Genomic DNA, 71336 nt, shown 5'->3' on the forward strand with positions numbered 1-71336 from the left:
GATCTCTGTGAGTTTGAGAGATCTACAGCCTGGTCTACACAGTGAGATCCAAGACAGGCACCAAAACTACACAAACCCTGTCTCGGAAAAAAAAATTTTTTAAAATAAATTTAGATATACATATACTATATATGTAAACTGTAATATATCACCCTGTGTATCGTTTACTTCCTATTAGCCTTAAGCCGAGTTTTTTAAAACAACTATTTTCCAGATTAAATCATTTTGTTTGTAAAAGTACAGACATGACCAGTATAAACTTGTAGAGACATCACAATAAGGCCTTAAGCATTTTTTCAGAATAGGTATTTATTACAAAAATTATACAAGTTGAAATTAATAAAAGTTATGAAAATTTAAAAATAATTTGTATTCTCCCTCCAAGAAAGCATATTCTGCCTTTTACAGCTCTGACTGGCAGTGTGTTCTGACAGTACAGAGAACTGCTCTCCAACATTCCACGCAACTAAAATATAGGCATGTGATAGAAGCCAGAGTCACTATAGTAAAGTTTTTTTCATAAAACAAGTTCATTGTGAAGCTAGACACTAATAACAGAATAAGAATTTTTTGAAACAAAAGTGGTTCATTTTGTAATTTTTTCATTATGTTTTATCTTCAAAACATTTCAAAACCCAAACAGAAGACTCCTCCCACTACCAGTGAAGAGACTAAAAAGCATCATGGAGTGGTCGCCTCACTAACCACAGCCACCACCAGCTGAGCTGTCGCACACGTCAGGAAGCCAGCTCAGCCCACAACCCGGAGAGGCAGGTGTGCGGCCCCGGGCATCTGGGCGCTCCTTACAGAACCCAGGGTGCCCTAAGGAGCAGCTCCCCAGTGTCTCCATCCTAGCTGGCTCCCTCAGCTTCGGAGCACAGGCCTGGATAACACAGTAGCAGTCATTAGCAGTGACTTCACAGGTCCTGATACAGCTGCTTCCCACAGCACCAGGAGGTAAAAAGGTTTCCTGTTAGTGACACTCAGGAAGGCAGCAACCACTCGTCCTGATAAAATACAGTCCACTCTTCATCGAATGCAATCGTCGACACTGCCTTAAATGCCCCAAATAAGAGCAGGCCACCGTCTGGGCTGTAAATAACTTAGCCATACAAAAGTTCTATTATCTTTAATAAACAGCTATTTTCAATTACAGAAATAATTTAGTTATATAAATTATCACTTTAAGCCTCAGAGGCAAAACAACAGGGAATTTATGTTGATACATTTTAGGATAGTTTCCCACAGCCTTTTTAAAAAAATTGTTAAAACATTGAAAGAAATGAAGGGTTCCTGATTTAAAATATGAGATGCAGCCAAGTAATCAGACTGCTTTTAATGGAAAGGGGGGTTACTTTTCCTTTAATCTTACCATTCAGGGACCTAGGATCAAATTCCTAAACCTCTACACACAAAGCAAAAAAAAAAAAAAAAACCCAGTGCCAGCCTTTCCCTCCACAGGTTCAGATGAGTCAAACTGCTCGAGAAGCTGTAAGAGAAAACACCAGGGCTTGAAGGAGAACTGACACTTTTATTTTTTGGTATATTTTATAAAACACATCAATCGTATTTATAAACCAAGGGTAACTTCTCAGGATTGTGGAAAATGAGGCAAAGCATTCTACAAACAGCTGTTTGGTGATTTTTTTCTCACCACCACCTAGAATGTTCTAACTCCACTACTGTCAACAGGGGCACCCACCCTATCACTGACTGCAGCTGATCCCGCACTGGACCTGGGACAGCTGGGCAGTCTAGATGAGAACTCCAGGGTGAGGCACACTGACCAAGCCCTCAGCCTTCTACAGAAGCAGGGGTGTCCGCTCTCCGGCAGGCTGTTCCTTCTGAAAGAGCTCTTTGATCTGAGTGAGTCGGCCATACAGCCTCTCTCTCAGCGGAGGGACATGGTGGCTGGGGTCCAGAATGTTAGTCACTCTGCGTTCTCTCTCTTGCTTCCACAGCTTGTAGGGATGGGGTGGGAAAGGTGGCAGTCCCCTTTCTCTGCGAATCTGCAGTGTAATTCCACTGACAGCCAGCATCCCCCACACGGCCAGGACGAGGAAGTCTAAAGGAAAGAAGCACCTTTGTATTCATGGAGACAGTGTCTCAGTCTACAGCTCAGACTATACTTAAACTTTGGTAACCCTCCTGCCTTGCCCTCTTGAATACCAAGATTATAGATATGAGCCACCAAGTCCAGATATTTTTATTTAAAAAAAAAAAAACAACTGTAGTCAGGTGGTAGCACACACCTTTAATCCCAGCACTCAGAAGGCAGAGGAAGGGGAATCTCTGTGAGTTTGAGGCCAGCCTGGTCTATAAAGTGAGTTCCAGGACAGCCAGGGCTAGACAAAGAAACCCTTTCTCAACCCCTCCCCCAAAATTGTATATTTGCAGTGAACGCAGATTCATGTGTGTGAAAGCCGGAGTAGGCAGCAGGTGTCTGTCTATTGCTTGGCACCGTATTGTCTGGACAGCTCTCCCATAGACCTGATCCAACAGAGCAAGCCCCACCCACTGGAGTTACACATGCACACTTATGCTTGGCTTCTACCTGGGTTCCAGGGACGTGAACTCAGGTCCTCATGGTATGGAGCAAGCACGTCACCCACTGAGCCATCTCCCTGGTCCCGAGTCCTCCTTTTTTTCTTCCCTCACCCCTTTTATTCCTTTTTCTTTCTTTTTGTTTTGTTTTTCAAGACAGGGTCTCTCTGTGTAGCTTTGTGCCTTTCCTGGAACTCACTTGATAGCCCAGGCTGGCCTCGAACTCACAGAGATCCGCCTGGCTCTGCCTCTGGAGTGCTGGGATTAAAGGCGAGCACCTCCACTGCCCGGCTTCCTTTTTCTTTTTCATTTTGTTTTTAAGATGGAATTCTGTAGCCTGACTTGGAACTCACTATGAGCCTGTGTTAGCCTCAAATTCATGGCAATCCTGCTTCCGTTGCTGAATGCTGGGAGTGCAGCTGTGCACCAAGACACCTGCCTCTGATTGTTTAACTTCTAATGTGCAACAGGCTAAATCCATGTCTTCCTTTCCAGTGTTGGACTTGTGTCCAAACATGTATTTCTGCACTTACAAGCAAGGTGTGAGGAGATACCACAGACTTCTACTACAGGCATCCAGAAAGTCAAAGCAAGTGGTGAAAAGTCGGCTGTCTTGCTCCCAGCCTTACATGTGTGTGCAGTGCCCACAAGCATGGCTGCCCCAGTCACTCTCCACATACACCAGTCCACTCCAGGGGGCAGGGTGGGGGCAGACTGCTCACACAGGGAACACAGGATGGCGTGAGATGATGCCCAGATTCCAATGAGCGTCCAGCAAAGACGTGGCTATGGGAACGCCATTGCCTGTGCTGGATGCAGACTTTCCAGAGTGGCTACCTTGGGGTCACCCAAGCTCTTGAAGACAATCTCTTGCCCAGGCTCTGTAATTAAGCCCAACTCACTGGGTCTCCACGGGGAACTCTGGTGGAACCAACCTTGTAGTGGAGAACTTAGGACAGGGGTAGATACCTCCACCCCCAGGGAGAAAATTCTCTGAACACAAGGTCTCCACTGCTGACCTCTCATCCAAAGGGAAGATCTGGATTGTTGCTAAGTAGAGGCAAAGATTTCCCCAAAAACTCCTAACAGTCCCAGCTGTGCCATTCCTAAGTCCCCAGTTCTAAGACACGCTTTTCCTGAAATCAACAAAGTTTGAAAACTCTGTAAACGTGTAGTGCACCATTTGTTTCCTTTAAAAGGTAACAAAGGCCACCGTGTGTTGGGGTTCATACCTGTCATCATCTCTGGAAGGCTTGAGACAGGGTGATCACTGGGAGTTTGAGAGGCTAGCCTCGGCTACAGAGTAAGACCCTGTCTCAAAGACAACTTAAGATAGAAAGTCAGTAATGGACAAAATCGTCTAATTAAGGCAACTACATGATCACTAATTGAAAATAAATGGAATCTTCATTAAGGAAATGAAAGAATACATTTTAAATTAGGATTCCTCATCTGCCCCCACCCATGGCTGTCAAAGCTTCCCTATCTGAGAATGGGCAGGTGTGCCCAGCTAACAAAGTCTGCTTAGATGTTTACAAAGAGACATCTGAATCCTCTGCCTATTGGCAGAGCACTCTCATGGCATCTGTACTGTGTTTCATCTTTCAGCCCCAGGTGATGCGTACATGCTCCTGGTAGGGTGGGTTAGGCGGCACGCCTATTCGAACATCACTCTGATTTCTGGATTCAAGAATCTTACCGTTAGTCTGGAAGGGCACTCTGATGAAAGCTCCTCGGAAACCCGTGTTGAGAGCTCTCCTGAGGACGTTCAGCGTGATGTAGGAGAGGCTTGTGGACACATAACTGTCAATGGCCAACACCACGGAGTAGGAGCCCACAACTCCACAAGCCAGGATGTTCAGCTGTGGAAGAGCAGAGGGGACAGGTGTCACCCACACGGCAAGACCAGCCTCAGTTCTCACCACCACCTGGTGTCATGGAAAGGACCCAAGTCCTAGCAATGACAAGGGCTAGTGAAAAACAAGGTAATAACCACATTTAATGTCCAGAATGGGTTTTATTCTTTGAGAATTTCAGACAGTGTTATTTTTATCAAATTCGTTCCTGTCCCCTAATTCCTCCTGGCTCCTCCCATCCCACACAGTAGGTTCTTACCACACTGCTGGGCTATCAAAATAGGGCTGGCGCAGTGGCTCAGAGCACTTGCTGCTCTTGCAGGGGACCTGGCGCCCAAGTGGATGTTCAGATCTGACAGCTCTTCTAGTGTCTGTGGGCACCAGACATGACTAGGTAAAAAGCTAAACACTGTACACTGATACAGCCAATGACCCCATTCCGTAGACTCTGCTACGTGGTGACTGGCCCTCCAGGTCTGTGCAGTACACTTTGATGTCTGAACCGTCTAACAGTGTCCTTAGAATGTAGCTCTGCCACCAAGCAATGCACAGCTAGACTGTAGAAAACAATCTTCCCCAAAGAACTTCCACACTAAAATCTAATCAAGGGACCCACTCTGCAGAGGCAGCGAAAGCTAAAGCCTCTTTGGGCTGCTGCAGTGGAGGAAGGTGGTTGGCTCTGCTCCAGGTGCTGGGAGGTACGGATACTCTGAGGGACAAGGGGCTGCACAGATCCCAGACAGACAGACAGATGATGAAGATGGCATACTTCCTGATTCTTTATCCTCTTACAGGAAACAGGCCAGTAGGCCTCTTTTACCTGACAGCCCCTCTGGCTGACCAGTCCAGGCTGGTCAGGTCCATTAAAGCTGGTCCAGAACACACTTACTTAGCGTCAGGCCTATCAGCTCCCTTTCTTTGTTTAAGTGGACCAGTCCAGAGTCAGAGGAGGGAGCCCACCCCAGGCCACCAGAAACAGTTCGCAGTCCCAGCCCTTGGGGGTTGAGATGGATTCAGTTTCCCTTCCACATTGGTGTGATGTCTGTGTGTGTGTGGGGTGTGTGTTCCCTCCACATTGGTGTGATATCTGTGTATGGGGAGGGGTCCCCTCCATACTGGTTTGGTATGTGTGTGTTTGAGATGTGTGTCCTCTCTGTACTAGTATGGTGTCTGTATGTGGGGGCAGGGGGGTTGTCCCCTCCACATTGGTGTGGTGTCTCTGTGTGTAAGGTGTGTGTATGGGCTGTGTATGGGTTTGTATGCTAGCACTTTCACTTTTAATAAAACTTGCTAAAAGTGTGACTTCTTTCCTGCCTTTTAATTCTTTAATCGGTGGAGAAAGCAAACCTGACTTGAGACCCCTACATAATCACTCTGTTTGAAGAAAAACAAGGACAAACACACATGATAATCACAGAACTTCCTCAGCCCAGATAACAACAAACCCCTCCCTAGCAAAGACAACACAAAAAGGATTCCATGAGTGATTCCCTGCAGGCTGGAAGGGTGTGCTAATGAGTGAAGCCAACTGTACTGAACACTTACTATTCTTAGGCAGCCCATGAAGATGACGGGAATGAGCAGAGCTATGCAAGAGAACGACACCCAAAACACTCCATCGTCACGAAAAACTTTTAGATTTCCTGGAAAAGCAGAGCAATCAAGAATAAACAAGATGTTCACAATTTAAATTTCACTGTCTCAGTGTCTGTCCACAAACACAAGGCTTAAAGTGCCAGCCAGGGAAGGTGCTGGCAGCTGGCACACTGGTTTTCTTTAACGGTCAGTGTAATCGACACACACCCTGTGTCTGTTGGTTGGTTTGTGGACAGGGTTTCTCTGTGTAACAGCTCTGGCTGTCCTGGAACTCTCTCTGTAGACCAGGCTGGCCTTGAACTTAGAGATCCGCCACCTGCCTCTGCCTCCCCGGTGCTGCGATTAAAGGTGTGTGCAGCCTCACCCAGCTAACTTAATCCCTTTTTAAGGGCGTGCTCTAGAAAGTGGAGGGGACCTAGAGGATGATGTGAAGAGGCTGCCATACACAGCCCCTGCCCTCTTCCTCAGCCCTGTGGCTTGGGTCTGATTCCTACCCCCAAAGTGGGAAGACTGGATTATACTGTGTGAAGGCTCCTTGTCTCTCCTCCAGCTCCAAGCTTTCATGATCCTCTGTAATGGGGGGATCCCCACAGACAACATTCAAAGTCAAGATTTGAACCACTAAGCCAATTCCTGCTCATGAAGAGCTCCAGGACAGGCTGGCATGGGCCACCAGGGTGCCCCATGCACTTTGGCTTCTACAATCCAGTGGACGACACACCTTGGGTGACCTAGAGCTACATGGGGTCCTCTTCTACAGACTAGGTTAAAAATCAGCATGTGGTGACAGACACCTGCACTCCCACACACTTGGGAGGCCGAGGCAGGTGTGGTGGTGCACTCAGGAGGCAGAGGCAGGAGAATCTCTGTGAATTCAAGGCCAGTGTGGTCTACACAATGAGTTCCAAGCTAGTCAGAACTACACAGTGAGATCCTGTCCCCAAAGGGAAAAAAAAGTAAATAATTTTTAAAAATTGGGTCCTCTGCAAGAGCAGCCAGTGCTACAAACTGCTGAGCTCTCTCTCCAGCCCCCATCAGATTTTTTTTTTTTATTTTTTTTATTTTTTTTTTGGTTTTTTCGAGACAGGGTTTCTCTGTGTAGCTTTGCGCCTTTTCCTGGAACTCACTTGGTAGCCCAGGCTGGCCTCGAACTCACAGAGATCCGCCTGGCTCTGCCTCCCGAGTGCTGGGATTAAAGGCGTGCGCCACCACCGCCCGGCCCCATCAGATTTTTATAACTGATGGAAATAAATAACTCAGAACAAGAACTTCAAATAGAAGGAACACTGCAGAACCAGCCTAGAGCTGCCTGAGGAGCACTTGGAGGTGGAAACGGCAAAGGGCAGGAGTAGAGACGGGTCAAGTGAACACTGGTCACAGCACCGGATTTCAAGCTCAGTGCCCATCAGAGCAGCACCTGGGTCATCTGTGAGACATACTGGCATCGCCTTAGGACTCAAGTTAGACCCTGAGGATTTAAAATGTTCAAAAGGTTACTGGCTCACACCTGTAATCTCAGGTCAGGTCAGGAAACAGAAACAAAAGGATTGGCATGAGTTGAAGCCAGCCTGGACTGCAAAGGAAGACCTTGTATCAAAATAAATGAAATTGAAAGAAAATTTAAAAATAAAATAAAAATAAAACTTCTGTTCTGCCCTACGAGCCCCGTTACCTACCTTACCTGTAACAGAAGTCCACAGAAAGCCATCCCTGAGGACGTTCTAAGATCCCCTAGGAAGGTCCTCCGAGAAAAGGACTCTTTAATCTGAGCTGACCCTCTCTTAAAGTGCCAGGCCATCAGTGCAAGTATCATGGCTCTTCAGAAGGCAGAGATAAGCAACACACTCCAGGATCCTGATTCCTGACCAGCTTCAGTGCGTGCATGTGCACACACACACACACACACACACACACACACACACACACACACACCGCCAGCATGAGAGTCATTGTCTCCTACCCAGAGGAGTGAAGAAAGTCCCAGAAGAGACGAGGAAGCCCAGCACGAGTCCAACGCACAGCATGCAGAGCATGAGGGTCCCAAATCGCCACCATGAGGCCACCAGGAAGATCCCACCGAGGCTGCCGACTACAGCCGTGAGGACCAGACGAACTGCACACGGGAGAAGGCGCAGGAAGATGGATCAGTGAGCTTCAACCTCAACTTCAGCCTACATGTCCTTAAAGACACTGTCACCCCAGGGGTGGGGACAGACCAGCTTGGTCAGGAAGAATCTTAAATGTGGGGGGCGGGGCGTGACTGGGGAGGCTGAGGATGCGGCTCGGTGGGTAGAGTGTTTGCTGGCATGAAGCTCTGGGTTCCATCCCCAGCACTAATCTGAAGGATCAGAACTTCATGGTCTCCTCTGCTACGCAGTGAGTTCTGGGCCAGCTTGAGTTACATCAGACACAGTCTCAAGAAATAATGAAGCTGAGAAGAGGAGAGTGTTTGAGGTATTTTCCCCCCAGTGGGGAATGTGTGCTATTTTGGGCCTTACTGTGTAGCCCAGGCTGGCCTTAAACTCATGCTGACCCTTCTGCCTCTGCCCCACACCTATTGGAGTAACAGGTACATGCCACCCACCCAGGTTTTCTGTTTCTGTGGCCCTGGGATCTTAACTGGCCAGGCAAAAGCTTTATTGGTGAACCACTCCTGGATTGTACCTCTTGTTTGTTTTTGTTTTTTTTTATTTTTGTTGGTTTGTTTTTTCTGAGACAAAGTTTTTCTGTATAGGCCTGGCTGTCCTGGAACTCACTCTGTAGACCAGGCTGGACTGGAGCTCAGACATCCCATTGCCTCTGCCTCCCGAATGCTGGAATTAAAGCTGTGCACCACCACCGCCCTGGCTTGTTTTTGTTTTTTGAGACATGGTTTCACTATGTAGCACAGGCTACTCTCAGATATTTAATCCTCCTTCCTCAGCTTCCTGAGTGCTGGGATTACAGGCGTGTGCCCTGGCGCTACCTCTTTGTTGTACCCAGGAGAGCAAGCCGGGATGTGGAGGTGGAGTGCTGTTCCAGGCACAGGTTGCCCCTCATCTCACACTTGATGCATATGACACACAGCCCCGGTTAAAGAGGGGGAGGCACAGTGGGTGCAAACCCAGCAGCTTCCTGTCCGCACATCCAGCTAAACCGTCACCTGGACTCACCGTCATACTCCAGGGGCGTCAGTCTGGTGATGAGGATGTGAAAGAAGAACCCCAGGAAGATGAAGCCAATGAAGAATAGTTCTAGGAGGAAAAGGGGACAAGTGGAAACGTACGTCAGGCATCTGCACAGCACAATGGCGGCATCTAATCTACAAGTCTGTGCGCAAGCATCTAGAACTCATACACCAGGGCCGTTCCCAGAGTTATCGGGAAGGCAGGGGAACGTTAAAAGTCAGTAGTAACAGTTTTATCATTAAATGGGTAATCAATGTTCTAGGCTGCAACATCAGACACTAGCTGCACTGGCCTGTGTTGTGCCTCTTACATAATTTAATGGTTATTTGCTAATTTCATGGTTCATTGGCCATGTTTCTCTCTTCTTTGAGAAAGAGTCTCCTTTATGTAACCCAAGCTAGCCTCGGAGTAGCAGAATGAGGGTCTATGTGGGAAATGATACCTGTTTTCCAGAATCTGTGTCCAAAGAAACAAACGAAGAGCCCAAGCAGGGCAAGCAGAGTGAAGAACACTTTGGTGGGTACTCTTCCTTAAAAATATGTAAATAGATAAATAAAAATTAGTGAGTCAATACATCTTCATTAATCAATAAGCAAAGCAGGATAGAAAGGAAGATGAACTGGTTTGAGAATTGTTAACTCCACACAAGATCATTGCTCTTAAAAATATCCTTGTTCCCCTAATGAGTTAATCTGTGCAGGTGATTACGACCAACCCCTGCTTTTTATAACAAGGAGAACCAGACAGCGCATGCTCCTGGCGCCCACGGTGTTTCTTTAGGAAGGGTATGACAGAACATGTGCCTATGACAAGTCTGTGTGGTCAACAAATAAACTGCAGGGAGAAAAGTGGGGCGACTCAGTCAAAGAAAATTCCTCAGCTACAACCTGACTCAGCCACTGTGGTGATGCATGCCTGTCACCCCAGCCCCAGAGGCTGAGACAGAAGGATCACTGCATATTCAAGGCCAACTGTGCTACAGTCAGAGAGAGGCCTGTCTCAGAAACACTGAGCAATGGGGGCGGGAGAGACAGCTCACTGGGTAAGAGCATTTGTTGCTTTTACAGAGGATGCAGATCCATTCCCAGCACCCACATGGTGGCTCACCACCGGCTGTAGCCCCAGCTCCATAGGATCCAATGCCCTCTCCTGGCCTCTGCTGGCACTGCACTCACAGAGTGCAAAGACCACGTGCAAGCAAAACATCCACATACATAAAAGTAAATAAATTGCTCTGATGTTTTAAAAAAGATAGCCCTTATCAAGAGAAAACACTGCTCACCAAATTCACCTTCCTTGGAAACCCTTCAAAAAGAGCATGAGGAAATGATCCTTGTATAAGAACAGATGCCAAACACCTATACAATCTGAAAAACTTACAAATTGGCCACAAATTGAAATACATCAGTTGCTCCAGAGTGTCCAATGTAGAGAGCGTGAGGACATGTGTTTAAGCTACAGATGAAAGGTATAAGGCCAGTCTGTGAATCACGGCAGATCCACAGGACAATTGCATGAAAGATAAAAATGCACATTCTGCTTCAGAACGTGCGTGGGTGACTGTCACCAAAACCATGGAGCTGGGTGGAGAGTTCTGCCTGGTTTTTCTTTGCATTAAAAACCTGGGGGTGAAGAAGACAGCTTAGCTGGTGAACTGCCTTCCAAGCCCGAGGATGTGAGTTCAGGTCCACACCCACATAACAAGTGGATGTGGCAGTGAATGCCTCCCTGTTGTGGGGGAGGTGGAGAAGAGGATCCCTGGGGCTTGCTGGCCACACTAGAGAGCTCCAGGTCTGTGAAAGACTCTGTCTCAAAAGATGACATTGAGAGTGACACAGGAAGACATCCAACACCAACCTCTGGCCTCCACACGCACACACATGTACACACACGAATGCACACACACATGAACACTGTCTTAGTTACTGTTCTATTGCTGTGAAGAGATATCATGACCACAGCAACTTTTAAAATAAAGCACTTAATCGGGGGCTTCCTTACAGTTTCAGAGGGTGAGTCCAGGAGCATCATATCATGGTGGAAGCATGGAAGCAGGCAGGCCTGACTGGAGCAGGAGCTGACAGCTTACATCTCACCGATAAGCTGGAAGCAGAGAGAGTGGGACTGGGCCCGGAATGGGCTTTTGAAACCTCAGTGCCCAGTAACACACCTCCTCCAACAAGGCCACACCTCCTAATCCTTCCCAAAACAGTTCCACCAACTGGGGACCAAACACTCAAATATATGAGCCTATGGTGGCCGTTCTCATTCAAACCACCATCACACACACACACACACACACACACACACACACACACACACACACACACACACACACACACATGGAGTAGTTTCTAGTAAGTAGCAAGTAAGATCACCAAGATAATGGGGTTGCCCAAGACTATACAGAGAGTTACCCATTGTTCCTGACATGGGAGAGAAGCTCTCCTCTATCACAGACCCAGGTATAAGGGTAAGGGAAGAATTACTCACATTAACCTGGGGGTGGGGAAACCATCTTAAGAATCTAAGCCAGGTATGGTGACAGACCCTGTAATCCAAGCACTGGGGAGGTGGCCGAAGGGAGCCAGGTGGTGAAAGGTCATCCTCAGTACAGAGCAAGTCTGAGTGACCTCAGAACACACAAAACACCCACTAGAAACATTGTATTTAATTTCCCATGGACAGTATAAATATTTGCTCTCCTAGATAAGATTTTTTTTTCTTTGATCCGAAACTTTTTTTTATAGTAAAGTGTCCTCAAACTCAGAGCTCTGTCTGCCTCTGCCTCCTAAGTGCTGGATTAAAGGTGTGTGCCACCGCTACCTGGCATGTAAAACTTTTTTTAAAGTTAAAAAAAAAAAACTACCAATTTACTTAACTGAAAATTTAAAAACTAGAATCTAGATATAACAGTGGCAGTGTGGACAAAGAGTGACTAGAACAAGTCAGAAAGACCAAAGCTTGCCTTCAGCCATCAGTGACCAGAGGCTCTGACCCACAGGCCAAGGTCTGTAGGAACAAGCAAGGTGGACACACCCTCCCTGCTGTGTGCCCTGGAAGGACCTGTTCCGTGTTAAACTTGAACTAATATCCCCAAGAGTCTCCACTTGGGCTTGAAGGACAACTGGGCATGGAGAGGACGGGTCTGGGGACCTACCAGCAGGGGCTCAAGGGAGAAGGCTGGAGGAACCCTAATGGGCAAGCTCACACTTTCTCTCAAGGATCTTGAGCAGGGGTGGCTGTGTTTGAGTCAGGTGACTGTCAGGTTCTGGAACCCTCTCCTGGGCCCTCCGTGCACATCCTTGCAAAGTTTAGTCTCAACAAGGTCTCTAAAAACTCTGATGAGCAAGAACTAGCCTCCCTGTTACCTGACTGCATTAAATGTCTAACAGGATCCCCATCCTCCACCCACCCTCAAAGTGACATCGATCACCTTGGCGCTCTTCAGCAAGAATCCTGACACTGCACTTCATACCGAACCCCACCCCGACATCACCCCTCGGTGACCCTCCTTCCACCAAATCCCCTGCTACCTGATTATCAATCCCACCCACTGGCGCTGTCTTTAGAGCTAAGCCCTCCACCTCACTGCAGTGACATCATCCTATTGTAAGAAGGCCCCTTCCTTTGAATAGTCTTCCTCACAACTTTACCACTGGGGGCAGGATGTTAGCTCAGTGGCAGAGCAGCCAAGCATGGCCGGCATGCACAAGGCCCTACGTTTAACCCTCGGCATTACAGAATAAATTGCCGAGGAGGGAAATGGTTGAGCCAAGGGTCTCGTGAAGCCCAGGCTGAGAAGGACCTCAAACAACTGATCTTCTAGCCGCTACCTCCCACGTGCTGGGAACACGTGCTTTTAACAGTGGATACAACTCTAGCAGAGGGAAGGAGCCTTACCGCTGGCTCTACCACCACCAACGACTCTTTAGAGGGAAGCCCTGTAAGAGCTACTGGACTTTCTCCCGCCCTGTCCTGTTTGCCCTCACTGGCATCAACGACCCCCATGCTTCGAAGCCAGTGGTCACTTTTCAACAGGGCTTCTCCTCAGCTCTAACGCAGTTGGCCACATTTGCTCTTGACGTGCTTTCTCACACTGCCCTCGGGAAACACCGCTTTCTGCCCCACCACCACCCAGCTCGTTCTCAGCCACCTCAGCGGGACCTTTCCACGTTCCCACTCCCAGCAGGAAGCCAACGGGCCGTGGCCGCACATCTTGGGTCAGATATTCTCCAGTCCTAGCCTCCCCTCCAACCAACCGTGGACTGAACACCTCCATGGCAACATCTCATGGGGCTCTCAAACAAGCAGGTCCCAAAGTGACTTTCAAAGCGTGCCCCAAACCCACTGCCAAGGCCCTCCTATGTTAGTGCGTCAGCTCTCCCTCTAGTGGCTCAAGACAAATCTAAGGCGCAGTTTCTTTTCCTATTGCTGGCATAGAAGCGATTGAAGAGAGAAAGTGTTGCCGCACCACGGTGGCGCACGCCTTTAGTCTTAGCACTCTGGAGGCAGAGGCAGACAGATCTCTGAGTTTGAGGCCAGCCTGGTCTACAGAGTGAGTTCCAGGGCAGCAGGGCTACACAGAACACAGACAGTCTGTCTCGAAAAACCAAACGGAACAAACAAACAAAAAAGACAGACAGAAAGAGGCCGGGGGCAGGGTGGGGGGGGAGCAATTCTTCAGGGTCACATTTCAGGGTGCAGCCCTTCACGGTGGGGAAATCGCAGCAGCGGGAACTTGGAGAGCTGGTCACACTGCACCCGCAGTGAGAAAGCAGAGTGACGAACACCTGGCTAGTGCTCAGCTCACGTTCCCACCTTACACAGTACAGGTTCCTCGTCCGGGGAACGGCCCCGCCCATGTATGTGTGCATGCAACTTACTCTCAAGTGACTGGGAAAGACAGGCATGTGTGCACTGTGCACACACAGTAAAAGGAAGGGAAGTGAACAGCACTGTACAGTAACTGACACCGAGAACAGGGTGGGGGCACGCACACTTCTTTATATTACCTTCCATCGTTCCTGTGAAATTACCTCAAAATAAAGTGTAAGCAGGTGCACCACATGTAAGCACGTGCACACACACACCTCATAACCTCTCTACTGACATCATTCTCCTTAAACCACAACATCCCTCGTCTGCATCACTTCAGGAGCCTCCTGACGCATTTGGCTGTTTCTGCTCTCGGCTGTCTTTTCTCCTCAGGCACCGGGTGACCCCAACAGCGTCTGAGTCAGATCCGGATGCCTGCCCTTTGGTCAAAACCTTCCAGTGCTCTCTATCTCCTCTGGAAGGAAAACCAGAGTCCACTCTGCCCCTCAAGGCCAACCTGGAGCCACCACCCCGCACCCTTGGCCTCACAGCTCCTATCCTCCAGCCACTGCTGTTCTTACTGTCCCACTTTACACCTCCAGGCAGGTGTCTAGAAGCAGGCCTTGGCATGGCTGTCCCCTCTGCCTGGCATGTATGGTGCCCAGATGTGCTCCTGCCTGCAAGGCCTTCACCAGCCATGGCGGCTAAGACCTTTCTCTCATCTACATGCAACTGCTCCTCTTCCTGCTGTTTTTTCCTTTCTGGTACCCACTAGCTACTCATGTGTGTGTGTGTGTGTGTGTGTGTGTGTGTGTGTGTGTGTGTGTGTGTGTATGTGTGTGTGTGTGTATTATAAATATAGCATACCCATCTTATCTCCCTCACCACACACACACATACACATACACACACACACACACACACACACACACACACACACACACACACACACACTGTATATGGTGGGGAAACTGACCCCAGGTAAATGTTTGATGCTCTGGGTTTGCCTGTTGTTGTCTCGGTACTCTAGTTTTACGCTGATATATTCTGTTGCCTTGCACGGAGTATAGTAATATGGCACCTTTTTTTCAGATTGATTTACTTTATGTGTTGAGTGTTTTGCTTGCATGTGGGTCTGTGCACCACATGCATGCCTGGTACTCACAGAGGTCAGCAAAGGGAATCAGATACCTTGGAAATGGAGTTATGGATGGTTGTGAGCTGCCAACCTGGGTCCTTTGCAAGAACAAGTGCTCTTAACTAGTGAATTCAGCCCTGATGCGGGGATAGGGGGTGGGGAGTGGGGGTGTCTTACAAATGTAGCTGATGAATGAGTGAACGAAAGCTAGACAAAGCATTTTTGAGTAATCTTAAGCTTCACTAGTGGAAATTGATTTGCAAAGTCAAGGAAGAATTTGTCCAGGTTTAAGTCCAGATACTCACCAGGAGAAATACAGTTACCATCCACTGACTCAAAGCTGCAGGCATATGTGTGCACGGGAACATAAGCAGCAGATGTATTGAGGGACGGATCCCTAACGATGACATTATAAATGACTCCTTGTCCCAGGAGGGAAGAGAAAGACACAGTCGTTTTATCATCCGCTGTTAGGGTAACCACCTAAAGACAAACATAACAAGTGGTGTTTACATGGCTTTTTAAAAGCTGTGGTCACCTGCACAACACCAAGCCAGTCCACACTCCAGTATAGAGTCCCCAGGAGCTATTGACAGCTGATGGCTTCCGGGGGAGGGAAAGTCAGTTTCTTTTTTAAAAGATTTTCTTTTTTCTTTCTTTTTTTTTTTTTAAATTTATTTATTTATTATATATACAGTGTTCTGCCTGCATGTATGCCTGCAGGCCAGAAGAGGGCATCAGATCTCATTATGGATGGTTGTGAGCCACCATGTGGTTTCTGGGAATTAAACTCAAGACCTCTGGAAGAGCAGCCAGTGCTCTTAACCTCTGAGTCATCTCTCCAGCCCAGATTTTATTTATCTTAAGCGCATGTGCATGCGTGCATGTGTGTGTTCGTGTGTGTTTGTGTATGTGTGTATGTATGTGTGTGTGTGTGTGTGTGTGTGTGTGTGTGTGTGTGTACTTGCATGTATGAATTCGCACTTGTGAGTGTCAGTACCCATGGAGTCTAGAAGAGGATGCAGATCCTCTTGAAGCTGGAGTTACAGGCAGTTCTGATCCACCTGATGCAGGTGCTGGGAACTGAATCCAAGTTCTCTGCAAGAGCATGCAGTGCTCTCAACAGCGGAGCCATCTCTCCAGCCCTGAGTCAGTTTTCTTTAAGAGTGTAGCTCCGGTAGGTTGACCATGCTCAACTGGATGGCTCATACCCACAAGTCTATGGGCAGCACCAACTGTCCTCCGTGGGTTATTTGAAACAAACAAAAAGACAAGAAGTTGGGAAGGAGTCGAGAGTAGATCTGGGAGTTGTTAGAAGGAGGAGTTGGGAGTGAATATGATCAAAATACATTGCATTCATGTATGAAATTCTCAAAGAATTTGTAAAATATGTTAAAAATATTAATACCTATTTGTATATCCTTCAGTGGTTTCTCAGTTTTTAGACTTTTCCCTTTTACACTTGCCAGAAGTTCTTATCTAAGTTACTGAAGTGTACAGAAAATTATCACCGGCTTCTTTTCCTACCTCAGGATGATGAGGTCACAGTTATGGCTGCAATCAAGACAGAATTGACTTGCTTCTCCTCAAATATTATCATGTCAGAGCACCCAACCCAGCCACATGAGCTGCAAGAACCAGACTCACCTTGTCCGCACTGGCCTTCACTTGGGGCACCTGGGCCATCCTTTGAAGATGCTGGAGCAGCGAGGCCTCAGTGAGGTCGCCCTCAGGCAGAAAGTACTGATACACATCATACTGCAACCTCCACCTGGATTCCTGGCCCGTGTCCACGTCACACGGTGGAGGCTCCGCACCTCTAAAGTCAACCAACAAAACTGAGCATCAATCCCTTGTGGCTCAAGTCCCGTCTATGCGAAGGAGCCAGAGCTCTCATTTCAAACCTCTGCAGACACAATTCCAAGTTTAGGGCTGTAGAATCTAAGTGGTGCTCTAGAGAAAAGCAGCACACAGCGATGGGCTGGGTTTATGCTGCCCAAAATTCGTATCTGAAGTTCCTGCTTCCAGTGTGACAGTATTAGAAGTTGGCTTTGGGGAGATGATTAAGTCATGAGGGAAGAACCCTCCTGAGTGAAACTGGTCCTTACAGACGAGGCCCCAGACAGATCTCAGGCACTCTTCCCTTCTCACATGGACTCAATAAGAAGTCTGCACCCTGCAGGAGGGGCCCCACCAGACCCAAAGGTGCCGCCCTCATAGTGTGAGAAAAACTTCTGGGTGTGGTGCATGGCTGTAACTTGGGAGGCTTGAGGAGGGTCAATGCAAGTTCAGGTCAAGCCTGGTCTACACAGAGACTTCCAAGCCAGCCAGGGACACATGTAAGCAAATAAACAAATGCCTTTAAGTAAGTAAATAAGTAAATTTCTGTTGTTCATAATCTACCCATGGAGTTTACAGTACAGACTGGCAATCCTTAATCTAAAAATCTGAAACCTAGAACTTCTTGGGCTCTACTATGATATCCGAAGTTTCAGATTTGTTAGTATTTTGGGTTTCAGATTATTTAGGGATGTTCAACCATTAAGGTCTATGGGAATGTCAAACACTTCTGGCCCCAGATGTTTCAGATAAGGGATGCTTAGTCTATTCTCTGTGACAGCAGCATTGACTATTACACACACAGAGGCCGACATAGTTGAAAGAAAAAACAGATTCTGAAGCGGGCTGGTCCCAGAGCGATTTGATTTTATTGTTAGGGGTGTGTGTGTGTGTGTGTGTGTGTGTGTGTGTGTGTGTGTGTACACCCATGGAGTCCAGAAGAGGGAGTCTAACCTCAAAGACCCCAGAAAATAAAATAAAACAAAACAAAACAACTGCTTCTTCATAAGAGCACCAGGATTAAATAACAAAAACACTCGCCAGTCAGCACTGTGCGGGTGGGCGGGCAGAGAGCTGTCAATCGGTCCTTACTATTATATTAAAGTGGAAACTGAGGCAGAGTTTTGAAAAATTAAATCCGCATAAGGTGTAAGAATTTAGGGCTATGGAATGCCCTAAATATTTAAATGCTATATTTAAAAAGCTATATTTAAATGCTTTGAGAAAACTAAGACAGGGCTGGAAAGATGGTTCAGCAGTGAAGTACACATATTTCTCTTACAGAGGACCAAGCTCAGTCCCAGCACCCACACTAGGCAGCTCACAGCCACCTGTAGCTCCAGTTCCAGGGTATCATGGAAATTACTTTAACTATGTAGAGTTGTGTTACATGTGTTTATGCTGCGGAATATTATTTTAACTGTATAAAGGTGTGTTGCATTTGTTTGTGCTACATCTGTTTAATTATGTAAAGATGTGATGCATTTGTTTCACCCTGCCTAAGGCATCTGATTGGTCTAACAAAAAGCTGAATGGCCAATAGCTAGGCAGTAGAGGGACATTAGGGTCTGGAAGGCAGAGAATAAGGAGGAAGAGAAATCTAGACTCCAGAGGGAGAAGAGAATGACAGATCTGAAGGGGATGCCCAGGGCCAGCCATGCAGCCACCAGCCAGCAGACACAGAGTGGGACATATAAAAAGAAAAGGTAAAAATGTAGATGAAGAGAAACAGATTAAAATAAGAGCTAAGACAAGGCCAAGCATTCACAACTAATAATAAGTCTCCATGTCATGATTTGGGAGCTGGTTGGTGGCCTAAAAGAAAGTCTGCTACCCCAGGGCATCCGGCACCTCTAACCTTTACAGGTACTCATGTACATATATCCACACAGACACATACACACTTGATAATAAAAATAAATCTTAAGATGCACTTCCAAGCTCATGACAGGCTCACATCACACCTGTCTCTTTAAATAAAGAATTCAAAAGAATTAAGGAGATTATTCAGTATAAACAATAGCTCAAATATTAGCATTGAGGTTTAAATTATGCCAACCCCCACCCCAAACAAAAAGCAAATCAACTTTACTATAGAAAATGAGGGGCTTGAGGCAGTTGGCTGGACCTGTGCTACAGTCATGAGTATCCAAAGTGGGGTTTTGGCAGAGGTGGATAGGCAGCCATACCTTGCATAGCCTAGGTTTGCTGGTGCAAACTTGATAGTTGTTTCAAAAAAATTATAGTCCAAGTAAATGTTGGGATCGATATCTAAATCAAACTCCAAATTACAGCCTCCAGGAATAGGATCTGCATGAAAAATGGTGAGATTAGTAACCCAAGAATTCTTATCATGCTCCAGGAAACAGATCCTTCACGAGAACTTCCTATATAGCAATATGTCAACACACAACACCAGTGCTGCTGCTGGATCATGACTGAGTCATGACAGGTTCGAAAGTGTACAGTTCCCTCATCCCCTTCCCCGTCAAAATGTCTTTTTCAAACCCAGGGCTGTATGCACTCTACCACAGAGCTGTTCTCCAGCCCTACTCCCAAACTTCAACAGTCTAAATTTCCTCACCCCACTTCACTGAGCCATCACTGTGGCCTGTCTCATCCCCACGCTGTCGAAAGAGCTCCCTGACTCGCCACGGCTCTGTCACTCTGCTCTCTTCTTCCTGTAGCTCAGGCTGGCCTTCAACTTGCCATGGAGCTGACTCTGAATTGTTAGTCCTCCCGTCTCCACCTCCCCGTCCTGGATAACAGGATGCGACACAGTGGCCAGTTTTCTGGACATGGAACCCAGGGTGTCATGGATGCTGGGCAAAGACTGACCAACCAAGCAACATCATCAGTCCCTCTATGCTCAGCTGTCTAAAGATGAAACAGTGTTCCCTCTGCCCAAACCCTCTACGCTTCCTCTGAACCCACCTTAGCACTGCATGCAAACTGTGTTCAAGGCTCTTTGCTCTCAGCTCTAGATACTCCCATTGCTCACCACTCTCCAAACCCTGCACCTTCTTTAGGATAAGCCTACTGCCGCCTCTGCCTAGAATAACATGTAACTATGAAGGGCTGGTTCTAATGCTGCTTCCTCTGCCTCTTACACTAAAACACTCTGATTAAATAAACTGCAATTGTAATAAACAATTTTACCAGGATAATTTTCCTTAGGTTTCCACAAACAAAGCTCATATTCCACAGATGAACTTGGGAAATTACCTCTTTCTGAGTAGGAGAGTGGAATGGCCACATTTTGAACAGGCTTGGCATCTTTCGTCTCCAAGTACCAAGTGCACATAGTTTGCTCGGGTCTAAGGATGAAAACCAGGCCTCTGTCATTACCTGTCTCTGAGGTGCCCGGAAGAAGAGTCTGCATTTGGGAAGCAAAGCCACCATGAAGACAGTTGAGAAACACACACACTGCAGTGCTAGCCAGTGTGTGCAGCCCTCTCCAAACCCCTCCAAACAAATAAGAAAACAATCTTCGTAGAGTTTTCATCCCCATGTTCACATATCCACACCTTCGAATAGGAGAATTCTCTGAAACACATCATCATTGAGGGCTGGAGATGGCTCAGTGGTTAAGAGCACTGGTTGCTCTTTCAAAGGACCCGAGTTCAATTCCTAATATTCACATAATGGCTCACAACAGTTTCGGGGATTTGATACCCTCTTCTGGTCTATACAGGTACCAGGCACATTTGTGGTACACAAATACATATCCTAACAATATACCCATATAAAATAAGTAAATAGAAATTTAGCAATATATACTAACTGCCTCAGTCAGTTTGAACTGCTGTAACAAACTACCACAGGTTTTAGGGTTCATAAACACAGCAGAGTAAGGAAGGCTCTTGGGGAGCCTGTTTTATAGGGGTGCTATCTTATCGGTAAAGGCTTCCTCACGAACACCTCCCAGTTATGGTTTTAAGTATCTGTATGTGTATAAATTCGTGTGTGTGCAAGTGTGAATATGAGCATATGCCAATATTTGAGCATATATTTGGAAGCCAGAGGTTGGCACTGGGTGTCATCTTTTATTCCTCTCCAATTTATTATTTTAATTAATTTATATATTTTAGATTTATTATTTGTTTCATTTTATGTATATGAGTAGTTTGCCTGCATGTATGTATGTGCACCATGTGCCTGCTTGGGGCCCTCAGATGTCAAAAGGGGGTGTCAGGTCTCCTGAGACTGGAGTTAAAGATGGATACGCACTGTCCTGTGAATGCTGGGAACTGAGCCCAGGTCCTCTCCAAGAACAACAGGTACTCTTAACCACTGAGCCATCTCTCCATCCCCTCCAGCTTATTTTTAAGACAAGTTCTCTCACTGAACCTGGGGCTCACTGATTGGCTAAACCGACTAGCCAGTGAGCCTTGTTTCCACCTCCCCAGTGCTGGGTAACGAACCCACACCAGACCTGGCTGGGGTTTTTTTTTTTTTTGTTTGGGTGGGTTCGAGATCAAACTCGAGCCCTATAGAATGAGTCATCTCCTCGGTCCTCAGTTTCCATCTGTTAATACCAAGACACTAGGGGTCAGGGTGTAGACCAGCAGTAAAGTACTTGCCTATCAAGTGTGACAGCCTAGGTTTCATTCCCAGCTTGATGGGGGAAAAATAAACAGAAACTCTAGGAATTAATTGTACATGGAATTTTTCAAGCACTACAGTTCAACTGAATTAAGATTTATTCTGGCTAACAACACAAAACAGGAGCTTTGGCCCCAAAGAGTTCAGTTTACAAAAAGCTTTTGTCTTAAAGATTTATTTATTTAGTCACTTATTTTTATTTTGTGTGTATGAATATTTTTGCCTGCATGCATGTCTGCATACCACATGTGTGCCTGGTACCTGTGGAGGCCAGAGGAGGGCATCAGAGCCTCTGGAACTGGAGTTAGGGATGGTTGTGAGCCATTACGTGGGTACTGGGAACCAAACCCAGGTCCTCTGCAAAAGCAGCCAGTGCTCCTTAACCACTGAGCTATTTCTCCAGCCTGTTAGTAAACCTTTTCCTTTAAGACAAGAGTTCATGTAGGCCAGGCAGTCAGCCTCACTATGCAGCTGAAGCTGCCCTTAAACCCTTAGTCCTCCTGCCTTGGAATCAGAACGTTCTCTTAAAGCTAAGAGAATGGGAAGGAAAAAGGCAGCAGCTGAGTCTCAACTTGGCAAGCCTCAGAGAGGGGTGAGAGTATAGGGTCAGTGGCTTCAAAAGACCCATTGCCATGACAACCAAAACACAAAGACACAAGAGCACCAACACGGCTTTCACACAGTCATTTCTAGAACCCTATGCAGTTCTGTTCCTCTAGATAGTCTGTGAATCAAGGGAACAGAGGGGAGCCTAGGCAATGAGATCCTGTAACTAAAGATGACTGAGGCCTCCTGGAGACCAGGCCCACACATAAACAGACATCAGATTTGAACACACAAGACAACATTATAGGGGTGATCTCTTTATGGAAGAATCCTTTCTGCTTACCTTAGTAAACGAAATGGTGGTGTTCTGATACTGTGAGTGTATTTGGAAAAGAAGGAAGGTCACATTGCTTGAAATATGACGTAGAATGGCCCCCTGTGGAAAGGGACTGCTGAGCAGAAAGTATGTAAATTTTCCCACAGAAAATTCAAGAAAACCTACAATGGAAAATTTTCTCGTTACAATATTGTACCTCTGGTATCATTTACGGAAACTTCATTCATAAACAAACGAACAACGCTAATTTCACCCTCAGAAAACCCCCTTGAGTCAGGTATGGTGGTGCATGACTGTTATCTCAGCACTTGGGAGGCTAAAGCAGAGGGGTCTATGTAAAGGCAAGGCCAGCCTGGGCTACAGACACATCAACAACCTGTTGTTGTTTGGGTGGTGGGTGTGAAGGAGACACAGACATTGCATTCCTGAGCTCACAGCAGCCATGGTTGCCTGGATGAAGAGGAGGGGCTGGCCTACCCTCCCTGCCAGCCAGGACTGACACATTCCAGGGTGTCACCCTCTGCAGCTGTGTTCCCACCACGCAGCCCATCGGTCTCCAACAGGTCCTTCCAAACCCATGTATGAAAATGACAAACAATTTAAGTCACTTTTTAAAACGACCCTGTCTTAAGAACGCAAATGTGCTTTCTGCTGTCTGCTGCAATGGGGTCAGTTTTCCTGGCCCTCAGGGATCACTAATGTTCCACTGTGCTAGGAGCTCTCAGCTCATATCTGTCATCCATTTTCTGGTTTCATCCCTCCCTCCGTCCCCCGGCGCGCGTGCGCACACACATTTCTCCTCATTTTCTCCATTTGGCAAGTATCAACAAGTACTTATAAAATCACTCTGTCTGTACCGAAAACTTGTGCAAGCAAATTCATTACAGCCTGTCTATCCAAGGCGCTTGCTATCATCTCTTGGGCTTGCTTCCAATATGCTCTAGAAGATGTTCTGGTGGCCCGTGTTGTCTCCCATGACACAGACTCTGAGCCAGAACAGCTCAGAAGGCCTGGAAGAGACTGAGCCATCTCTAGAGATATGTTGTTGTCAATGTTCCTTAACCTAAATCTTTAACCCAGAATCTCCAAGATACCAACATACTAGAGCAACAGTGGAGGACCACAGACCAAAGGTTCAGCAGTTAAGGCTGCTCTTCCAGAGGACCCGGGTTCAGTTCCCAGAACCTACAAGGCAGCTCAGAACTGCCTGTATCCAGTTCCAGGGGATCCCTCTTCTGGCCCACCTTGAGCACCAGGTATACACGTACTACACAGACCACATGTGGGCAAAACACCTATACACAATAAAATAAAATAAAATAGAGTCCTTAGAAAGAAACGCAGGAGCACGGTAATTAAAATGATCAAACAACTGGAAGCTGAGTGAAGAACCTGCCCGACTCCATTTTAAAGGCTGGAACCATTATGCTGTATTTGTAAAAACAAGTTTCTATTACTATAAGAGTCGAGTTGCTCTGTTTCCTGAAACCTGACCTTCCCCAACCCATGATCTTGATTTGTTTTTGAGAATACCCTGACCCTCCCAGACCCTCCCTAATCACATGGTGAGTGATAACATGATTTAAAAAAATTTTTTTTTATTTCCTTATTGCCTCATTATCTCCCTTCTGTAAAACTACTAGTGATTTTACTCCTTAAAAGGGCCTAAGAGATGGATTCGGGACTGCTCTCCTTAACCCGACTTAGGAGGCAGTCACTGGCCACCTCTTGGTGCACCCCAATAAAAATCAAGTTTGCTTCAAATGTGGCTCAAACTGTGGTAGTGGTCTTATTCTCACCTTTGGGATTAACGCTGATAACATGAGGAGTGATATCATCAGTGAGAGTACATGTCAAGCAGTCAAGTGGTGCTGGGGGATGTCTTTCTGTACGCTGTGAACATATGCTGCTCCCATTGGTTAATAAATAAGCTGCTTCGGGCTATGGCAAGGCAGCTTAGAGGCAGGTGGGAAATCCAAGGAGAGAGACAGGAAACAGAAAGGCAGAGTCTGAGGAGACGCCAGCCTGTCACCCAAGGAACAATATGCCAGCAGACCTGTAAGCCACAGAACATGTAGCAAAACATAGATGAATAGAAATGGGTTAATTTAAGATATAAGAGCTAGCTATCAGGAGGCCTGCCACAGCCATACAGTTTGTGAATAATATTAAGCCTCTGAGTGATTATTTTATAAGCGGCTGCAGGACCGAGGGGCTGGGCAGGACAGGAGAAACCTTTCGACTACATTTGGCGCCCAGAAGTGGTCGCAAGAATCTCCACCCAAAACCTGAGAAAGCTTTAAAAAAAGATTCTAAAATAGAGCTAAAAAACAGCTTCCTAGTTCTGTCTCTCAGGCAAACTGTGGCATTTGGACTTGACCTACAGCATGGCAGATTCCTGCTGCGGTACACAGAACTATCCCTAAGCTGTGCAGCATGCTGCATGGTGGATTTGGCTTTTACTCATACAGACAAAAAGGGTTTATGGGACAGCTACATGCTACCTGGTGGCAGCATGGACCCCAGAGTTGGCAGTGTAAGCCTGACTCCCCTGGTATCTCCACCATGTTGGGAAGCTGAGGTGGGCAGAGTCAGCAGCCAAGGCTGCCACTTTTTGTCCTAGCCACTCAGTTTAACAGTTTAAAATCTCTCCTGGGCAGAGAAGGATTATAGATTCACAATAAGACAGATTCAGATGGACTAAAACTCTAAACAGTTTACAGTGTGTGAAAAAAAAATGTATGTAGGCTTGGAAGAGAGAGGAAAAGGAATATATGCAGTTATATAAAGAAATAGATAGTTTTAAAAAATAAAGTCTTTAAAGAAACAGTAAAAAGTAATATAAAAGTTAAGCCATGTAATAATGTAGCATGAATCTTAAAAGTTCTTGTTAATGAAAATAAAACCCAGTACCAGTTATTGGGGTGAATGTTGGAAGATCAGAGAAGCAGAACAAGCCACAGCCACCTTACCTTGCCAATTCCTCAGTTGATCCTGTTTCCTCAGACTGGAAGCCTCTGAGTCCTCATCCAGAATAGGTCTCATCTGAACTGCTGCTCAAAAGCCTAAAAGCTTAACCAGCCAAAAGCTTAACCAGCCTAGTTCCTGGTTTTCATGCCTTATATACCTTTCTGCTTCCTGCCATCACTTCCTGGGATTAAAGGCGTGAGTCACCATGCCTGGATGTTTCCAGTGTGGCTTTAAACTCACAGAGATCTGGATGGATCTCTGCCTCCCAAGTGATAGGATTAAAGGTGTGAGTGCCACCATTTTCTGGCCTCTATGTCTGTCTAGTGGCTGTTCTGTTCTCTGACCCCAGATAAGTTTATTAGGATACACAATATTTTGGGGAACACAATACCACTACAATGTAAAGATAGAAATTATACACAGAGTCTGGATTATATTGTCTTTGGGATTTTTAACTGCAATTTTTGATTGTAAAGGCTGCTGAGTTAAACCAATATGTATATTTTAAAGGTATCTTGACTTCAAAATTTGTTTAAGGATACATTGCTTTGGAAAAGAGGTTCTGTTTTTGTTTCCACAGAAGATGAGAACCTGTGGATTGCTTCCAAGCTAATATGGTTTGATCAACCAAGACCCCCTGAAAGGTCGATACAGCCTCACAGACTACTACATCTAAGATTTAACTATAATTCTTAATTTTCTCAGGATCCCCATAAGAATGCCAGTGCCCCAACCAGCAGGAAGTAGTAGGAGAAGCTGTACCCAAATTCCCAAAATATTATTTATAAATGTTTATTTTTAATTAAAGCAGGTTGATTATAAATGCAATCTCTTTATAAAAAGAAAAGGGGATATTATAGATACAATAGGACAAAAGGGTAGATTATTGAATCTATTTTTAAAGAGCAACTTGTTTGAAATGTTTTACATTGCTATGGATTTTAGTTTATTGATACAAATTTAAAGTTCATTTTGTTATAATGCATGTATATTTCTACTCTTGTTTAAGGTATTACCTTTGTGCTGCTCATTTGAAATTGTAATGTATAATTAAGAAATACAAATTAATTATTAATCATCCATGATAATCTAACTTATAGTCACGTTAGTTAAGTTTTCTAGGAATACATAGATATAGTGGAATTAAGTAGGTAATCTTCAAACACTTGAAAAACCTACAGAATATGGCATTTAAAATGTTTTAAGAACTTAGACTTTTCTGGACTATGAGACACATCTGCTCCTGGCAGCACCAATCTACTTCAGATAAGATGATGGGCATCAAAGAAACTCCTTATGGAATTTTACCTTCATTGTGGCAAAAGTTAGCCATTTGGGAAAGAAACTGTTCTTGCCTGGACTGCTTGACAAAATGTTGTATTGACTGGACATGCAGGACCCATAGAAAGGTGACCACTGAACTTTGCTTGGCGAAATGGTCCTTCAGGTTCCTGCTTCACAAAAGAAACTGCCAGACATTCTACAGGACACAGAGAGAAGTGACTGAGAGACTCTAGACCTGTAGGCTGAAGAATGGATACCCCAACATTCAGAATAACTTTGGGTGACTGTCCAGGCAGCCAGCTGTCTCTGTCATTCTAGATTTTTGGAAGTTGCTTACAATGTACTTCCTGTTTACTTAGGTAATATTGTATCCTTCTAGGGTCTTTGATGGAGCTGAAGACTAGATAGTTATAATTTTCCTTGGTTATGATAAAAGATAAATTAGATATGAAACGTTAGACTCACAAATATAGGATAGATGATAAAAATATTTTAATTTTGTCAAATACAAATAGACTAGATATTATAACTGTAACTCTTGTTTGATAACTGTTTGTTATATATAATTTTACTATATTAAAGCTAAAACCTTTTTGATTAGACAGAAAAGGGGAAGTGCTGGGTGATGTGTTTCTGTATGCTGTGAATATATGTTGTCCCACTGGTTAATAAATAAGCTGCTTTGGCCTATGTCATGGCAGCTTAGAAGCAGGTAGGAAATCCAAGGAGAGAGACAGGAAACAGAAAGGCAGAGTCTGGGATACACCAGCCTGCTGCCCAATGAACAACATGCCAGCAGACCAGTAAGCCACAGAACATGTGGCAAAACATAGATTAATAGAAATGGGTTAATTTAAGATATAAGAGCTAGCTAGCAAGAGGCCTGCCATAGACCATACTGTTTGTAAATAATATTAAGCCTCTGAGTGATTATTTTATAAGCAGCTGCGGGACCTTGGGGCTGGGCGGGACTGGAGAAACCTTCCAACTACAAAGTGGCTTTCTCTACACATCTTCTTTTTCAAGTTTCAAAGTGTTCTTATCAGAAAGAAATGTCATGATTTGACAAAAGCTTCCAGCTTTGATGGCTTCAGGGTTCAAGTTCTGCCTTGAGCCTACATTTTAAATTCATTAAAACAACAACAAAACACACACATACACACAAAAAAGCTATGTTCAATTCTCAGTGCTTAGAAGGAAAAGAGACATTAAACAATATGGGGACTCTCAGCACCTGTCCATTGCTTCCCCTAGTACAGACATCCCCACAGCTGTCACCTGGTATGTGTACCATCATCCCTCAGCATCCACAGGCTACAAGTCCCAAACTCTCCAGACTACTAATCCCTGCCTATGCCTCACATAAAATGGTACACGCAGTAGGAGATGAAGAGATGGCTCAGTGGATAAGAGCACTTGCTGAACAAGCATGGGGACCTGAGTTTAAATCCCAGCACCCACATAAAAAAGTCAGGCACAGTCACATAGACTTGTTATTTCTATGCTATGAAGAGCAGAGAGAGAGGAAGGTCGTTGTGGCTTTCTGGCCACCAGTGTAGCTCCAGGTTCAGAGAGAGACCCTTTCTCAAGGGAATAAGGCAAAGAGCAGTAGATCGGGTACCTGACATGCCCCTCTGGCTTCTACGTCCACCTGCTTGCCTGCACAAGTGCATGCACACATAATATAGGTATTTTAAAAGTGGTGTTGTGATAGACATCTATCCACATGCATAATTTATCTGTGGGTTATTTACGTACCTAACATAAGTGCTATGCCACCATATTGCTAGAGAACAGCAACATGAAAAAGTCTGTGCACGTTCAGCACAGATGTACTTTAAAAAATTATTTTCAGGCTGGAGAGATGGCTCAGAGATTAAGAGCACTGACTCTTCTTCCAGAGGACCCGAGTTCAATTCCCAGTACCCACATGGCAGCTCACACCTGTCTGTAACTCCAGTTTCAAGGGACCCTGATACTCATGGCAAAAAAACAAATGCACATAAGAATAAAAGAAAAAAAGAAAAAAATTATTTTCACTCCGCAGCTGGCTGAATCTGCAGGATACATAGCTTGTGGGTATGGAGGCCAACTCTGTGTTGAGGACTTAGTATCAAGATGCATAATGTTTATTTCCACATATGTGCAAGAAGAAGGACATGTAAATGTCTAGCTTGGCCCTTTTTTTGTTTTGTTTTGTTTTGTTTTTGTTTTTCAAGACAGGGTTTCTCTGTGTAGCGTTTGGAGTCTGTCATGGAACTCACTCTGCAGTCTAGGCTGGCCTCAAACTCTCAGAGATCTGCCTGCCTCTGCCTCCTAGTGCTGGGATTAAAGGCGTGCGCCACCACCGCCGCCGCCGCCGGATAGCTTGGCCCTTTTTTAAAGCTATTTAGTATGCATTGTGCATGCATATCATATTGACTAAACACATCTATTGATGAGGATAAATGCTGCTATTCTAGTATGAAAACAAATTAAGAAAAATGGCTATGCATGGCAAGCATACTTTTAATCTCAGCACGCAGAGGTAGAGACAGGAAGAGCGGGGTCAAGATTATCCTCAGCTAGATAGTGAATTTGAAGACAGCCTGCATTACATGAGGCTCTCTCTCAAAATTTTACCAAAATAAAATAGTTCTGCTTTGTGGGAGTGTTCTAGAAAGCATATAGGTCAGACAATTAACTTACGTGAGATTTTTGCTGGCATGGAGTAACAGATGGCCTTATGGTTAAACTATATCTAGGTGTATTCCTGTCTAAAAAGTCATAAATGGAAACAAACAGCTTGACACTATCTAGAGGGTAGGACTGAAAGTCTAAGCCTCTGCCTCCTTCAAGAACTCCACCCAGCCTTCCAGGAACCACCAGAACTCTTGCTTGGTGTGGACTGCATTTTCAGAGACTATGCTTCACGGAAGTCCCACCCCCACACACCTGTAGCAGGAACCAGGCAGATAGTGAAGGTGGGTGGGGAGACACTGTCTGGCATCGAAAACCTGGTCCTGTTGTTTTAATATCAGTAACATTAAGAACGGGTACCTTAAATTATTTCTTCTTTCCAACACAGCTCCTTATTTATCACATTTTCTATAGTTATCAGAATTGTCCTTATCATAAGGAAATTACAATACATCTTGGTTGTTTGTGACAATCACGTGGAGGTGACGTGTTGCCAAGACTCAGCCATACCACTTAAATAAAAATCCCTAGCAGTAGCTGCAAACATGAATTTAAAAACAAACACTCATTCAAACAACATGGAGAAGGGCTAGGACTATAACTCAGTTGGTAGAGGGCTTGACTAGCATGCTCAAAGCCCTGGATTTGATCACCAACAATGCAGAAGCAGGTGTTGGATGCTGTAATCCCAACACTGGGGAGAAGGGTGTAGGCAGGAGGGTCAGAAGTTCAAGTCAATCCTTGAATAGTGGGTTATTCAAGGCTAGCCTGGCCTATACAAGACCCTGTCTCAAAAAACAAAACAGAAAGTTCTCCAGGCAACTGAGAACTGCAAACACCATGTTCGTGACTAAGAGAGACATACACATACCTCTCCATTCTTAACTGAGCTCTTTTGTGTGTGGGAATGATTGGTCATCCAAGAACCATTGCACAATGTGTATAGAAGATTGCATTTTAGCCCAAACTTGTGTGGTTTCCCTCCTAGCTATGCAGGTCTTTGTCACATCTGATGATCCAGCGTCTGGCACTGTACCAGTCGCCTGGCAGTAAATGCTTGTTCAACAGAGATCGAACTACGGGACCTGAGGCAAGGTATTTCTTTCTTCTGGGCCTCTCTTCTTTCACGGTAAAAGGGAGGTAACTATGCTACAGAAGCCGCTGGGCGTCTAAAAGTACCAAACAAATGGGTAAATGGTTTTATAACCATCAGATGCTGCATAGTATGGATCATGAGCTTCCTTAGCTTGCCAGCGCTTTGGAGATGCAGCGCCTCAAAGAAAAACCAAAAATATCCAGGCATTCTCAAATTGGCCCTACAGAGAAAGTAGTGGGGAGTGGGGGTGAACATTCCCAGAGATGCTGGGCCTATCATAAGCAGCAATGAGGGGACTTCCACAGAAACAATGAGAGATACTCAATGGTGGGGCCAGGGGGATAGCTCAGTGGTAGAGCTTGCTCAGGGCTCTGGGTTCAATCCTCAGCATCACCAAAAGAATCCAGAAAGAAAAGAAGGGTAAGAAGTAACTGTGTGTACTAACATATGAAGCCCTGAGCAGAGCACATCCAAGCGCGCGTGCACACACACACACACACACACACACACACACACACACACACACACACACACAGAGAGAGAGAGAGAGAGAGAGAGAGAGAGAGAGAGAGAGAGAGAAAATAAACCCAGAGCCTCTCAAGCACTAAGCAAGCAGTCTACCACTAAAAACCACACCCCCAGCTCCTCTCTAATATTGCATTTCAGGAACGGCCTAAGTTGCCCACATTACCCTTGAACTTACTCTACTGCCCAAATGGGCCTTGAAATTGCAATCCTTCTGCCTCAACTTCCCAAACAGTTAGCCGGGTCATGACAAGCCGGAGACACCAGACCTGCTGGAAACTGCATTTAATTTCTTCTCACAAAAGAGACTTGGCAAGAGAAGACATACCCAAAATACATCCTGCAGAAGTTAACAGGAGCCTAATTCACCTCCAGGCCATCTGGAGAAGGAGTCACCAGAAGCATCTGACAGGCATAATTAGCTCTTATGACTGGGGGGGGGGGGGGGTTTAGGGGGTGGGGATGGGGGGGAAGAAGACAAGCTGCACATCAAAGGGCCTTAGAGAGCGGCAGCCCAGTCAAGATGGCGAGCTGACTCACACTGCACTCTGTGCCTCTGCTTTGTCTGACATTCTAAAAACAACCCCAACTGCCCTCTGAATAGAAGGGACTGTTTTCTATTTTCACACGCACTTCCCATCCTTCATCAGACAGAAACATTTTTTCCTTCCACTAACTCCATTCTAGAAAGGCCTTCCATTCCTAATCCTTTCCTTTTCCCAATCAGACCCCTATCTTAACATGCCCAACTCCTTCTTTTGCTGCGGTACTAAAATGTACCTCGCACTTCCCTCCCTGTTGGTCGCACACACAGCAGCCAACTTCAGGAGTGCCAACAAAGTCTAGCTTTCCTAATTCCTCCGTGAAAAAAACACTCTGAGCAAGAATGACCCAGCTACTTCAGCGGGCTGGCATTCAATTGTCTCTCATAATTTTTATTTGTTTGTGGGTTGTTGGTGTGTTTTGAGATAGGGTCTTGTTGTGTAACCTACACTGGCCTTGAACTGAAGGCAATCCTTCTGCTGAAGCCTCTGAGGTGCTCAGAATTACAGTTCAGCTGCTGATTACTTGCTTTTATCTTCAGATGAACTGTCATTAGCTCAAAAAAATGAAAAGGCAAGAATCGGGGATCTAGCTGAGTGGTGCCATGCTTGTGTGGTATGTGCAGGATCCACTCTTCAATTCCACAAAGCAAATGTATAAACTAAAAGGACACACAACAATGAACGCACGGCCTTTCAAACACTCTGGAAGAAAGTTTCCACGTGCATCTATACACAGAAGCGCCATGGCCTACTCAGAGCACTCCCGAAATACAAAAGGTGCGCCCCACTCAACTCTTACAGGTGGGTTTCCAGGTGAGCAACTGGGTATGAATCTAAAACAAAAATGAAGGCACCTAGGCAAGCAGAGACTGGGACTCCAAGAGAAGGAGGACTATTTAGACATACAGATCTCCATCTCTCTCCCAACCCTCACTAAGCATCAAGCCACTACCTGGGTGCCCGGTCCCCTCACCTGCTGGGGTCCAGCAGATCCTCCTAAATTGCAGAGGTTGTCCAGTTCCTGACACTCGTATCCTAACAACCCAGCCGCTTCACAGGAGGGTCATGCAAGCCTTCTACTGTGTGTCCATACTAGCCAGGCGTGGGGAACATGAGTGTTTATCGGCTGCTGAGTCCGAGTCCCCTCCCTCTCTGCACCAACAATACTGACCAACAATACTGACAGGGCAGAAGGAACAGCGCAAGCCAAAGTACCGTGTCGTAATCAGAGGTGAGGGTACAAAAAGGAAAATACTAACTCTCAACTTTCTACTTTTCTTTCTCACCTTGTGAATTCTGGGCTCTGGGCATGTACCACCACACCCGGTCCCTGTGGGCTGGGGGTGGAAATCAGGACTTCTTAGGTGCTAGATAAGCACTCTACCAACTGAGCCGCAGCCCCAATTCCGCCCGGGCTAGGCACCCTTTTCAAAAAGGGGCTTTGCTGAAGTGCAAGGCCCTGCAATTCCCAGGGCGCCGCACTGGTGTTGCTACCAGCCGCTCATTCGTGCAGTGAACGTCTTGAGCCTCCACAGGGGAAACCGTTATCTCCCAAGGCTTCTAGGATTAGGGAACTCAGCCAAGGAAAGGAGCCTAGCACACTGCCAGAGGCTAGCGCTTCCCCCTTCTATAAGCCAGAGTTTTCTTCAAGAAAACTGTGTGTGTGTGTGTGTGTGTGTGTGTGTGTGTGTGTGTGTGTGTGTACATTAAAAACACATGTATTTGTATTTTTCAGCATTGGCCTTAGTTGTACAAAAATTTCCTAAAATGCAGTTCTAACCAAGGCTTTTCAGAGATAAGCATCCAGGGGGAAAAAACGATCCCATCGCCCAGAAGACCGTTTGTTGTCTTTGCTACTTGTCTCAAGCTCCAAACAAGGAATAACTTCACCAGAAAAAGCGCGTGATCACCAGCCTGGCACAATTAGTGCTTTTCATATTTCCCATTAAAGCCCACCCGCACCCCCAGCAGTCACTTAAAGCCTTTTCACTCAGCAATTGACCTAGGATTTCAAGTCCCATCTCCAACTGCAAAACTTGACCCGTTTGGAAAGCATCTAGATTTCTCAGTGTCAAAGCCACCTGCTGCTTGGAATGCCTTAGTTCCTCGACAGACTCAGCATTAGGTCTGGTTTTAGTTTTTGTTTGTTTGGGCCCCGACTCTCACTCCCCAGGCTGGCCTCGAACTCCTAATCCTCCTGCCGCAGCCTCCAGGGTGCTGTGCCAAGAGGAGTAAACTGAGAAGGCCGTTTCAACGTGTCCACTTAAAACTACAAACATGGCTGCTCCCTACAGGGACGAATGTCGGAGAGGGGGCTACTTATCTCTTCCCGGTTCCCAGCCCCAGCGAGGCGTTGACAGGATGGCCCAGGTCCCGAACCCGCGGCCGGCCGGCCGGAGGCGCGCCTGCTGCCCGGGGAGGGCTGCACAGACGCGGGCGGCCTGCGGCCCTGCAGAGGGGCTCACCGTCGGTGGAGTTCGCCTGGGCCTCGGCGGTGCCCGCCGCCAGCACCCCCAGGACGAGCAGCCGCAGCCGCCACATCGCCGTCCGCCGGAGGCGCGGGCGGGCCCGGGCCCCGCGCAGGGTCGGGGTGCTGCCCCCGGGCGCCCGCGCGCACCGCTCGCCCGCCGCCCAGCCCCGCCAGGCGCGCTCTTCCGGCGGGACGGCCGCGCGCGTGCCCGCCCGGCCCTGCGGGCGCGCGCCTCCTGCCGCGGCTCCCGGCGGGCGGTGCTCTCGCTTTGCGTCTTTCCTTTTTTTTTTTTTTTGAGACGGGGTTTCTCTGTGTAGCCCTGCCTGCCCTGGAACTCCCTCTGTAGACATGGCCGTTCTCGAACTCAGTGATCCATCCCCCTGCCTCTGCTCGCCTCCCGAGTACTGGGATTAAAGGCCTGTGCCACCACGCCAGGCCTGTTGTGTCTAACAGTGCAAATTAACTTTCTTTTTCTCTTTTTGAGACCAGGTCTCATGGAGCCCAGGATGGCCTCCAACCACTATGCTGTGGAGGCTGGCCTTGAACTTCTGACGTCTTGCCGCTTCCTCCCAAGGGAGATAAACTTGTACCATCACTAATGAATTTTACTTTATTGAGATAGGGTCTTGCTATGTAGCCCACATTGGCCTGGAACTGACGGCAGTCCTCCTGCCTCAGCCTCCCCAGTGTGCAATTATAAAATGGAGTACAAACAAGTTGTTCAGTATCTTAAAAAGCAGTTATGAAAAGGACATTGGAAAAAAACTTTAAAAAACAGGCAAAACTTGGACTTGAGTTAATAATATAACGAGTATCACTTTTTTTTTTTTTTAAGACGTGTGTTTCAATGTAAGATGCCAATGACAAGGCCTGGCAGTGGTGGCGCTCGCCTTTAGTTCCAGTACTCAGGAGGCCCAGCAGGCAGATATCTATGAGTTCAAGCCCGAACAGCCAGGGCTATACAGAGAAACCCTGTCTTGAAAAAAAACAAAACAAAACAAAACAAAAAAAACCCAGTGACAGCAATAATAGAAACTGATGTGAAGTGTGAGAATTCTTGTGATTTTTTTTCCCTGTAAGCCTAAACCTTTTCTAAAATAAATCAATTAACTTTTTAAAGGAGGAAGGCAGAATGGCTGGTGCCTGTAATTCCATGCTTGCTGAGAGCTGGCAAACACAGGCTGAGCTACATAGTGAAAATCTGTCTCAAAATCATCATCATCATCATGATAAAATCAATACTCAAATTAATGTAATGGGCAGTAATGCACTCACTCCTATGCAACACCATCTAAAGCAGCAGTTCTTGACCTTCCTAACGCTGTGAGCCTTCAATACAGTTCCTCATGTGTGATGACCCTAACCATAAAATTATTTTCATTTCTACTTCAAAACTATAATTTTGCTACTGTTATGAATCGTAAATGTCTGAACATCTGACCTAAAGTGTTCTTGTGCTTATGGGTGTGCTGTGAAAGCTAGCATGAAGGTATCCATCACTTTCAGGGAATGGTAATAGAGTACACGTGTCCCAAGTCATCACACTGCAGTCAGTCAGCATGTCTTCAAGTATCAGTTACACACATGTGATCCTTTATTTGATTAAGTTATTGTTTGTTTGGTTTGTTTTGTGAGACAGGGTTTTGGGTCTTTCACTGGTAGCCCCAGGATAGCCTAGACTTCACTGTGTAGTCCATGTTGGCTTCAGCCTCCAGTTAATCCTGCTGCAAAGTGACTTTTTGTTGAGCCTGATCTCTGTTCATGTTTAATGGCCCTTGGGGGCGGGGGTGGGGTGGGGGGGAAGAAGGATCAGAGCTTGGGTAGTTGTTAGTTTTTTGTTTTTTGTTTCTTTGTTTGCTTGTCTGGTTTTGGGTTTTGGTTTTTTGCAACGTAGGAAAATTGCTTCCTCCTGCAGCAACTGCCTGAGCTACTACAGCTGCCCTCAGAGCTGCTTCTGAAGTGTTTGCTGAATTAGTCCTGAGCACCACAGCAAAAAAATGAAAGTTTTGTCTCCTCTAAGCTAAACGTCCTTGAAAACTCCCAACCTCACTCTGACCTTCTCCTCAAGTCTCATGCCCGATGTGCTGTTGAAGAGACCGACCGCAGTCCGCGTACAGAAGAGGGTCATGGGGTTCCATTAGGGATGTGTCTGGGGCCTTGCTTTTCTGTTTGAGTTTTAAGTTTCTGTGAGGGTGTTTTGTCTGAATGGGTGCTTGTGCACCATGTGCATGCAGTGCCTGAGGAGGTCAGAAGAGGGCACTGGATCCCCTGGAACTGGAGTTATGGAGTTAGAGATGGTTGTGAGCTGCCATGTGGGTGCTGGAATTGAACCCAGGTCCTCTGAAAGAGCAGCCAGTGCTCTTAACCACTGAGCCAACTCTCTAGCCCCTAAAAAAAAATTTTTTTTTTTATGGTGGGAGTGCAGCACTTTAACTAGATAGAAAAACTAGCCTCAAAAACTGGCTGAGTGGAAAAAACAAACAAACAAACAAACAAACAAAACTGGCTGAGTGGAATGGCTCAGTGGGGGACCTGCTGCCAAGTCTGATGACTTCAGTGTGATTCCTGAGATCCACGTGGTAAAAAGAGAAATCAGGTTGCCCTCTGACTTCTACTGTGGTATGTGTGCAACCCCTACACACACTAAGTGAGTAAATAAATAAAATGTAAAAATAAAACTTTAAATCAGTGTCAAGAAATGTTCAAAGTGTTGTTTGTAAGAAAAGACAAGTGCTTGACATTAGACCAGATAGCCTGTGATAGCCTGTGATAGCCTCTGATAGTCTGTGATAGCCTGTGATAGCCTGTGATAGTCTGTGGTAGACTGTGGTAGCCTGTGATAGCCTGTGATAGACATATACCCTATGTGGCCCTTAGCAATGTTTCAGGAAGTAACTGACTTATTTGAAGTTTTTAGGAAAAGACAATTGATTTATGAAGCAATGTATACATGGGGTTTTCTTTCCCTTAAAATATGCACTTATGGTTACGTTCATAGAAAGACAGGTTTCACATATATTATATGTGTATCATATGTAATCAGTGTTTAAAATACTAACAAGTAGTTGAGTTAATGATTTTCTCTGCATATTTCTATATTAAAATGCTATGTTTAGGATCTGTGTCTGTTGAATAAGAAAATACGATTTTTAAGAGATATGTTTAATTTTTAAAGTTTGCTTATAAGAAAGCATTGTCAACCTAACCAAACCCAGAGATTCTCCAAAGACTGCTATTTCTTTGGGAAGAATAGAGTTGCTACGGGAACAGACACTGCAATGGGGTGCACAGACCATAGTAAACTAAGGGAATGAAAAGGCTGAGGAAGGGGAAGTTATTAAATATAAAACTAAGAGAGTTACATCAGCCGTTTTGAAACAGGAGCCCTTCGCCATAACGATGAATAAAAAGAGTGGTGACCGTTTGAAGCAGCATTCTGCGGTGGGACAGTTTCTGGGCCTGTGTCCTTGCATAAGGGTGCTTTTGAAAACTGGAGGTGTGCAAGTGCACATGTGCGTGGAAGCCAGAGGCAAGTCTTGGATGCTGTTCTTCGGGAGTCCATGCTGGTTTTTAATTTTTTAAGATGGAGTCTCCAACGGACCTGGGACTCCCACACTTGGCTAGGCTCTCTGCACAGCCTCAGAGATTGCCACAGCTTCAGAAAGTTCATGGCTTCAGTTTAAATGTATGCAAACATTAACTGGGCAGTGGTGGTACACCCCTTAATCCCAGCACTCAGGTGACAGAGGCAGGTGGAGTTCAAGGTCTACAGAGCCCCTGAGTTCCAGCACAGCCAGGGCTACACAGAGAAACCCCGTCTCAAAAACAAACAAAAATGTATAGAAACATTTGAGTCTTGTCTAGAAGGAAGGCTCTAATGATAGCTTGGATTTTAGAAGTCTCCCAACAGTCCACATGCCTCGGACGTTTCCGCACAATGTTACCACTGGAAGGTGACAAAAGCTTTAAGAGGTATATTCTAGGAGGGGTCACCTTAGGTAACTGGGGTGGCCCTTAAGGGGATAACGGAGTTGTAGCATGAATCTTAAAAGTTCTTATTAATAAAATCAGACCTGAGGCCAAGTATTGGGGTGAACACTAGAGGATCAGAGAGACAGAACAAGCCACAGCTAACCTCACCTGGCCAACTTCTCCGCTGGTCTTGTTTCCTCAGACTGGAAGCTTCTGTGTCCTCATCCCAATGACTCTCAGCTGAACTGCTGCTCAAAAGCCTGAAGCTTAACCAGCTAAAAGCTTAACCAGCCAAATGCCTCTAGTTCCTGGTCCTCACGCCTTATATATCTTTCTGCCTTCTACCATCACTCCCTGGGATTAAAGGCGTGAGTCACCATGCTTGGCTGTATCCTTGAACACATGGATTTCTGCCTAGCTCTGCCCCCAAGTGCTGGGATTAAAGGCGTGTGCTACCACTGCCTATCCTCTATGTTTAATATTGTGGCTGTTCTGTCTCTGACCCCAGATAAGTTTATTAGGGTGCACAATATTTCGGGGAACCCAATACCACCACACAGAATCTGGGTCCCTTCTCCTCTCTCTCCTTTTGTGTCCTGACCATAGAGTGAGTTCCACCATTACAGTCTGCTGCCACTTGACCCTAACTATTAGGCCAATCAGTAACAGGCAGAACCTCTAAAACCATGAGTAAAATATCTTTTGTTGACTAGTTGATTATCTCAGACCATATTACAGTATCAAAAAGCTAACACAGATCCACAGCCTTTTCAGGACTCTTCAAATAGTGCACAGATAAGCTAGGAAAGCCAGTGGTTGGGGTGTCTGTGTGTGTGCTAAAGTAGATGGGCCTAGAAGAAGACTCACAGCTATCACTAAACTTTGGTCAAGAATCTTTGGCCATTGCAACATGGGTTGTCTTGAGGTGGCCCCTATACTGCCAACACTCAAGTTCTCTTGGGCTGAAAACTCAGAATTCTTTATTAAGTCCACTTAATAAAGTGATAAACTGATTAAGCCCACTTAATACAGTGATAAACTACAGCCTATCAGTCAATTGCCATCTGTTTTAACTTTTCCTTCAGAAATGTTTGATCAAGCTGACAAGATGGATCAGCATGTGAAGTGTTTGTTGTACATGCCTAACAATCTGAGTCCAATCCGTAGGACTCACCTGAAATAGAGAACAATGTTCTTTGACCTTTACATGCATGTTGTAGCATATATACACACACATATCACACACACATAATGCATACACACAATAAATAATTTCAAAATGTTTTTATTTTTCTGCCCGCTTTTATTTTTTGCTTTTGTATAGTTATATGTATAGGTGCATATGCATGTCTGGCCTCAAACTCAGAGATCTGCCTACCTCTGCCTTGTGAGTTCTGGGATTAAAGGTGTGTTTCCATGCCCAACTTTTTGTTTGTTTTTGGTTTTTTGAGACAGAGTTTCTCTGTGTAGCCCTGGCTGCCTTGAACTTGCTCTGTAGACCAGGCTGGCCTCAAACTCACAGAGATCCGTCTGCTTCTGCCTCCCAAGTGCTGGGATTAAAGGCGTGTGCCACCATCATCTGGCTAACTTTTATTTTATTAGACATGGTCTCACTAGGTAGCTCTGGCTGGCCTGGAACTTGATATGTAGACCAGGCTGGTCCAAACTCAGAGATCCATACTGGGACTAAAGGTAAGCCCTACCACACCTGACCATTAATTTCATTTATACGAGGAAGTTCAATACCAATGGCCACAATGATAGTGACTCTTGGTGGAAATCAAGAGAATTGCAAAACCAAAGTGGAATTTCCCAGAGATGGGTGGGATAAATCCCAGAAGTTGACATACTCAAAAATTATATCCTCAGCCGGGCGGTGGTGGCACATGCCTTTAATCCCAGCACTCGGGAGGCAGAGCCAGGCGGATCTCTGTGAGTTCGAGGCCAGCCTGGGCTACCAAGTGAGTTCCAGGAAAGGCGCAAAGCTACACAGAGAAACCCTGTTTCGAAAAACCAAAAAAAAAAAAAAAAATATCCTCAATATGACTTCAAAATGCTCTTCAAATTGTTGGAATTTAAAATTAAAATTTTAAATTTAAAAGTCATATGTGAATAGGATTAAAGAGGGGAGACCTCTGGAAGGTGACTGGGTCCTAAGGACTCTATAGTTTGGATTTTCAGAGCCCCTTAAAGGCTCATCCATGTATTAATGGGCTAATGTGATTAAAGAGTGTTCTTTTGGGCTCTCTGGTTCTGCCTTGTAACAGGCCCCCAGACCTTAGCACAACTGACTCCATGATGGAAATGACATTGTACCACTCGGGTCATAAAATTCAGCACGTAGACAGCACCACCTGCCAAAATGAAAACGAAGACCTAATCTATCAAAGTCCATAGTTTGGGGAAACTCTCTAAATGTATTGACCTTGCTTTTTGACTTCTGTAGTTCTGCTTCTGGCTAACTGTTCTTAACATAACATAACTGAAGTATGTCAGCCCAGGATGTGGTTTTTGTGATTCAAAGCTCCCCCTGAGGAAGGCTTGGTGCTACAAATGGGATCCTGAATTTGCAGTGTAGTCACTGGTTAGCTAATATAGACTTCCTATTGGCTTAAATCCATGTCTGAGCAGTCTTCTCTGGTGGAAGAAGACACCTCACAACAGCCTCACCGTGTTACACCCTCCTCTGTTAGGATTCATCAAGATGTTAGCACCTCCATAGCGGACTTCCCAGTCTCCAGAACACTGAAATAAGTCAACTGTGCTTTGTAATTACTTGTCTGTGCTATTCAGTGATAGCAACAGAAAATAGGCTAACATCCACCCACCGCCAACACCAGGAAGATAACCAGGAATAGTCAGTCTGGGGACTATGATAAAGAGTTTGTGGGAAATCCAGGAACCAGGCATCTGCAGATTCAGGACTCATTTCCCATCAGATCATCCCCAAACTAACAGAAATAACCTTCCTCCTATCATTCTGTAGACGGATTTTTCTTTGGGCCCCAGCTCACAAATAACGACACAGAAACTTCCTAATAATTATGAAAGTTCAGCCTTAGCTCAGGCTTGTTTCTAACTAGTTCTTATAACTTAAATTAACCTATGTCTTCCCCCCCCCCCCCCCAGACAGGGTTTTTCTGTATAGCTTTGGAGCCTGTCCTGAAACTCGCTTGTAGACCAGGCTGGCCTCGAACTCAGAGATCTGGCAGCCTCTGCCTCCTGAGGGCTGGGATTAAAGGCATGCACCACCATGCTTGGCAACCCACATCTTTTAATCTACATTCTTTTATGTGGCTTGGTTACCTTTACTCTGTACTGCTTATCCTGCTTCCTCCACGCCTGGCTGGCAACCCCGACTTTTTTTCCCCAGAGATCTCTCTCTACCCAGAAGTCCGGCCTATCTCTCCTGCCTAGCTGTTGGCTAGTCAGCTATTTATTACACCAATCACAGCAATACATCTTCACACAGTGTACAGATATCTCACAACATCCCTCTTCACATGTAAAACTGTAAATAGGTCTCAATTCTAAATCTAAATTCCTTAAAACTGAACCTGCGGCCTGGCGGTGGTGGTGCACGTCTTTAATCCCAGCATTCCGAAGGCAGAGGCAGGCGGATCTCTGTGAGTTCGGGGCCAGCCTGGCCTACAGAGAGAGTTCCAGGAGAGCCAGAGCTGTTACACAGAGAAAGCCTATCTTGGGATTAAAAAAAAGAGTGAACCTGCCTAACTTGCTATTTTCCGGGACCCTCTCTTCTGGCCAGAGTCCTCCCCTCTCCTCCAATCCTTCTCCTCACAGTCACCCAGAAGGCATTAGCTACCTGTGCCGACTACATACCTCTTACCTCCAAATGCCCTTCCTTTTCACCTTTCCTGTCATTCGTTCCTCAGCACGGCGCAGTTAAATGCTTAGTTTCCCGCGCTTTCCATTTCTGGCGTGTCCGCTTCTCCAAAAGGCACCCCTCCCTACTCAGAATGAAAGCACGAATCTAGTCTCCAGCTGGCTAAGCGCCTCCTGCCCCAAACGAACAAGGCACCCTCTTTTAGCCATTTTGGTTTCCTGGCGAATGTTAATCTGTTGGATTTAAATGTTGGGACCCCAAGCATTTGTGACCGGCTTGCCGTGTGTGTGTTTTGTGGTCCGCCTGGAAAGTAAAAGTGAGGGAAAACAAGGATTCCAGATAATGCAGAAAACAAAACCCGCGCACAAACAAAGCGCTTTCCAGGACGGCCTCAAAGGCGGCTCACGGACGACGGGAGGAAGCGAGCATCGCCAGCTCCTGGGCGTCCTGCGCACTGGGACCCACCTCCCTGGCCCTGTCCGCCCCGGGACAACAGCCCCGCCCCTTCCGGCAGCGTGCTCCCCGGCCACGCCCCTCAGGAACGGAGCCCTGTGATTGGTCCAGATCCGCCATAAATTGCCCAATCGCGACCGAGCTGGAGCTTTGGCGTCTCTGCGTACGCGGGCGACATGGCGGACCGGCTCACGCAGCTGCAGGACGCGGTGAACTCGGTGAGGGCTCCCCTTCCTCAGTCGGCCTTTCCCTCCTGACAGGAGACGCGCGGAGGGGCGCGCTGCCGTGGGGAGCGCGCGGTGAGGACGCCGGAGGGCCGGGCCTCAGGGAGCCCGCGGGCGGGGTCTGAGGAGACGGCGGCCGGGCCTCAGGGAGCCCGCGGGCGGGGTCTGAGGAGGGGACCCGACGGCCCGTCCGTCCTGGGGAGGGGACCCGCGGCCCGTCCGTCCTGGGGAGGGGACCCGCGGCCCGTCCGTCCTGGGGAGGGGACCCGCGGCCCGTCCGTCCTGGGGAGGGGACCCGCGGCCCGTCCGTCCTGGGGAGGGGACCCGCGGCCCGTCCTGAGGGGACTCAAGGTGCTTGGCCTGGTAGCAGGGGACGAGTGAGCTCAGGTCCCAGGGGTCGGGGCCGGCCTGAGCTCCAGTGTGAGTGAGATCCCACCTCAGAAAACAACACAAACGACCACCACAAAGTGTTCAGTGTCTGTGTTTGCGGTTGGTGCAAGAGTACCTGGAATGTGAGCTTGCCTTGGCTTCTGTAGGCCACTCTGACCAGTCCTTAAAGAGTACCGTGTACTAGAGGAGTCTCTCTAGATCTGGTTCTCGATGGCTTTCCATTTGTTTAAGTCCGCTTTAGGATCTGCCCTGAATGGCAGAAATGAAGCTCTTGCAGCGCAGTACCACGGACAAAGACTGTACACAGGGGCAATTTTTGTTTTGTTTTGAGACAGGGTCTCACTGTCTAACACTGGCTGACCTGGAAATCACTGTGGAGACCAGGCTGCCCAACAACTTGGGAATCAAAATCTACAACAGAAGCTCCTGAAAACTACTAGCTGTACTAACTTTGCCCCTTCTGGCTGTTATTCTTGCTTACTATACATGAATGGTAACTACACACAAGCTAAACAATACTTCTGAGCCGAGCAAGAATGGTGAGTTCCAGGACAGCCAGAGCTATGTAGAGAGAGACCCTGACTCCAAAAATAATAAATACTTCTGCTTATTTCCATTAAGAGTGCAACAGTTTTCCATTGGTAGTTAAAATCTCAGTGTCATTCTGGTTGTAGCTTGATGTTCTAGGAAAAGTGCTTCCAGAGTGTCTACCTACTAAAAAGAGTACCTGACCAGTGTTTTTCTTACAGGAGGTTATAACTTGGCTGTTTGGCAATACATCACTTTGAGAGTACTTTGAGATTGTGAATCTACTTGTGGGAAAACGACCTACTCTGTGTAAATAATTTTTAAGTTGAGGGGCTATGCCTTAAATGTTGATGTATTCACTAAGCTAAATTCTGCTTTGCAAAGATTTGCAAAAATCTGTGGGCTGCCAGCCAACCTCTCCCAAGAAAATACTCCTTTGAGGTTTTACAAATCTTAATAATGCAGTGTAAGAGCTTATCTCAGGGAAAAAAAATCACATATTTGTGTAGGTCCTGTTAGTTAGGATAGTAAAAATACCATATGGTCTTGACTCATCTTAGGAATACTGATAATTTAGCTAACATGGATACCTACTGTGTCTATAGGCAATGTGTTTACAAAAAGCTACTCCTCAAGAGCTTAGAAAGATGCCATAAACTCAAGAGACTTTTAGATGATGAAACCCCACACATGGCTAGGAAGTTAGAGTAAATTGTTTTCAGCTCTTAAGTGCTAAAGTAGATTGGAACATAGAGCAATATTAACATTTGTTCTACCATCTGGAAACTCCTGAGTACAGAAGCTATGTCATGTTCATCTCTATAATATTTACATACAGTACTTGTCATGGGGTTGGTTTTTCAATAAATATTTTTTTGAACCGATGAACAATGGGTCTTGAAAGCATTTGCAGGAGAGAACATGTAGCTACTGTACTGAATAAGTTTCATTTATATTTTTCTATGTCTTATGACAGTGCTACAAAATGGAATGCTGCAACTTAAAAATAAAAATTAAAAAAAAAATAGAAATGCTGTTTTCCTGATTGGAAATAGTAATTGAAGTTTCAGGGATCAGGACTAGTGAGAAGTTGGGTGGGGAGTATACATGTGTTTAGTTTGCAAATGGCACGAACTTGTCTTTTCAAATTTCCTGAATACATTGTTTTCTGGTTTTGCTTTTTTTTTGAGACAGAGTCATCTTATGTAACTCTGGCTGGACTAGAACTCTCCACATAGACCAGGCTGGCCTCAAGCTCACAGAGATCCACCTGCCTCTGCCTCCCAAGTACTAGGATGAAAGGTGTGCACAACCATGCCCCAACAACAAATATTTTGAGCAACAAGATTATAATTTGAGTCTTGAAGAATTACATTTCTGGCAACTTACGGAAATTTTTTTCATGTAGTCCACACTGGCCTGGAACTTCCTATATAGTTGAGAATGACCTTGAACTTTGCCTTCTGAGTACCATAATTACATGTGTGTGCTATTACATGTTTTTGTTCAGTGCTGGGGATCCAATTCAAGGCTTCATATATTCTAGGCAAGCAATCTACCAACTGAGCTATATCCTTAACACTCCCACTGTTTCTTTAAACTTGGCAACTGCTCTGTTTACAGAAAAGAAATCATGTGCTTTCTATATTTTTTGTTGTTAACCTTGGGAACATAGTAGATATAATTGCTAGTCAGATTTAGTCAATCCCACAACTACTGCCTTTTAATAGTATTTATTTTTGCTTGAAATAAGTACTGACATATATATCTCAATACTTACAAAAGAAAAGAAAGATTACTCTAGTTTGTTTTGGTTTGTTTGTTTTTGTTTTTGGAGACAGGGTTTCCCTGTGTGTAGTTCTGGCTATCCTATAATTTGATCTGTAGACCAGGCTGGCCTCGAACTCACAGAGATCTGCCTGCCTCTGCCTTCTGAGTGCTGGGATTAAAGGTGTGCGACACCACTGGTCAAGACAGGCTCTCATATAGCACAGGTTGTCCTCAAACACTTATGACTCTGAGGATATCCTTGAAATTCTCATCCTACCACCAAGTTTTGGGATTACAGGTGTGTACTGCCATGTGCAGTTTAAGCAGTGCTGTGGATCAAACGCAAGGCTTCATATATGCTAAGCAAACACTCTACCAACTGAACTCTGTGTGTTTGTGTGTATGTGGTTTAAGCATGTGTGGGTGTGTGCAGGTGCATTTACCTCTGCATGCTTATGTAGAGGCCAGCCTTATCTAAGGATAACTTCTTGTACCATTCTCTCTCTTTTTTTTGAGTAAGGTCTCTCATTGAACCAAAAGCTCATGTTTTCAGATAGACCAGATGACCATTGTGACTGAAGGGTCTCTGATGTGGGTGCAGGGAATCCAAATTCTGGTCCTCATGTTTAACATTTACCTAACCCTGTTTTTTTTTTGCTTGTTTGGTTTGGGTTTTAAATATTAGCATATGGAGCTGGAGAAATGGCTTAGCAGTTAAGAGTCTGCCTGCTCTTTCAGAGGACCTGGGTTTGACTCCCAGCACCCACATCTAAAACTCCAGTCCAGAGGATCTGATGGCCTCTGTGGGCACTGAATGCTTTTGGTCCACATACATACATACATACATATAGACAGACAAAACATCCATACACTAAATAAAGTTAGCATATACAATAATTTAGGGGCTGGCAAAGTGGCTCAGTAAGTAGAGACACTTGCCACTAGGTCTAATACCCTAATATTGAACCTCAGGACCACACTGTAGAAGGAAAGAACAGACTCTTGCAACAATCATTTTTAGAATAAGAATAGAATCTGTTGTCCACCAGTTCAACCACTTTGGTATCTTAGGATTTGTTTATTGAGTTATGACTTGAAGGAGTCTTTTTTTTTTTTTCAATGTGTGTGTTTTTGCTACACCTGTGTCTGTGTACCACATGGGTGCCTGGTGCCCATAGAGACCAGAAGAGGATGTCAGATCCTTCAGAATTAGAGTTACAGTTGTGAGCTGTAGATTCTGCAAATTGAACCCAGGTTCTCTGCAAAAGCAGCCAGTGCTCTTAACCATTTAGTGTCTGTTTCTCTATTGCTATTTGTGCATCTGCTGGGATGGATATCTGGTTTTATTTGTGAGCAGCCTTCTCTTGAGAGCTCAATCTCCAGAACCACTTAGAAGAAAACAATCACTATGGCTGAGTCTTCAGCTTTCTCATGTATCAATTCTTTAAGATAGATTGATACAAATTTAATTTCACCTAGACTGATACCAAACTTAAGTTTCTTTGTATGATTAAACCATTTAATCCAGGCTAGATATAAATAGATTGCTGGTAAGAGTGCATGTTTAGCTGTACAAACTCTGTCATTGTTAGTAATAACTAGCTCATTTTATATAAAAATATTCCTTTGTGTGAGGAGTTTGCTTAGAGATTATTATTATGAAGAAATTATTGCCATGTCTCAAAATCCTTAAAACTGACAATTCTTTGTAACCTTGATTTTTTCTTCTTTTTTTTCAAGCTTGCAGATCAGTTTTGTAATGCCATTGGAGTGTTACAGCAGTGTGGTCCTCCTGCCTCTTTCAGTAACATTCAAACAGCAATTAATAAAGACCAACCAGCCAATCCTACAGAAGGTGAGGTCTCCTTAGTTTGACTGACATTTCTTCTACAATTTATAGCTTCTTTGTAAAAATGTGACTGTGGTTGGACTCTGTTACTGTTAAGTTTTGCCATAAATAGTTCTTCTTTTTTACATTTATTTATTTAGTGTATATGTGGGTGTGCCTACCATAGCATGCATGCAAGAGGTCAAAGGATCTGGAGCTATTCTTTCCTTCTATCATGTGGGTTCTGGGGATGAAACTGAGGTCCTTAGACTTGATAGCAAGTGCTCTTTTAGTGCAAAGCTATCTCAGAGATGGCCAAGGAATGAATTCATCAACTCAGTTCATTATGCTTCATAATTCTGTTCACGTCCAATAAAAAAAAAAGATTGTTACTCCCTTAGAGGAAAGCCTGTATGAGTTGAGCTGATTTTTGCTTGTATTACCTTAGTAAGAAAAGTGTCTTTTATGGATTCCTTTGTTCAAGGTACCAAAATGTCCTAGGAAATAAAATGACATATTATGCTAATTCCCAATTTGAATTAATATTTAGAGTATAAATAGTATTGATATACTAAAATTATGCTTTACCATTAGAATTGCTGTATTGGAAAGTCAGCTGAGCTTTTCTAGTTTTATTAATTTTATAATTTCTGCTTATAAAAATGTAAGACTTTGATAATTTAACTTAATGTTTTTCTTCAGAATATGCCCAGCTTTTTGCAGCACTGATTGCACGAACAGCAAAAGATATTGATGTTTTGATAGATTCCTTACCCAGTGAAGAGTCTACAGCTGCTTTACAGGTGAAAACTCTTTTCTCGTGATAAAATGACTAGTGGTAGAGAACTTTGAATTAAAGGAGGTTATGACATTCAATTTAAGGTTAAATTTTAAATGGGAGGTATTTTGGATTTTGGTTGTTTGTTGGTTTTTTTGTTTTGTTTTGTTTTTGTTTTTGTGGTCAAATCCAGTGTCTTGCAAAGCAGACAAATACTTTATTAATTGTGAACTAGCAAGCCTCTGGAAAATTATGCTGAATAATTGTCCAATTTTGACTTAAAAGATCTGATCATGTGTGTTCAAGGCAGTATCGACATTGAGCAATTTTATCTTATCAAGGCAGAAGTCTCCTTAATGCCCTTCACTTTGTTTGACCAGAAGAGTGAGTGGAGAATGTCATTCTGAATGTGGACAAAACAATGTCTATAAGCATTGTACACACAGGACACATATATACACCTATATATTCTGACAGAAAATTAGTCTTCTAATAACTCAGAGAAAAAATTAAGTTGATATTTAGAATACCTGTTACTAAAAGATAAAACACAATGGTTGGAAAATCATTCTGATTTTAAAATAAATACTTGTACTTTAGTTTCTAGCCATTTCATCTCTGAGTATATTAAAATTCATGTCTTAAAGGCTGCTAGCTTGTATAAGCTAGAAGAAGAAAACCATGAAGCTGCTACATGTCTGGAGGATGTTGTTTATCGGGGAGATATGCTTCTGGAGAAGATCCAAAGTGCACTTGCTGACATTGCACAGTCACAGCTGAAGACCAGAAGTGTTACCCATAGCCAGTCTCTTCCAGACTCATAGCATCAACAGAACACGTGACTGAGAAAAGAACTGTTTGGATGACACTAAGAATGCTGCATGTAAGCTCTACCAGCAGCTACAGAATATCATATGCTTTGACTGTGTTACCTTTTTTTAACTAGTTTTCACTCTTAATAAAATAAAAAGCTTTAAAATTGCAGTTGAGTCATCTTCAAACATCATTATGTCATTTTTTATCTGACTAGAATTTTCAAGGTAGATACTGTACTAATGTTCATGATATAATTAAACAAATATACAATAAAGCTCTTTGAGGTTTTGTATATGTTGTTTTCGTTTTGTTTTGTTTGGGTTTTGGTTTTGTGTGTGTGTGTGTGCAGTTTGGAATGGAATCCAGACCTTGTACATCTTGTATATGCTGGGTAAGCACTTTGCTACTGAGCCATCCCCACCCCTCTTCTTACTTTTGTTGTATTATTGCAGCCCTTCCACAGATCAACATCTTAAAGGCAGCGATATGGGACATTTCAGTTTAGGTAGGTATCTAGCCTCCTTAAGTGGTACCATATAAATTTGTATCAAAAGTTTCTGAAAGTATTTTAAGAAACAATTAGAGCAGATAGGAAATAGTAATCATCTGAAGTGCTTCCTTCTTCCAGAATGCCACACATTCTAATTTGTCTCTACCTTTGTTGTGACAAGTCTTTACTGTCCATAGAATTCCAGTGCTATTGTGAGAATTTGTCATTCTGAACCATGTTCAAATAATCTTACCCTATTTTCCCTGTATTCTTAATTTCCTTGTCTTGATAGTGAGGTACATTTCTTGAATTGTTGATTCTTTCTCATTCTCTTTACCTAAAAGTATTTCTTCTGATTTTTTTCTTTAATTTTATTAGGTTTATTCATTTTATGTTTTGCCTACATTTATATATGTGTACTATGTATGTGTTTGGCGCCCTCAGAGTTCAGAAGAGGGTTTCAGATCCCTTGGAACTGGATGGAGTTGCAAGTATTTGCACCATAATGTGGGTGTTGGAAATCGAAGCCCAGTCCTCTGCCAGAGCAACTAGTGCTCTTACTCTTAACCTCTGAACCTTATCTCCAGCCACTCTTTCAGATCTTACTAACATGTAGTATGGTGGTATTTTATTTGTACTGAAATGTGATTTTAATTGTATGTTAATAAATAAAGTTGCCCTGGGGGTCAGAGCTATTAGAGCCATAGCAAGAGCGTGGCGGTGGTGGCGTACGCCTTTAATCCCAGCACTTGGTAGACAGCTAGGTAGATCTCTGTGTTCAAGGATACAGCCAGCATTGGAGACACATGCCTTTAATCTCAATCCCAACCATAGAAGACCTGGAAGTCTTTACAGACAGGCAGTGACGAGGCATGGGTTTACAACCAATGAAAAGGCAGAACCGAAAGTCTTTATAAAGACAAACACACAGAAAGTAGCTCCCTTTTCGGAGAGCTCTCTTGGCTGAAGAGGATCGCTGAAGCAGGAAGGGTGAGGCTCTTAGCTCTGACCTCTTGGCTTTCTTCTCTGAATCGGCTCTGTATTTCTTATTTAATAAGACGGTTGGTTACATCTACAATGTAGACCTTTATTGTTGTATTTTAATCAATATACTTCTACTACATCAGTAACTCAGTGATGTTTTCTCCATTTTACTTGAATTTGTTATTGCTAACATTTGTATCAGCATTTGCAACTGGGATTACTCATCCAACTCTTGGATCTCATTGTTGTCCAAAGTCTTAAATTTCTTAAGAGCCCTTGAGAACATCCAGAGCATTCCGACCCACCATTTCCTTTGTAATCAAACTCTCCTGTGTTTCAAAGTTCAGGAGCTCCAGCCCTAGCTACAAAAGTTACAACTTACTGGTTAAGCCTAGATAATCTTGAACTTTGTTGTTGTAACATTTTCTGTGGCAGTCATTTATTATCAAATGTTATAAAAACTTGTCAATAGAATAGTGTTCTTGTTTATGGGGGTTTGGTCCTTGTCTCCCACTGCTCTGCCTCCCCCACCACTCATTGAATTTAAGGAGCCAATGTCATAGTGAACATCTTTTACTACAACAGCCATTAAGGTCTTTTTTTTTTTTTTTTTTTAAAGATTTATTTATTTATTATGTATACAGCATGTATGACTGCAGGCCAGAAGAGGGCATCCGATCTTGTTACAGATGGTTGTGAGCCACTATGTGGTTGCTGGTTATTGAACTCAGGACCCCTGGAAGAGCAGTCAGTGCTCTTAACCTCTGAGCCATCTCTCCAGCCCCTCATTAGGGTTTTTTAAAAATGGTATTTTATTTTTATAAATGTTTGCCTGTATATATGTATACATACTGTGTGTGTGTGTGTGTGTGTGTGTGTGTGCGCGTGTGTGTGCGCGTGCGTGCGCGCGCACCTGGTGCCCCTTAGAGGCCAGAAGAGGGCATCAGATCAGGAACTGGAGTTAAAAGATAGTTGGGAGCTACCATGTAGGTACTGGAAACTGAACCCAAGTCCTATGTAAGAGCAGCTAGTGCTCTCAGTGCCGAGCCATCTCTCCAATCCCAACAATGATCTTTGTTTTTAAAAGCCTTTAAAGAGAGTATCCTCTGGATCCTTCCAGAGAATATAGGGCTAAGTTGGACATAATAAGTTAACTTATGTCTCTTCCCTGGAGTCTTGGCATGCCATTCTCTGTATACTAAGAATATTCTGGCATCTTGCTTTCATTAACAATCTTCTGACTAGATACTGTTGAGTAAGTTACTAAGTGACTACATATGAGAAGTGAACTTTTACCATGGGCTATCATTTACCACAACAGTGGGGACATTAGGACCTTTCATTGAGTGATACCTGAACAAATCCAGATTTCTGGCACTAAGGATCTATGTCTCTCCTACTATTAGTAAGGTAAGTCAAAGGGACGTAGCCATGGAAATGAGACCTACAGATATTACAGGAATGAGTGATTTGATCAGGGAATTGGCACACACAGAGAATTCAAGAACTGGGAGAAGGAAAGGACCAAAAAGAACAAAAATAATGTCATCCTGAAGATGTGGACAGGCATGTAAAAGATTGTGACAAATGTGAGGAACTGATATGTGGCACTGAACGGAACATAAAGGGAAAGTTTGGGAACAATCTTGTGAAAGCTGCTGCTGCGTAGGACTTGCTACCTGTGTAAAAACTGCTACCTTGTCATTGGCATGGAGCCAAGTCCCTAATGCTGTCTGCTCACTGGATGCCTTGTGTTTCAACAATGGAAACCCATAGCATCTTGCTCTTGCAACACTAGCCAGTGCCTCATCATAGAATTCCTTTCATTGGCCACCTCTAACCTTGCTAACATTATATGCAATACTGAAAAACAACAACAAAAACGCAACCCTAATCTTGCATGCCAGCATGGACATTTCATGAAGTTAGAGAATTTTATTTGTAGTGTGTGTGTGTGTGTGTGTGTGAGGTACTAAAAATTGAATCCAGAGCCTTGTGCTTCCTAGACAAAGACTCTACCTCTGATCTATATCCACAGTCCTCTTTTTACTTTTTGAGACAGTGTCTCTTTAACTTGCCCTGATCTCACTGAGCCCAAGCAGGCCTTGAATTTGCCATTTTCTATATCTCCTGAGTAGCTTGGAGTACAGGTCTATACTACCAGGGCTAGCTGAAGTTACTGTTTTCTTGTGCCAAGTTTTTTTTTTTTTTTTTTTTTGATTTGGTTTTTGTTTGTTTTGTTTTTGCAACAGGGTCTCTCTTCATAGCCCTGGCTGTCCTGAAACTCACTATGTAGATGTAGAACTGAATCCAGGTCTTTGCAAGAGCAGCCAATGCTCCCAACTACTGAGCCATATCTCCAGTCCCAATATGATCTTTTGTTTTTGTTTTTTTTTTAAAGATTTATTTATTTATTATGTATACAGCATATATGACTGCAGTCCAGAAGAGGGCACCAGATCTCATTACAGGTGGTTGTGAACCACCATGTGGTTGCTGGGAATTGAACTCAAGACCTCTGGAAGAGCAGCCAGTGCTCTTAACCTCTGAGCCATCTCTCCAGCCCCCTGATCTTTTGTTTTTAAAAGCCTTTGAAGAAAGTATCCTCTGGATCTTTTATTGTATGAATCCTAAATGGTCTTATAATAAAAACTTGGAGCCAGATATTGGGGTAAGTGCTGAAAGATCAGAGGAAACAAGCGACAGCCACTTCTCACCTTGACAGCTCCTCAGCCAAAAAGAGAAGATCCTGTCTCCACAAATCCTCAGACTGAATGTCTCTGAGTCCTCAGCTGAAAGGCTTCTCGAGTTCCTGTCTCCTCACACCTTATATGCCTTTCTCCGCTCAGTTATATCACTTCCTGTTTCAACCTTCCTAGTGCTGGGATTAAAGGCATGTGACTCCCAAGTACTGCGATTAAAGGTGTGTGCCACCACTGGCTAGCCTTTATGTTTAATCTAGTGACTTGTTCTGTCCTCTGATCTTCAGGCAAATTTTATTAAGAGTACAAGCAATATATCACCACAAATCCTTCTAGAGAATATAGGGGTATCATACTCTCTGTCTCTCTCTGTGTGTGTCTCTGTCTGTCTCTCTCCTCTTTGTGTGTGTTAGAGATCACAGAATCAAAGCGTTAGGATTTGAGAGTGTGACATGATTCTCTGTTGAGTAATCAAGTGGAAGCTGGGCCTTATGCTAATTAAATCTATAATCCCAGGACTGGAGAGGCAGAGGCAGAAGGATTGCCATGAGTTCAAAGCCAGTTTGGGCTACATAGTGAGTTTCAGGACAGCCAAGGCTACTTAGGGACATTAGCCATCTCAAAAGGAATATACTCCCCACCCCAACCCCCCAAAAAACAATGACCTAGATACTCTGCTCTTTCAGAGGAACAATCTGAGCTCTTTAAACTGCCTCCCAATGTCATGCTAATCTGACAGATGGTTGCTTTGTTCTTAGTTGACTGTTCATATTTAATCAGAGCAGGCTCCTTCACCACAGCACTCTGTCCTGGGTACTCTTTCCACAACACCGGTATTGGTCATCCTGGGGTCAGCTTTCTTCATGTCTGTACAAAAGAAACCTCAGAGACCATTCCTTACCTGAGAAGGCAACTCATCCCACTCACTCTGTATGTGCCCTTCAGCTCTTGTTTCTGTTGTTTGTAATCATGTGACTGGCTTCCTGCATTGCTACTGCTGTGTTCTTAGTAACTAGAACAGAACCTGATATAAAGAACAATCAAATGCCTGTTTCTATGATTAAACCATAAAAGGAAGTCAAAGATTAACCGATGTATACTAACTGGTATGTTTCATTGGTAGGGCGTAGCTAACCATCAAGGCACAGATAATCTTTCTAAAAGCAGAGAGAAAAGAACACTCTGATTCACTCAAGGCCCTAAGTATTGTGTAAAAAGCAGTGCACCAATATCACTTTGGAATATAAATGAAAACCATAAAGGACATATCAGCAGATCAAACCATGAGTTCTATTAAATAGGGGCTGGAGAGATGGCTTAGTGGTTAATAGCACTTGGTGATAAATCGTGAGAACCAAAGTTTGGATTAAAGCACCCATGTAACAAGCTGGGCACCTGCAAACATAGTAACTCCAGCTTGGAGGAGTTGGATGCCCTCCTCTGGCCTGCAAATCACACATGTACTCATATAGACATGGATAATATTAAATTTTTTTTTTTCAGATAGGATCTCACTGTATAGCTCTGGCTGGTCTGGAACAACATGTGTAGACAAGGCTGCCCTCAAACTCAGAGATCTGCCTGTCTCTGCCTCCCAAGTGCTGGGATTAAAGGCATATACCACCATGCCTGGTTATAATTTTGGGGGTGCTCTCTGCTTCCTCACCAGATGCCCCAAGTTCTTGCCACCATGACTCCCCTGCTGTGATGGTTTGTACCCTTGAACTGTGAGCCAAAATAACCCTTAAAGTTTTAGTTTTGTTTGGTTTGATTTTTGAGATGGCATCTTTTTCTATAACCCAGGCTGGCCTGGAATTCATTATGTAGCAAAAGTTGGGCTCAAACTCATGGCAATTCTCCTGCCTTAGCTTTCTAAGTGTTGGAATTACAGGTGTGAGGCACATTCCCAAATTCTGCTTTTTGTTTGTTTGAGACAGGCTCTTTGTTATACTGTACAGGTTGTTCCTGAACTTACTACGTAGCCCAGGATAGCCTTAAACTCTTGATCTATCTCTGCCTCTGGGGTGGTGGAATTACACCTGCACTACCACACCCAACTATCAGCACATCAGTAAGTAACAAAACAATGGGTATAGTGGTGCGTGCCTTTAAGGCCATGATTCAGGAGGATCTCTGAGTTCAAGGCCAACCACAGTGAGACCTTGTCTCAATAATGATAGCACAAAGCAACCTTTACTATAAAGATTTAAATAGGAAAAAGGAGTGGTCAACCCTGTACTCCTGAAAAACTCCTTGGCCCCTCCTGATGTACGTTGTTCTGATAACAGGTCAGGAAATGCCATGTGTAAAAGTGGGTACTATAGAAAGTGTTGCCATGGTGCCAGGTAGGCCCAGGAGACCTGGGTGTACCCCTTGTCTCTGCTCTGAGAACTGTAGACATGGGTAGACTAGAGACGATCAACACAGAAAGAAGCAGAGTCAACAGCAGACAGCCGGAGTATGTCCTGCACCCCTTCTTTCACCCACTCCTAAATAGGGCTCATCATCTCTGATCCTAAAGGACCACAAGCTCTAAGCCTCAGTATGGAGACCTTTCTAATGCTACAACCCTTTATCATAGTTCCTCATGTTGTGGTGACCCCCAACTGTAAGATAATTTATATTGCTACTCCATAATTGTAATTTTGCTACTGTTATGAATTGTAATGTAGACATCTATGTTTTCCAATAGTCTTGGGCAACCTCCAAAGGGGGATCACAACCCACTGGTTGAGAACGACTGAGCTATGGAGACAAATACAACCTTGTGGTAAGAGAACTGGATGTTAGCCTTTTCCCTTTTTGAAATTCCAGTTCCCTGGAGACCTTTGTTTGAACAGTCTGATAGCTGAAGGGAGGAACACAGTGTTTCCATTTACAATATCTTCACTCCGGTCAGAATGGTTACAGTGCCAGCCAGAGGAGGAATGGTCTCCCAGGAAGAGATCCCACAGCCCTGATAACATGTCAGAACCTTGCAAGAGAAAATGGATCCTAGACAATGATGGGTCCGTGATGGGCAGGACCATGCCTTGATCAGAACTGCTTAGTTATTGCCTCAGGAAGATGGAATTGAGGGGTGTGGGGCCACTGGTCCTCATGTGACCACATTGAACAAATAGTCTTTGTAACACGAATCTTAAAGGGTCTTATGAGTAAAAACAAACCCAGGGCTAGGTATTAGGGTGAATACTGGAAGACCAGAGAGACAGAACACAAACCACAGCTGACTTCACCTCGCCAACTTCTCAGCTGATCCTATATCCTCAGACTGGAAGCCTCTGAGTCCTCATCCAAATGGATCTCAGCTGAACTGTTGCTCAAAAGCCTAAAAGATTAACCAAGCTCTAGTTCCTGGTTCTCATGCCTTGCCTTATATACCTCTCTGCTTCCTGCCATCACTTCCTGGGATTAAAGTTGTGTGTTACCATGCCTAGCTGTTTCCAGTGTGGCTTTGAACTCCCAGAGATCCAGATGGATCTCTGCCTCTGGAATGCTAGGATTAAAGGCGTGGGTGCTACTATTGCCTAACCTCTATGTTTAATATTGTGGCTGTTCTGTTCTTTGACCCCAAGATAAGTTTATTAGGGTGCACTATATTGGGGAACACAATATCACCACAAGTCTTTCTCTGCTTTTCCCTGTTATTTGTCTCTTTAATCGGTCTTTTGGGGATGGGTGGCCAAGCCTGGCTTGCTGGTGTTGTTAAGGCCAGTGCTCTGACTCTAACGACTGTTAGCACTGAGAAGCACAAATGCCTCAGGTCAATGAGAATATAATAGAAAACAATGGAATCCAGAACTTAATGAAATAAAATAACTTGTGCCCAGCCAAGACAGTATTTATGTCAAAAATCTAAGATTCAACTTCCTGTTCTTATTAGGAAAGAAGCTTAAACCTGAGCTGAGTTTCCCACTGGGTTAGAGAAAGAGAAGGAAAGAAATAAAGGTAACAGCAGGACGGAAAACAACCATATGGTGGAGAAAATAGGCACACTCAGCGTTAGAATGTAAAGGCACAGAATCAGCAGGCATGTTTGATCAAGGGAAAAGAGGTGCCACACATAAATAATATTAAACAAAAAGCCAAAGCCTAGCACTGACGTTAAAACATTGAGAACAGCTGAAGTTAAAGATATATGCCAATACTGAAAATCTTGACAAAAAGGATGTTCCTAGAAAAATAATTTAGCAGTGGGCACAAGAAGATATATGCGTAATACCTCTTTAGGTTACAGAAATTAAAACAAAAATTAAAACTTCCCCACAAATAAAGCACCAAGCTAGAGTTTTGGAAGGTTTTACTATTCATTCAAAATTGGTCTTTGGGGGCCAGAGAGATGGCTCAGTCAATAAGAGGATGTATTGCTGAGGACCTGAGTTCAGCTCCCAGCGTCCACATCTGACAGCTCAAACGCCAGCCCTAGATCAACACCATCCTCTGGACTCTTTGGGGACCTGTATCACACATGCTCACAGGTGCATGCACATACACACATACACATAATTAAATATAAAATAAATCTATCTGCACATGGTGGTACACATTTTTAATCCCATCACTTGAGAGGCAGAGGCAGGCAGATCTCTGTGACCAGACCATCCTGGTCTATATAGTGAGTTCCAGGCCAGTCAGGGCTAAAAACTGAGACTCTATTTAAAAATAAATAAATAATTAAATTAATATTTTTAAAAATTTAGTCTTTGAATTCTGGTTTTGCACAAAATATAGGAAAAACCATAAATTTGATAGTGGTAGTCCAAAAATAAAAATTAAGACCTATTTCACTAATAAACATGAAAAATTTTAGCAAATTAAATTCACTGGCAATTAGAGAACTGAATGAATCCCTATGAATCTATGTTTAATCTCAGGAATGAATGCATGGCAGTTTTACCTTTAAAAAATAAATAACTTCACATTTTTGCTAATTTAGATATTCTCTCTCTCTCTCTCTCTCTCTCTCTCTCTCTCTCTCTCTCTCTCTCTCTTTCTCTCTTTTCCAAGACCGTTTCTCCATGTAATTTTGATGCCTGTCCTGTAGACCAGGCTGGCCTCAAACTTACAGAGATTTGCTTGGCTCTGCCTCCCGAGTGCTGGGATTAAAGGTGTGTGCCACCGCCACCTGGCTAGATGTTCACTTTTTAAAACTAAAATTAATTGATCATTTTGAAATGTAGTAATGAATTTTGCAATTGATCCAGTTAAATATGATAATATAACTTAACACACTAATAAATTAAAATGAGAATCATACAATAATCCATCTTGGTGCAGGACAGCATTTTTTAAATCTATGAAAAAAACTTTTAATAAAGGAGAAACAGAAAGTATTTTACGTTATAAAGTGTAGAGCTAAAGAGACGGCTCAGTGGTTAAGAGCACTGGCTGCTCTTCCAGAGGTCCTGAGTTCAATTCCCAGCACTCACATGGTGACTCACAACCATCCATAGCTGTCGTCTCCTGAGATGCATGCCTTCTGGTATACCGATATACATGCAGATAAAACGCCTATATGCATAAACTATATAAATAAAAAATACTTAAAAAATAAAATATAAAATGTATATGTAAATGTACAATGCACATCGTACTGCAGGGTCAGATGTGTTCCCTGTAAGCCTGAGATCCAGGGAAGTTAATAACCAGGTCCATTTCTCTTTATGCCTGTGACGTCACCAAGACGTTGAAGCACAGAACAAGTTAAAATTGTAATATTTTTTCTTTTTTTTTTTTTAAGATTTTATTTATTTATCATGTACACAGTGTTCTATGTGTATGCTTGAACACCAGAAGAAGGCATCAGATCTCATTACAGATGCTTGTGATCCACCATGTTGCTGGGAATTGAACTCAGGACCTCTGGAAGAGCAGTCACTGTTCTTAACCTCTGAGCCATATCTCCAGCCCTAAAATTGTAATATCTTTGAAAGTGAAGCAAAGCTTATTTAACGCTAACAGAAAGAGAGTGGTGTGAAGTGCGTTGGGGAGGCTGAGGCAGGAAGATTTCAAATGTGAGGCCAACTTAAGTTACATAGAGAATTCTGGTCAACCAAGGCTGTATAGCAAGATTTTAGTCTCAGAAAACACACAAAACGTTAAATAAATATAAAATATTTAAACAGAGAAAATAAAGAACCACCCATGAGTAAGTTTGGGGACATTTGACACACATTAACAGACTAGCAGCAACTGGTAGGGGGAAATCTTCAGTAGCATTAACAATAAAAATTCAAGGAATATCAGCTGGGCAGTGGTGGTGCACGCCTTTAATCCCAGCACTCAGGAGGCAGAGTCAGGCAGATCTCTGTGAGTTCAAGGCCAGCCTGGTCTACAGAATGAGATCCAGGACAGCCAGGACTACACAGAGAAACCTTGTCTCAAAACAACAACAACAACAAATTAAGGAATGAAAGCAATGAAAATGTGATAGCAGGGTAAATATGACAAAATGAAAAAAATACAAATCACTAAAAGATTTTAAACCTAAACAATATTGTTCACCAGTTTTCTTCAACAAGTCCAAATTTAACACAATTTTAGCTAAATTTCCAACAGGGATTTCTGTGTAACTTAACAAGCTATTTCCAAAGTGTACATGGAGATCTGCAGGGCCAGTGGTACCCACGATCCGCCTGAGGACAAGCGTGATGGAGCTTGTTTTCATCATTAGCACAGGAACCCAGGATGTAGCTCAGTGGTAGAGATTGCCGATCACGCTTCCCTTCCAGTTATTACAGGGTCAGATCAACTGATCAATGAGAGAAAGCACAGAGATAAAGCATAGTCTACACAGATATTTGAACTTAGGGTGTCACAGGAGATGTTGCAAATCACTGAGGAAAGAATGAAAACACTGCATGCTGAAACACCTGTTTACATACATACATATATGATGTGCATACATGTAGGTATTGCAATAACATGTACATTTGTGTATGTATAATACACACACACAACTGTGGTGATATTGTGTTTCCCAAAATATTGTGCACCCTAATAAACTTATCTGGAATCAGAGACAGAACAACCACTAGATACAAAGGCTAGAAAATGGTGGCACACACGCCTTTAATCCTAGCATTCCAGAGGTAGAAATCCTCTGGATCTCTGTGAATTCAAGGCCACATTGGAAACAGCCAGGCATGGTGACACACGCATTTAATCCCAAGAAGTGAGCATTTAATCCCAGGGAGTAATGGCAAAAACAAAGATATATAAGGCGTGAAGACCAGAAACTAGAAGCATTTGGCTGGTTAAGCTTTTAGACTTTCGAGCAGCAGTTCAGCTGAGATTCATTCTGGATGAGGACTCAGAGGCTTCCAGTCTGAGGAAACAGGATCAGTTGAGGAATTGTCGAGGTGAGGAAGCTGTGGTTTGTTCTGCTTCTCTGATCTTCCAGCATTCACCCCAATAACTGGCTTCAGGTTTGATTTAATTGATAAGACCTTCTAACAATTCATGCTACACACAACACACATACACCATACAATAAAGTCAATGATTATGGGGATCAGGGAAGTTAAAATATTCAGAGGTTAAACAGCTATACAAATCTGTGACTATACTAAGAAAAACTTCATTGTGTCATTTAAAGTGTGAATTTTACGTTATGTGAAATAAATGTAAGAACATTTAAAATTCAGACAGTATATATAGGCCACCTAGTAATTGCTTAGGATGTGCAGGGCCCTGGGCTTGGGCTCCAGTATTAGAAATCTGTCTGTCTATCTGTCTGCCTGCCTGTCTCTATCTATTGATCTATCTATCTATCTATCTATCTATCTATCTATCTATCTATCTATCTATCAAATCTACTTACCTATTTATCCATCCACCCACTCATAAATAATATCTATGCCAAATGCACTTAAAACTTCCACGTTAAGGGCAAATATCTTAGAAGACCACAAGAGGGCAGTTTGACCTTGAGTTTGGGCCCTACACAGGCCCTGACTAGAGCGATGTTCCTGACACTGAGACAGCCTGGTTAGCTAGCTTGGTAGCAGTATCAGAAAGCTGATTTCCCTGAAGTCCACTGAAAATTAGTGTTATGATTCTGTTTGAACTAGTATCATCCTGCAGGCAGAAACTCATGTCCAATGATGAAATATTCTTTTTTAAACATGAAAACCAAAGTGTGTAGACACATATTCATGGTAAAGAATTTTAGGCCTGCCACAGAAAAGTTAAGCACTAGGACCAATGCAATGTCACTTGGAGCACTGGACACAAGAAGTTATCTGTGTGCATACCCAACACACACTTTAATTTGTCATTTCAAGGGGAAGGGTACCTGATGTGGAATCTGTACCTCTCTGCCATGCTTTGGAATAATCCTTCTGTACACTGTGAATATGTGTTACTCTCACTGGTTAATAAAGAAGTGATTGACCTACAGCAAGGCAGAATAAAGTTAGGTGGGACAATCAAACTGAGGAGGTTGAGAAGGAGAAGGGAGGAATCAGGAGACACCAGCCAGCCTCTGAGAAAGCAGGACATGTAGAAAATGAGGTAACAAGCCATGAGCCATGTGGCAGAGGGTAAATAAGAAATATAGGTTAATTTAAGCATAGGAGTTAGCTAGTAACAAGCCTGAGCTACGGGTCAAGCATTTGTAATTAGTATAAGCCTCAGTGTGGTAATTTGGAAGCAGCTCCTGGGATGGGAAAACTCCACCTACACTGCCAGAATGGCTCTCTGAAGCTTTTTGGCAACAGATATTTGGAAATATTTTCATCTTTGGTATGTTGTTGCCAAAAATGATATATGCCATCAATAAAAATCTATGTGACCACTTAAGACAACTCTATACCCATTTATCTCATCTATTTTAAATCTTCCAAAGTTACCTTTGAACGCTTTCATTTAAAGTATGAAATCTATGTTTTTGAAATCTAGCAAATCTAAATTTGCTACTTAAATTTCAGTTATAATTGTGTATATGTGTATGTGTGATGTATATGCACAGGTGTGTGTGTGTATGTGTGCGTGATGTATATGTGTGCAGGTGTGTGTGTGTGTGTGTGATGTATATGTGTGCAGGTGTGTCTGTGTATGTGTGTGTGTGTGATGTATATGTGTGCAGGTATGTGTGTGTGTATGTTTGTGTGTGTGTGTGTGTGTGTGTGTATTAATAGGTTTTCTGCCACACACCCCCCCATAATCACTTTCTCTGCCTATGCAGTAAACCAGATCAAGCCAAACTGAAAAGTATAACCACAGGTTTATTGAGCAAAGTAACTCTTGGGCGAATTCACTGGTCCCAGAGATTGAAGCCAGAGAAGTGGCCCTCCCAAACTAAGGTGGAGAGATTCTATGGGTTGTAGGTGAGGAGTGAGGATGTGTCCACCACAAGCGGAGTTTGTGCCCAATATGGTCAGAGGCTGAGGGTTTTTAGGGGGGACTTGGGTGGCTGGCGAAAACAGGAGCAATAGTCACCAAGAATGAGGAACTGGGGCTTTCTAAACCATACAGGGCAAGCCAGAGGCTCCAACTGTATATGTGTGTGTGTGTGTGTGTGTGTGTGTGTGTGTGTGTGTATGTGTATGTGTGCAAGTGTGCTCACCAGTGTACATGTGATATAAGTGTGTGTGTGTGCAGGTGTGCTCACCAGTGTGCATGTGGTGTGTGTGTATGTGTGTGTGTGCAAGTGTGCTCACCAATGTTTACGGTGTGTGTGTGTGTGTGTGGTGTGCAGGTATACTCACCAGTGTGCATGTGGTGTATGTATGTGTGGGTGCAGGTGTGCTCACCAGTGTGTGTGATGTATGTGGTGTGTGTGTGTGTGTGTGTGTGTGTGTGTGTGTGTGTGTGTGTGTGAAGGTATACTCACTAGTGTGCATGTGGTGTATATATGTGTGTGTGTCTGTGTGGTATGTGTGTGTGGTGTGCGCAGGTGTGCTCACCAATGTGTGTGGCATAAGTGTGTGTGTGTGGTATGTGTGTATGTGCAGGTGTGCTCACTAGTGTGAGTGTGGTATATGTGTGTGTTGTGTGTATGTGTGTGTGCAGGTGTGCTCACAGTGTGTGTATGGTGTATGTGTGTGTGCAGGTGTGCACACAGTGTGTGTATGGTGTATGTGTGTATGCAGGTGTGCTCACAGTGTGTGTACATGTGGGCACTAGAGGTTGACATCAGGATGTCTTCCTCACTCACTTCTCTGCCTTATTTTATTTCACTGATGGCAGAGGCAGGCAGTTCTGTATGAGTTCAAAGCCAGCCAGGTCTACATCACAAGCTCCAGGACAGCAAGGGTTAGAGAAACCCTGACTCAAAAAAAATTCTAATTTTATTCTTATTTTGTGTGTATGAGTATTTTGCCTGCATGTCTGTGTACCATGTACATGCAGTACCCAGGGAGGCCAAAAGAGGGCACCAGATCCCCTAGAACTGGAGTTCTAGTGATTGTGAGCCATTTTGTAGGTGTTGGGAATTGAACCTGGATCTTCGAAAACAACAAACGCACTTTAACTGCTGAGCTGTCTCTCCAGCACCTAGCGCTAGTATTTTTTTTTAAAGCAGCCATTGGTAAAATTAACCAAGCCTTAGAGTTCAACACAAAATCAAATTCGTCATTGTACTCTTCTCTTTTGTAATAGTTATTTTATTTTGATACCTGTATATTTATATATGTGTGTGTGTGTATGTGTGTGTGTGTGTGTGTGTGTGTGTGTGTGTGTATGTATATATATATGGGGGAGTTATACCTGTGAGCGCAAGTGCCCTTAGAAGCCAGAGAGGGCATTAGATCTCCTGGAGCTGGAGTTACAGACGGTTGTGAGCGGCCGTTGTGAGTGCTAGTGTGTACTTACCTCTCCAGCATCAGGCACTCTTAACCACTGAGCCACCTTCCCAGCCTGTCATATTTTCCTTGCAGGCTTATGTTCTCAGGAAAGGAAAAAGGGAAACAATTACTTTGCTTAAGAACCCATTTGAAGAAGCAGTGAAAACTCCTTCAATCTGGACTCATGACCACACACTCTTGGAACTCTGTGGGGCCAGTCATGAAGCCTGCATCCACAAAGCATGTCTGCTGCATGTCAGGAGGGATGGGCTCCTTCATGCAGCGGTGTGTTAATGACTGACACAGGCTGGCTAGTCGTAATCAGGTGATTTCACACCAGCAATGCAACTAACCCTGTCCCTTCGAGGAAGGGTATTTGTTGCCAATGATAAAATTTTAGCTTTCAGGTGAAAAATCAAGAGTTTCAGAAGACTGTATTCTGTCTATGAGTGTGACAGTTTCCTTATGCTGGGGATGTTTCTGATATGCAGCCAGTAATATTAACAATGACTGTGTGGAAGCACTGTGTAAAACTCTGGGCGTGGTGGTGCAAGCCTGCCGCCCCAGCACTGGGGAGGGCTGAAGCAGGCTGTGCTGTGCAGTCAGTGAGACCCAGAATAAGCCAGGAGATAGAGTGAGACCCTGTCTCAAAGAAGGACAAGCACAACTGTCTAAAATGGCACTAAAATCTTCCTCCTGGCCAAGCATGGTGGCACACGCCTTTAATCCCAGCTCTCAGGAGGTAGGAGGATCGCTGTAAATCTGGGGCCAGCCTGGTCTACATAGCAAACTTCAGTCCAGCCAGGGCTATATAATAAGCCACGTCTTGGGAAAAAATTATATATTTATCCTAAAAATTATATATTTCTCCATAAAATGGTTATTCAGATTTTCTTCACATACTTTAACCAAACAACATATTATGACTGACCCAAAGCAGAAAAGGATGCCACAACCCAGCATAGACAAAATTTTTCTGTCTCAAAAGTTATTTATGTGTGTATATAGAAAATAAAGTGTATATATTTCTATAGGATACAGCTTATTGCTTTTAAATAAATTAATACATCTGATTACATCTCCATTTCAAATTTTTGGATGCTGGGACTGGAACCTGGGACCTTGTGGGGTAAATATTCTGCTGCTGAGATAGCCCCCGGTTTTCTTCTCTCTTGTAATCCAAGCTTGATGTCATTGGTATTTTGAATCATTGGAACTTGAGAAGAATAATTCTGAAGATGTGAATGACCCATATAGACCATGTCAACCTACGAGAGGAGAGCTGCCCTCACTGTCAGAATTAGCCAGAATGTCACGGTGTTTCTGTGTATTATCTGGACCCAAGATGGGCTAAAGTCACAGATTCCTCTTTGTGATGCTGGGGACAAAGCTTTGTGGGTACTAGCCAAGCCCTATGCCTCTGGGCTGTCTTTTAATATTTGACAGGGACTTGAGGTTTGACCATCTGAGCTTGAACTCATTCTGTAGTCCAGGCAAGCCTTGAACTTGTGATCCCCCTGCCTCGGGCTCCTGTGTAGCTGGGATAATGGCTGTGCTACCTTGCTCAGCTGGAAGATTCTTCCCAAGTTACAGCTTTCTTCTGCCAGAGCTAAAAATGTAAGGAAGTCTCTACTACGTAAATGGTTGATGGTCTTTAAGTTACGATTTTTAGCACACGATGAAGGCATTGTTATTGAAATAACAAGTCTGTTCCAAAGCAAAAAAACAAAACAAGACAAAAACAAAACAACAAAACCAAAACCAAAATTCAGTAAGAGTTGCTGTAGGCATTGCAACTGCTGAAGACAGCTGGACACCACTGTCCTGACCAGCCATGGTCACTCCAACACCTGCTCCTTCCAAATGCTTCAGCAGATAGTCCTCACAGCAAGTCCCCCCATTTCCCAAGAGTGCTGCTTGGAGAGACTTCTCCCCTGCCCATCTAAAGCTCTTTCTTTAGTGCATGGATTATACTTAATTCCTGTGATTTGTGTGTATCGTTTCTAACAACAGCTGATGCACAGGGATTCAGGAAGGCTGCCAGGCCTGAGATGGATGGAAGTTCACTGTCAGCTTTTTGTCATGTTGGCTAAATGAAAAAGGAAGAGTTGCCAAGGAATGTGTGCTACATAGAACTCAGGACTTACATGGTGATGTGATTCAGCACTGATTTTCTTCTTCTTCTTCTTCTTCTTCTTCTTCTTCTTCTTCTTCTTCTTCTTCTTCTTCTTCTTCTTCTTCTTCTTCTTCTTCTTCTTCTTCTTCTCCTTCTCCTTCTCCTTCTCCTTCTCCTTCTCCTTCTCCTTCTCCTTCTCCTTCTCCTTCTCCTTCTCCTTCTCCTTCTCCTTCTCCTTCTCCTTCTCCTTCTCCTTCTCCTTCTTCTTCTTCTTCTTCTTCTTTTTTGCCCTCATAGTTTTTTTCTGGGAAATCAGACAGTTACTGAGAAAACCAATGTAACATTGGCTCTGTGCCCAGTAGGCATAAATTGGGATTATGAGAGGTGGGGCTTTACTATGGGCCTCCTTGTAGATGTAACTGTCTTTTTAAATAAGAAACACAGAGCCAATTCAGAGATGAAAGCCAAGAGGTCAGAGCAATAGCTAAAAGCTGAGATTAAAAACCTTACCCTTCACTGCCGCTGCTGTCCTACCTCTCCGCAAGACCTTGGCTTTGTGTTTCTTATTTAATAAGACGGTTACACCTACACCTCCTGATATCCTTTTCTTTTAGATGGTATTCAAGGGTTGCAGACCTCAGGAAGGGGCTCTACCTCTGAGTAAACTGCCCTCCCCTGTTTCAGCTGCCAGTCTCCTAATTCTTGCTACAAACCCTCCTGCATATTACTTATACATCTCCCTTGAACAGCTCTGTACTAGACAACATAAAACACAGGCTCTGAGCCCAAGCTCTGGCTGGACCACTTTAAGTTGTGTAATACTGGTTAAGTTCCATCATATTTTTTTTTTTTTTTTTGGTTTTTCGAGACAGGGTTTCTCTGTGTAGCTTTGCGCCTTTCCTGGGACTCACTTGGTAGCCCAGGCTGGCCTCGAACTCACAGAGATCCACCTGGCTCTGCCTCCCGAGTGCTGGGATTAAAGGCATGTGCTACCACCGCCCGGCAAGTTCCATTATATTATAGCTATAAAACAAGGATAGTTTCCAGGTTCTGGGCTATTAAGGATAATGTTGCTATGAACATAGTTGAGCATGTATCTTTGTGGTATGATTGAGCATTCCTTGGGTATATGCCCAAAAGTGGTATGGCTGGGTCTTGAGGTAGATCGATTTCCAAATCGATTTCTGAGAAACCACCATACTGATTTCCACAGTGGTTGTACAAGTTTGCACTCCCACCAACAGTGGAGGAGTGTTCCCTTTGCTCTGCAACATAGACTGTCATTAGTGTTTTTGATCATAGCCATTCTGACAGGTGTAATGTGGTATCTCAGAGTCATTTTGATTTTCATTTCCCTGATGACTAAGAATGTTGAGCAATTCTTTAAATGTCTTTCAGACATTTGAGATTCTTCTTTTGAGAATTCTGTTTAGCTCTTTAGCCCATTTTTTAAAATTGGATTGTTCAGTATTTTGTTGTCTAGTTTCTTGAGTTCTTTATATACTTTGGAGATCAGTCCTCTGTCAGATGTGGGGTTGGTGAAGGTCTTTTCCCATTCTGTAGGCTTTTTGTCTTATTTACCATATCTTTTGCCCTACAAAAGCTTCTCGGTATCAAGAGGTCCTATTTATTAATTGTTGTTCTCAGTGTCTGTGCTACTGGTGTTATATTTAGGAAGTGATCTCCTGTGCCAATGCGTTCAAGAATACTTCCTACTTTCTCTTCTATCAAGTTCAGTGTAACTGAATTTATGTTGAGGTTTTTGATCCATTTGGACTTGCGTTTTGTGCATGGTGACAGATATGTATCTATTTGTAATCTTTTACATGTTGACATCCAGTTATGCCAGCACCATTTGTTGAAGATACTTTCTTTTTTCCATTGTATGGTTTTGGCTTCTTTGTCAAAAATCAGGTGTTCATATGTGTGTGGAAACAACCTAGATGCCCGTCAACTGAAGAATGGATTAAGAAAATGTGGTACATATACATAATGGAGTACTACTCAGCAGAGAAAAACAATGACATCATGAGGTTTGCAGACAAATGGATGGAACTAGAAAATATCATCCTGAGTGAGGTAACCCAGACTCAGAAAGACAAACATGGTATGTACTCACTCATAAGTGGATACTAGATGTAAAGCAAAGGACAATCAGACTGCAACTCACAGATCCAGGGATGCTACATAGCAGGGGGGACCCTAGGATGACTGTGGCTTATAATAAGATTTGGTTTTACTCAATCACTGGGCAAGCTTCAGTGAAACATTTTACTATTAGGATAAGAATTTGTACTGTATCAAGCTGATAATAGAAAAATAAAATAAAATAGGAAAAAACTGAAGTGGTGCAGACACTTCTGTGGATCCTGAAAGAAGACACAAAGGGCACACGCCAGGAGGGCAGGCAGCCGCTATGGGGCTTCACTCCCACAGTCACCAAGAACAAAACCCTCCAACACACAGTTTAGAAGAGATGAGACCACATCCTCTATCAAGATTGGCAGTAACTGAGGCTAAAATTAATACAACAATATGATGAGAAGCCGAGTGTTCCAAAGAGCAAGCATCATTGTTTTGCACTGACCACTGCTGATTCCCTCTGAATAAATGGTTATGCAGCCTCAAAAAGTAAAATAAAATAAAATGACTCTTGTAGATGTAACCATCTTATTAAATGAGAAACACAGAGCCAATACAGAGATGAAAGCCAAGAGGTCAGAGCAATAGCTAAGAGCTAAAACCTTACCCTTCACTGTCGCTGTTGTCCTACCTCTCTGAAAGAGACCTACTTCCTGTGTGTTTGTGCTTTTTATTGACTTTCTATTCTGCCTTCTCATTGGTTGTAAACCCAACCACATGACCTCCTTTGTCCCTGCCCGTCTGTACAGACCTCCAGGTCTTCTATGGTTGGTATTGAGATTAAAGGTGTGTGTCTCCATGCTGGCTGTATTCTTGAACACACAGAGATCTGCCTAGCTCTGCCTACCAAGATCTGGGATTAAAGGCATGCGCCACCAACGCCCAGCTTTTGCTATGGCTTGCTAATAGCTCTGTCCCCTGGGCAACTTTATTTATTAACATACAAATAAAATCACATTTCAGTACAAATAAAATATCACCATAGACTCTTTTTTTTTTTAAAGATTTATTTATTATGTATACCAAAGAGGGTGCCAGATCTCATTACAGATGGTTGTGAGCCACCATGTGGTTGCTGGGAATTGAACTCAGGACCTCTGGAAGAGCAGTCGGTGCTCTTAACCGCTGAGTCATCTCTCCAGGCCCACCATAGACTCTTAATGACAAAAAAAAGAATAGTGATGAGCCATCTCATAGAATCATGTGACCTATATCAATAATATAGAGTCTGACACTAGTGACCAATAAATGTTATTAAATGTTTTTAAAATTTATCTTTCATTTGTGACACAGCAAGTAGAAGTCATAGGACAACTTGAAAGTGTCAGTTTTCTTGTTGTACCATGTGGCTTCCAAAGATGAACACAGCCATCAAGCTTGTGGCAGGTACCTTTATCTGATGAGTCATCTCACAGGCTCAATGATTTTATTTATAATTATTTTTTCTTTTACTCTTGAATCTTAGAATAACGTTATGGTTATTATGAGGTGGGTATGCCTAAAGATAAACTGAGTCTCAGAAGTTAACTATCTGTGGCCTTCTCAAAGCACCTTAGGAGATATGCAGATGTCACCCATTCCTTGTAAGGGCGGGATCGTATAACTTGACTTTACACAGTCTAAGGCCCAATTTAGTCCACTCTGAGGAGTTATATCACCCATAAGTATATATATATATATGAGCTTTTTTTTTTTTTTTTTTTTTTTTTTTTTGGTTTTTCGAGACAGGGTTTCTCTGTGTAGCTTTGCGCCTTTCCTGGGACTCACTTGGTAGCCCAGGCTGGCCTCGAACTCACAGAGATCCGCCTGGCTCTGCCTCCCGAGTGCTGGGATTAAAGGCGTGCGCCACCACCGCCCGGCTATATGAGCTTTGAAACTTTGATCAAAGTACACGAAATTTATTATGTTTATTTATATTATTTATGTTTATTTCATTCTCTACTAACCACATTTTTGGCTGTGTTTGCTTTTTGTTTTGTTGAGATAGGGTCCTATGTAGCCCAAACTGGTTTCAAATTCTATATGTATCTGAAGAGGACCTTGAATTTTTGTTTGTTTGTTTGTTTTATTTTGTTTTGTTTTTTAAGACAGAATTTCTCAGTGTAACAGCTCTGGCTATCCTGAAACTTGATTTGTAGACCAGGCTGGCCTTGAACTCACAGAGATCCACCTGCCTCTGTCTCCCGAGTGCTGGGGTTAAAGGCGTGCGCCACCACCGCCCGGCAGACTTTGAGGTTTTGATCTCACTTCCTCCACCTCCTGTGCTAGGATCACAGGAGTATACAGACTAGTTACCCAGTTTACACACCTGTTGTTTATTTGTTCATCGATTTATGCAGTAATGGGGATTGAACCCAGGGCCTCCCGTATGCTGTGCAAGTGCTCTACCACAGAACTGCATGTGTGTTTTTGCTATATCAATTTCTTTCCTGTTGCTATTATAAAATAGCATGACCAAGGAACTTATAAAAGGAAGGGTTTATTTGGGCTTAGGCCCCAGAGGGAGCGTCCACAGTGGTGAGAGAGGCAGGGCCCCAGGCAGCCAGATCAGGAATCTAAGAGATCACATCTTCAGCTGTCAACAGGAAGCAGAGAGCAAACTCCAATCAGGGTAAGGTTGCAGATTCTGAAAGCCCTCCCCCAGTGACACACTTTCTGCAGTAGGCCTGCACCCCCAAACCTCCCCAACAGCACTAGTAACTGGGGGCCAAGTGTGCAAATGCCTGAGATATGGGGACATTTTTCATTCAAGCCACCACAGTTGCCTTCATGTGCCTTTCCTGAACAGATATCCATGGACCAAAACCGCTACACTTGGAAGTGTTACCTCACATTTAACATGGTAGCCTCTCAGAGTTCTAGAAGGCAAAGAGAACCCGAACACTACAGAGTCCAGCACAGTGCTCTCGAGAATTGAATAAATTAAGAGTTTATTTATTTATTTCTTAACCCAGTGAACATTTGTTATTCTTCCAATGTATGCAAGCAATTCATAAGTCATAAAACCCCTTATTCTTCTGGAACTTACTTCATGAATTAAAGGTAGGAGAAAAATATTCTCAGAGACAGAGAACAAAGCAGAATGACATGATACAGCTGAGGGGAGAGCCTGGTAGGGAGGTTCTGGAAAGGCCTATTTGTGGGAGTGATCTGAACTTGATTTTTTTGCATCCTTAGAGAAGAACAAGCTGAGCAAAGACTCAGAGTCACACAGTATGAATGGCAATGGGAGGGCTGGGGTGGAATATTACAGAAATAAAAAGACGGTGACTAGGAACACTGAAACAAAAATTATTTATTTACCCTCTAGGGGAAAAAAAGGAGGGGAAAGGCTGAGGTATGCCTAGGCTGAGGTATGCCTTTCCCTAAAGTAGTTGCCGGGTAGAAGCAGTTTCGGGTTTTTGACAATTACAGTGCCAAAGTAGGTACTAGGCAATCAAAACGTCTACCTATTTATCTTTGTTTGTTTGTTCATTTATTTATTGTGTGTGTTGTGG

General features: G+C 44.0%; 2 protein-coding genes across 5 annotated transcripts; one reads left to right on the forward strand and one right to left on the reverse strand.

The window, feature by feature from the left end:
- Window positions 1–1114: 1114 nt before the first annotated feature.
- Window positions 1115–34153, reverse strand: Tm7sf3 (transmembrane 7 superfamily member 3). Of its 3 annotated transcripts, none has more exons than XM_052720706.1 (12): window positions 34011–34153; window positions 22453–22607; window positions 20184–20334; window positions 19148–19268; window positions 16767–16938; window positions 15425–15602; window positions 9606–9692; window positions 9149–9229; window positions 7957–8109; window positions 5946–6043; window positions 4244–4406; window positions 1115–1489 (listed from the first exon to the last, which is right to left on the reverse strand). In XM_052720706.1, the coding sequence occupies exons 1-12, from the start codon at window positions 34084–34086 to the stop codon at window positions 1473–1475; spliced, it is 1452 nt and encodes a 483-aa protein (XP_052576666.1). In that variant the 5' UTR covers window positions 34087–34153; the 3' UTR covers window positions 1115–1472. The 3 variants fall into 3 exon arrangements, with proteins under 3 accessions (XP_052576666.1, XP_052576664.1, XP_052576667.1); XM_052720704.1 differs by lacking the exon at window positions 1115–1489 and adding an exon at window positions 1512–2065; XM_052720707.1 differs by lacking the exons at window positions 1115–1489; window positions 34011–34153 and adding an exon at window positions 1512–2065 and having other exon boundaries at window positions 20184–20275; window positions 22453–22577.
- Window positions 34154–42395: 8242 nt separating this feature from the next.
- Window positions 42396–48910, forward strand: Med21 (mediator complex subunit 21). Of its 2 annotated transcripts, none has more exons than XM_052721215.1 (4): window positions 42396–42502; window positions 46937–47051; window positions 47727–47827; window positions 48450–48910. In XM_052721215.1, exons 1-4 carry the CDS (start codon window positions 42461–42463, stop codon window positions 48624–48626), a joined length of 435 nt encoding a protein of 144 aa, XP_052577175.1. In that variant the 5' UTR covers window positions 42396–42460; the 3' UTR covers window positions 48627–48910. The 2 variants fall into 2 exon arrangements, with proteins under 2 accessions (XP_052577175.1, XP_052577176.1); XM_052721216.1 differs by lacking the exon at window positions 42396–42502 and adding an exon at window positions 42955–43437.
- Window positions 48911–71336: the final 22426 nt, after the last annotated feature.

The sequence above is a fragment of the Peromyscus californicus genome, unplaced genomic scaffold (genome assembly GCF_007827085.1).
Source record: "Peromyscus californicus insignis strain IS unplaced genomic scaffold, ASM782708v3 Scaffold_6__1_contigs__length_162567912, whole genome shotgun sequence".
Lineage (NCBI taxonomy): Eukaryota > Metazoa > Chordata > Mammalia > Rodentia > Cricetidae > Peromyscus > Peromyscus californicus.

What these genes read in the sequence shown, in the direction of transcription:
- Tm7sf3 (XM_052720704.1), bottom strand. Translation starts at nt 34,086, where the DNA reads ATGTGGCGGCTGCGGCTGCTCGTCCTGGGGGTGCTGGCGGCGGGCACC. An exon ending in CCAGGCGAACTCCACCGACG is followed by an intron (nt 22,608 to 34,010) that starts GTGAGCCCCTCT and finishes TTTCCATTGTAG; the next exon opens with GTTTTCTTGAATTTTCTGTG. An exon ending in GACTTTCTTCACTCCTCTGG is followed by an intron (nt 6,044 to 7,956) that starts GTAGGAGACAAT and finishes CTGCTTTTCCAG; the next exon opens with GAAATCTAAAAGTTTTTCGT.
- Med21 (XM_052721215.1), top strand. Translation starts at nt 42,461, where the DNA reads ATGGCGGACCGGCTCACGCAGCTGCAGGACGCGGTGAACTCG. An exon ending in TGCAGGACGCGGTGAACTCG is followed by an intron (nt 42,503 to 46,936) that starts GTGAGGGCTCCC and finishes TTTTTTTTCAAG; the next exon opens with CTTGCAGATCAGTTTTGTAA. An exon ending in AGTCTACAGCTGCTTTACAG is followed by an intron (nt 47,828 to 48,449) that starts GTGAAAACTCTT and finishes CATGTCTTAAAG; the next exon opens with GCTGCTAGCTTGTATAAGCT.